The sequence below is a fragment of the Erinaceus europaeus genome, chromosome 16 (genome assembly GCF_950295315.1).
Source record: "Erinaceus europaeus chromosome 16, mEriEur2.1, whole genome shotgun sequence".
Taxonomy (NCBI): Eukaryota; Metazoa; Chordata; class Mammalia; order Eulipotyphla; family Erinaceidae; genus Erinaceus; species Erinaceus europaeus.
The window spans coordinates 36,947,386-37,019,474 of record NC_080177.1 but is presented as its reverse complement, the minus strand read 5'-3'; the positions used below and the strand labels follow the sequence as shown (position 1 = coordinate 37,019,474).

General features: G+C 40.6%; 1 protein-coding gene and 1 pseudogene across 3 annotated transcripts; both read right to left on the bottom strand.

Annotated features, from left to right (window-relative positions):
• Nucleotides 1-45,811: 45,811 nt before the first annotated feature.
• CCDC198 (coiled-coil domain containing 198) lies at nt 45,812-68,996 on the bottom strand. 3 transcript variants are annotated; one of them, XM_060174917.1, is made up of 5 exons: nt 68,858-68,996; nt 68,661-68,747; nt 67,319-67,420; nt 64,351-64,501; nt 45,812-46,147 (listed from the first exon to the last, which is right to left on the bottom strand). In XM_060174917.1, exons 2-5 carry the CDS (start codon nt 68,727-68,729, stop codon nt 45,906-45,908), a joined length of 564 nt encoding a protein of 187 aa, XP_060030900.1. In that variant the 5' UTR covers nt 68,730-68,747; nt 68,858-68,996; the 3' UTR covers nt 45,812-45,905. The 3 variants fall into 3 exon arrangements, with proteins under 3 accessions (XP_060030900.1, XP_060030899.1, XP_060030901.1); XM_060174916.1 differs by having other exon boundaries at nt 68,661-68,996; XM_060174918.1 differs by having other exon boundaries at nt 67,319-67,417; nt 68,661-68,996.
• On the bottom strand, nt 53,820-54,498 carry LOC132533439 (large ribosomal subunit protein eL21-like; annotated as a pseudogene).
• Nucleotides 68,997-72,089: the final 3,093 nt, after the last annotated feature.

Genomic DNA, 72,089 nt, shown 5'->3' with positions numbered 1-72,089 from the left:
AGTAAATACAATAGTTTGTACATGCATAACATTCCCCAGTTTCCCATCTAACAATACAACCCCCACTATGTCATTTATCATCCTTCATGGACCTGTATTCTCCCCACCCACACACTCCCACCCTAGAGTCTTTTACTTTGGTGCGATATGCCAATTACATTACAGGTTCTACTTGTGTTTTCGTTTCTGATCTTGTTTTTCAACTTCTGCCTGAGAGTGAGATCATCCCATATTCATCCTTCTGTTTCTGACTTATTTCACATAACATGAATTTTTCAAGGTCCAATTTTTCAAGGTCCAATTTTTCAAGGTCCAAGATTGGCTGAAAACGGTGAAGCCATCATTTTTTTTTACAGCTGAGTAGTATTCCATTGTGTATATATACCACAACTTGCTCAGCCACTCATCTGTTGTTGGACACCTGGGTTGCTTCCAGGTTTTGGCTATTACAAATTGTGCTGCCAAGAACATATGTGTACACAGATCTTTTTGGATGGATATGTTGGGTTCCTTAGGATATATCCCCAGGAGAGGAATTGCAGGGCCATAGGGTAGGTCCATTTCTAGCCTTCTGAGAGTTCTCCAGACTGTTCTCCACAGAGGTTGAACCAATTGACATTCCCACCAGCAGTGCAGGAGGGTTCCTTTGACCCCACACCCTCTCCAGCATTTGCTGCTGTTACCTTTTCTGATGTATGACATTCTCACAGGAGTGAAGTGATATCTCATTGTTGTCTTTATTTGCATTTCTCTGACAATCAGAGACTTGGAGCATTTTTTCATGTGTTTCTCGGCCTTTTGGATCTCTTCTGTGGTGAATATTCTGTCCAAGTCCTCCCCCCATTTTTGGATGGGGTTATTTGTTGTCTTGTTGTTGAGTCTGGTAAGCTCTTTATATATGTTGGTTAGTAAACTCTTATCTCATGTATGGCATGTAAAGATCTTCTCCCATTCTGTGAGGGGTCTCTTGGTTTGGGTAGTAGTTTCTTTTGCTGTGAAGAAGCTTTTTAATTTGATGTAGTCCCATAGGTTTATACTTGCCTTAGTCTTCTTTGTAATTGGATTTGTTTGATTGAAAATGTCTTTAAAATTTATGTGGAAAAGAGTTCTGCCATTATTTTCTCTATGCATTTGATAGTTTGTGGTCTAACATCCAAGTCCTGGATCCACTTGGAATTTACTTTTGTATTTGGTGAAATACTGTGATTCAGTTTCATTCTTCTGCATGTTTCAACCCATTGTTTCGAACACCATTTGTTGATGAGGCTCTGCTTTCCCCATTTAATAGTCTGGGCACCTTTGTCAAAGATTAGATGTCCACAGGTGTGGGGCCTCATTTCTGGGCTCTCAATTCTATTCCACTGGTCAGTGTGTCTATTCATGTTCCAGTACCAAGCAGTTTTGATGACAATAGCCCTATAATACAGTATGAGATCTGGGAGTGTGATGCCTCCAGTTCTGTTCTTTTTTCTCAAGATTGTTTTGGCAATTCTAGGTCTTTTCTGGTTCCAGATAAACATTTGTAGCATTTGTTCTATTCTAAAAAATGTGCTCGGGATCTTGATGGGGATAGCATTAAATCTGTAGATGGCTCTGGGTAATATATTCATTTTGATGATGTTAATTCTACTAACCCATGAACATGGAATATCTTTCCACTTCTTTGTGTCTTTTTCAATTTCTTTGAGTAGTGACTCATAATTTTCAGTATACAAGTCTTTCACTTCTTTGGTTAGATTTACTCCTACATATTTTATTGTTTTAGTTGCTATAGTAAAAGGGATTGATTTCTGGATTTCAATTTCTTCTAACTTAGTATTTGCATAGAGGAATGCCACTGACTTTTGAATGTTAATTTTGTAGCCTGACACCTTACTGTATTGCCTGATGATTTCCAAAAGCTTCTTGCTGGATTCCTTAGGTTTTTCCATGTATACTATCATGTCATCTGCAAATAAGGAGAGTTTGACTTCTTCTCTTCCAATCTGTATCCCTTTCATTCCTTGCTCCTGCCTGATTGCTATGGCAAGAACTTCCAACATGGTGATAGTGGGCAGCACTGTCTAGTACCTGATCGGAATGGAAATGCTTCCAGTTTTTCACCATTGAGTATGATGTTGGCTGTAGGTTTGTTATATATAGACTCCACTATCTTCAGGAATTTTCCATCTATTCCCATTTTTTTGTAGTGTTTTGATCATAAAGGGATGTTGTATTTTGTCAAAGGCTTTCTCTATTGATATCTCTATTGATATGACCATGTGGTTTTTGGTCTTGCTTTTGTTGATGTGGTGGATCACATTGATTGATTTATGTGTATTAAACCAACCTTGCATGCCTGGGATAAACCCCCCTTGGTCATGATGGACAATCTTTTTGATATGCTGCTGTATCCGGTTAGCTAGAATTTTGTTTAATATTTTTGCATCTATATTCATCAGAGATATTGGTCTGTAGTTTTCTTTTTTGGTTGTGTCCCTGTCTGCTTTTGGTATCAGAGTGATGTTGGCTTCATAGAAGCTGGCAGGGAGTATTCCAGTGTCTTCAATCTTCTGGAAGACTTTTAATAGTAAAGGTATTAGTTCTTCTTTGAATGTTTTGTAGAATTCATTTGTAAAGCCATCTGGTCCAGGACTTTTATTTTTGGGAAGATTTTTGATAACTGTTTCAATTTCATTAGTCGTGATGGGCCTGTTCATGTTATCCACTTCCTCTTTACATAGTTTTGGAAGTTGGTAGGTATCTAGGAAATCGTCCATTTCTTTCCCCCTGCAGGTGGGGATGGGAGCTTGAACCTGAGTCCTTGTGCACTATAATGTGTGTGCTCAACCAGGTGCGCCACTGCCTGGCCCCCTTTTTCCTCTTCTTTCTCTGGGTTCTCATGAAGTTGGAGTTCAGAGCCCTCTGGTCACCTACCCCTAACATTTCTTCCCCTCTGGAATTATGGGCCAAAATTTTCTTGGAGTGTAGACGGCAAGAATTCTGTTTCCATAATTACTTCTCTGCTAGACAGTTGTGTTGGCAGGTTGATTCATATTCCCAGCTTATTTCTATCTTTCCTTAATGGATAAGGCTCTGGAGAGGTAAGACTTTGGGACACATTTGTGAAGTTTTCTGCTCAGGAAGCCAGGATAGAATCATGATAGGATCTGCAACTTGGTGGCTAGAGAGGGATAAGATGTAAAGCAGGAAAAAATGATTAATGAATAGGAAGCAAAATGTAGAAACAGAGTGGATGAGAATAGGGATCTTAGGTAGGAAAGAATCAAGGAAGTCTATTTTAGGTTTCTAGGGGCCCATGACTTTTGTAGTTATTGCTTGAGTTTAATAGCTAACATGAAGTTGGACAAAAATATTGTCTGGGAAGGAGGTGTCAGAGTTGAGAATAGGGCTAGAAAGCTGAATTAGGGCAGAAAGTAGCTCCCAAACTTGAAGAAAATCTATGAATAAAATTAACTGTTAAAATTAACCCAGGGCCCATATATTTAGCACAGGAGCCTGTGTAACCTCTGAGTCCCTGGCAGTCTGAGTTTGCAGTTCATGGTCAAAACTGGGAACATTCTAGGCTGCACTCATTTCAGGATTCTTTCTTGAGTGGCAGGGTAGGATGACCCAGTCTCTTTTCAGAAAGTGGGGCAGTCTCTATCACTGCTACTTTATAGGAAGAACAAGTTCCTGATGTGGCCCACAAAAGGGCTTATGCTGACATTTCTGATGGAAGTGACCAGTAATGGTGGAGACAGAGATTCATTAGCTGTCTAGGCCCATCATATCTGTGTGGGAATCCAAGGATTCCCTAACTAGAGCCCCAGATGATAGGATGGTCCAGTATTAAGCAAGAAGATCATTATTAAGTGAGCCAGTTCTTGCCCTTATCCAGTTTTTGCAGTCCTTTAGCTGACAAGTTTAGTTAAAGCTCCCAGTTGTCTCTGAGTTGTTAAAGTATTGAGTGTCATATGTTCTGTCCAAAGCAGTACTAAGTGTATGGGATCTGCTTTCTTTGGGCCTTTCTACAAGCTTATTAGGTATAAGTCTAATCAGTTTGAGAATTTATGAGGCCTCCTTTAGGCCCTTCTACTAGGATCCCAGACATATTAGGTCTAAGTCTAATTATGGAAGATTGTTAGACACTTTTTAAGAATTGATTTTATAATGATAGGCAAGACTGTAGGATGAGGGGTACAATTCCACACAATCCCCACAACTTTTACTTTTACCTTGAGATATATAATTGACCATTGCTTATAAATAAAATGTATACCTGTACCTAGTACCATAGGCCCTAGCCTGTTATCTAGTACCTGTATCTTTGTTGGGTAACATGCCATCTAAAATGGAACTAAGTCGTCCCATGTGTTAGGAAAGATCTCACTAGATTAATGGAGTTGGGAAGTTGACATTTCAGGCTTTGTATCTCTGGTAACAATGCACAGTAACAAGTCAGTAGCATGTGGCATGGCAGCACTGGTAACATTGATTTAGTTGAGGCACAGAGGAAATATGAAGGTATGGGATCAGAGAAAAGACACATCAAGAAATGTGGTGTGACCTGGCAGGTGGTGCAGTGGATAAAGCATTGGATTCTCAAGCAAAAGGCCCAGAGTTCAAACCCGAGCAGCACATGTACCAGAGGGATGTCTGGTTCTTTCCCTTCTCCTATCTTTCTCATTAATATATAACTAAAGTCTTTAAAAATATATGGGCATAATCCTAGAAGTTCCATGACTAGGAGAAATAAGGATCTTAAATAAAATGAGAAGGGTCCTTTGTAGTCTTAGAAAGAGTTTAAGATAGCAATAGTTAATTTTTATTATAATCAAGTTATTTGGGGGTTTATTTTCTATGAAAATCCAATTTTTAGAATCTACTATAATATAATTAACTTCATTATGCTTTTTACCCTCTAGGGGTATCTACTGTATCACTGTATCTTAGATACTGACAGGTCCAAATGGTCTTGATCTATCTGGCCTAAAATTGTAGGTAATTTATACATTTTAGAAGGACATATATTTTCAGAGCTCCTTGAACAATTTAAGTACAATGTCAGAATTTGATCAACTGACAAATTTGACATCAAATACTTAGACTAAAGAAAATACATATATTCAGAGCTATGGTCCAGGCAATTAGAGCACTTGAAGTATTAAATCTATCTCTCCCCACACCTGCCATGTTAAATTAATGTGATTTATGAGATTGTAAGTTATTATGATTATAATTTCACACCTTTCCCTCCACTGAAGGTCTTTGCCCACCCCCATCCCCAGTATCTCCTCAGAAACCTACTATAGTTTTTCATAGTTTTGGATACCAGATGACTTTCTGTTTTGTTTTTTTTTTAAATTTATTTATAAAATGGAAATATTGACAAGACCATAGGGTAAGAGGAGTATAATTCCACAAAATTACCACCACCAGAACTCTGTATCCCACCCCCTATCTTGATAGCTTTCCTATTCTTTAACCCTCTGGGAGCAGGAACCCAGGATCATTATGGGGAACCCAGGATCATTATGGGGTGCAGAAGGTGGAAGGTCTGGCTTCTGTAATGCTTCCCTGCTGAACATGGTCATTGACAGGTCGATCCATACTCCCAGCCTGCCTCTCTCTTTCCCTAGTGGAGCAGGGTTCTGGGGAATCAGAGCTCCAGGACACATTGGTGGACTTGTCTGTCCAAGGAAATCTGGTTGGCATCATGGTAGCAACTGGAACCTGGTGGCTGAAAAGAGAGTTAACATATAAAGCCAAACAAGTTGTTGACTAATCATGCACCTAAAGGCTGGAATAGTGCAGATGAAGAGTTGGGGGGGGGGGGTGTCTCCATTTTGTAGATAGCTAGTAGGCATATTTTAGTTATATTCCAAAGGGCCTGTGGCTATACTAGTTTTTTTCCCCCCTGAGCCTGAAATCTGATATGCAGACAAAAAAATTTTTTTACCTATAGCCCTGATAAACATTGATGCAAAGATTCTCAACAAAATCTTGGCTAATAAATCCAACAACATATTAAGAGAATAATTCATCAAGACCAAATGGATTCATCCCTAGGAAACAGAGATGGTTCAACATCTGCAAGTCAATCAATGTAATCCACCCTATCAACAGAAAGAAAGATAAAAATCACGATTTTATCAATTGACACAGAAAAAGCATTTGACAAGTCCAACACTCATTTATGATAAAGGCCCTCAGGAAATTGAGAGTGGAGAGAAAATTCCTCAACATAATAAAGGCTATTATCTGACAAATCCACAGCTAACGTCATACTCAATGGGGAGTAATTGAAAGCTTTCCCGTAAAATCAGGAACTAGGCAAGGATGTCCACTTTCACCACTTATATGCAATATAGTCCTAGAAGTCCTCACCATTGCAATCTGGCAAGATAGAGATATCAAAAGAATCCACATTGAAAAGGATGAAGTTAAATTATCATTATTTGCAGATGATCTGATGATACCTAGAGGACCCAGAAACTCTACCCCCCCAAAAAAAAACCTACTGGGAATCATCAATAAATTCAGCAGAGTAGCAGGTTATAACCTTGGTCTTTGCACACTATAGTGTGTGTGCTTAATCAGGTATGCCACTGCCTGGCCCCAGTACCATTTGTTAAAGAGACCTTCTTTTCCTCATTTGGCAGTTTTGGCCTCTCTGTCATAAATAAGGTGCCTGTGTGTGGGTTAAGGTGCCTGTGTTTAGTCTTTGCACACTATAGTGTGTGTGCTTAATCAGGTATGCCACTGCCTGGCCCCAGTACCATTTGTTAAAGAGACCTTCTTTTCCTCATTTGGCAGTTTTGGCCTCTCTGTCATAAATAAGGTGCCTGTGTGTGGGTTTAGTTCTGGGCTCACTATCTTAGTCCATTTTTGTTCCAATACCACTCTGTTTTAACTACTATTGCTTTGTAGTATAACCTAATGCCAGAAATTGTGATGCCTCCATTTTTCTTCTTTTTCCTCAGGAGTCCTTTTTCTATTTCTGCTTTTTTTATAGTTCAACATAAAACTTTGAATAAGTTGTTCAAATTTCTTGAAATATATCACTGAGGTTATAGTAGGGATTACATTGAATCTATACATTGCTTTTGGCAGAACTGCTGTTTTAGGATTTATTCTTCCAATCCAGGAACAGGGAATGTTATTTCAGTTCTTTGTGTCATCCTTACTTCTTTTAACAATGCTTTATAGTTTTTGTTGAAAAAGTTCTTCACTTCCTTTATTAGGTTTATTCCTGGGTATTTTATCTTTTCAGATTCAGTTGTAAATGGAATTAATTCTTTGAGTTTTCTTTCCTCTGGCCCATCTTTCATGTAGAGAAATGTCACTTATAACCCCCACTAGATACTCCTCTGCCATCATTTTTCAGGACCTGAACCTTCCCCCCTCACCCCAGAGTCATTTCCTTTGGTGCAGTACACCAACTGTAGTCCAAGTTCTGCTTAGAATTTTCCCTTCTGATTTTGTTTTTCAACATCTGTCTATGAGTGAGATCATCCCATATTCATCCTTTTGTTTCTGACTTATCTCACTTCAAATGATATTTTTGAGCTCTATCCAAAATGGGGTAAAGAAGGTGAACCTGAGACTTTGGAGCCTCAGGAATAAGAGTCTCTTTGCATAAGCATTATGCCATATACCCCTGTTCACATTTCTCAGTTTTCCACATAACAATTCAACCCCCATCTAGGTCCTCCTCTGTCATCATGTTCCAGGATCTGAACCCTCACCCCTAACCCACTATTCTTTATTTTGTGCAATACACCGGACCCAGTCCAAGTTCTGCTTTGTTTATTGTTTATTTTATTTTATTTTTTTGGTAATTGGATTTGTTTCATTGAAGATGCCTTTAAAATTTGGAAAAGAGTTCTGCCAATATTTTCCTCTAAGTATTTAGTAGTTTCTGGTCTAAAATCCAGGAGGTGTTGAAATCCCCTACTATTACTGTGTTGCTGTTAATATATTGCAGTCCTTTCAGCAGATTTTTGGTGTATTTAGATGCTCTCTCCTTGGGTGTATAGATGTTAATAATCATTAAGAATATTATTATCAGTCTTGACTGACTGATCCTCTGAGCATTAAGTAATGTCCATCCCTATATTTAAAAATTTTATTTATTTTAAGGTCTAATGTGTCAGATAGCTGTTTCTGCCCTTTTCTGTGGTCCATTGGATTGTATGGTAGTTTTCTATGCTTTCACTTTGATTCTGTGCTTGTCTTGTTGAGTTAGGTGGGATACCTGCAGACAACATGTGGTTGTGTTGCGTTTTCTGATCCATCTTCCTAGTCTGGCCTTTTAATAGGTGAATTCATGCCATTGACATTTATTGATAGTATAGATTGAAGATATTTTAATGCCATTACTCTAAAATTTTAGAGTGCTCTGATATATGGCATATTTATGATGATTATTTATAAGAGACCTTTCAGAACTTCTTGCAAGGCAGGCTTGGTGATAGTTGATTCCATCAGTTGTTGCTTGTCTGAGAAGGTTTGTATGCCTCTTTATAGTCTAGCAAGAAACAGTAGTCTTGGTTGAAAGCCTTTCTCATTGAGCACTCAATATATATCTTGCCATTCTTGTCTGGCCTATAGTGTTTATGTGGAGAAATCTTCTGCTAATCTTATGGGTTTTCCTCTGTATGTGATTCTTTGTTTTTCTCTGTCAGTATTCAAGATCCTTTCCTTATCCTAACTTCTTTTCATTATAAATATGTTGTGTTTTTGTGTCTTTATGTTTGGGTTAATTCTGTTTGGGACCCACTGAGCTTCTTGAACCTTTATGTCTTTTATGTTGTCTAGAGTAGAGAAGTTCTCAGCTATTATGTCCTGTAGAATGCTTTCTTCCCCTCCCTTTTTTCATCTGGCAAGCCAATAATGCATATGACTTCTTTTGAAGTCATCCCAATATGTCTCTGTCGTTGTTTTCAATATCTCTTAATCTCTTTTTGAGATCTCTTCTTTTTTAGTTGTCTCTAATTCGTTCTCAATCTTGTTAATTCTGTTTTATGTCTCACTTATTCTATTCCCCTCACATATTCTCTCTCTCCTTTGCTGTTTTCTGTAGTTTAGCTACTTTTTTACCCTGTTCTGATACTGTATTAGCTTGTTCAGCTAGTTGTGCTCTTAGTTCAGCTATTTCAGCTTTCAGCTCTCTAATTACCACAAGATAGTGCTTTCTTTCAGAAACTTATTTGTTGTTTCCCCATTTCTGATGAAATTACTTTCAAACTCTTTCCTCACTCCAGTGACTAACGCTTCAATTAGTGTTTAGATCTTGTCCTCATTCTTATGTGCTTCTACATTGGGGAGATTTTAACTTGGCTTTTGTCCTAGTTCATTTCTCCAATGTTTCTTCTTGGTTTAACCATTATATATGGTGTGTTATGAGGTCTCTCTCTCAGTACTATTCAATCCACTAGACACACTTGCCTGGATTGACTTGTGTCTAAGTAAGGTACTTAAAGGAGTTCACAGTTATGGAAATTAACAGTTGTTGCAATGTTATCTCAATCCTTGAGGTGAAGCACTCTGGCTGTTACACCCTCCTTTGTTTTTTATCTTCCTTGTAGGCTATGGGAACCTTCAGGCTTTTTAACTATAAGTAGATTTTTTAGTTTATTTACTCCTAACCTAGAGATAACACAGGGTGGGGGAGAGATAGCACAGGAGTTATGCAAAGAGACTTCCACACACCAAAGGTCCAATACCCCAGGCCCAATCCAGCTTCTCTGACAGTCGCCAGAGCCAACAGTCCTTGGCCCTATGAGTTTCTAAACAAATCCTTTTTGTATTCTGTGGGTTCTGAGGCAATTATTCAATCTGTCTCCAAATTTCTTAGGAGAACAATGTGGAAAAGCTGGCCACTATATAGCCCCACCTGCAGACCACCGGGAGTAGATTGTATGCCTTCTCCTGAGTTGCCCAATCTGGTCTCTGCCCCGGATGTCATCACAGGGCCTCCCCTCTGCTGCTCCAGCCTCCAAGGGAAAGTAGCAATGGGGACTCACAGTTTCATGTAGTGAGTCTTAGGGGATACTCTCCTGTTAGCAGTTTATTTGTTGATAAAACTCAGACCTGAGGTGGTGGCTCAACTGGCAAATGGCCAAACTGTTACCAGTTGCTCCTGAGTAGATATGGGCTTTCAGCCCCAGGAATCTCTTTTTAGACCCCTCTCTGTTTATGAGACACACATGATTATACTCAACCACGACTTGGTGGATTCCCAAAGTAATTTGAGGCTTGTTTTGTCATGTGCTCAGGTGATCTTCTTTGTTATTCTTAGTTGACCAGGGAGAGGAGAGAGACACAGCTGCTCATGAATCTACACACAGAAATACTACTACAAATGCAATATAAAACATTCATACCCATCATCATTATACCTAATGTATAATCATGTCTGGTTAATTCTACTCCTTAAATTTCTTTCAGATTGACTCACTTTCCAGCTCCATCGCCACCATTCTAATGTGACTACCAGTTTGTCCATTAGGGCCACTGCATGAATATTCTAGTCTCCCTATTTTGTGTACTCCACTGTCCTCTTCAATACCTTTGCCCCAGCAATAGTAGACTATTATCATTGGCACACTGTTCAAGTCTTAATTATTTTTTTTTCATAGTTTCCAATGTTATTTTATTGAGGAGATGTTGAATTGCAGGAAGAGCTTTACTCCTAAGACAACAACAAAAATGTGGTCAAGTAACCCTATATTTATGGTAGGGTGTTTGCATTAGAGGAATGGAACTCAAAGCTAGGAAATTCCAGGACTTTACAATGTACAGTATACTCAAGTGCCCTTTGCTTTGTCCTTCTTCCATGATTGTTCACAACACAAACTTGCTTGACTATAATGCAGATGAAGGGAAGCTCAAAACAAGAACTTTGACAGAGAAGTTTCTTCTTGCAACACAGAGAGAAATGCAAAATCCCTATGGAGAAGTGTCTCCCAAAATTCTAATCAGCTGGTCAGTCTTAAACATCATTAAAAATAGGACATCCTGTATGTCTTGGTGTGATGCAATAAGTACGCACCTAGGAGTTATTCTTGCCAGAGAGTGAGTCTGAGCCTGACAAAGTCCAGAGGTCTAGCTATCAGTTTTCAGGAAGGGGAGGGGTGCCAGCAGGAAGGTGAAGCTAAGTAAAGAACAAATCAGATGGAGGCAATTATCTAAATCTAGAAGATAGGAAATTGTATAGGATAAATTCCCCAGTTGCTCCAACAAATAAATTAAAATTTAAAAGGCAGGAGTAAAGGTACAGCTGTGGATTAATAGAGACTTAGGTATGAAATTTGTTTGATCTTTTCCTAAACAAAATCAGCCGTAAGATATTTGTTTAGACAATGAGGAAGATTTGAACACAGGCAAGTAATTAGACACTAATAGAAATGCACAAAGAATTACTATTGTCAGGCATGATAATGGCATTGTGTTTACATAAACACATATATGTAAATTTGTTCTTATGTTAGTTACTAAACTATTTATTTTATTTAGTGGTAAAATTACGTGATGGCAGCATTTGCTTTAAATCCCTTAATGTGGTGGGGCAAATTAGCATAACTGTTATGTAAAGAGACTCTCATGTCTGAGGCTCCTAAATCTCAGGTTCAATCCCCTGCACCACCATAAAACAGAGCTAGAGGGGCAGGGTGGTGGTGCACCTGTTTAAGTGCACATTACAGTGCTCAAGGACCTAGGTTCAAGTCCCCAAACCCCACCTTCAGGGGGAAAGTTTCATGAGTGGTGAAGCAGGACTGCAGGTGTCTCTCTGTCTCTTTCCCTCTCTATCTCCCCCTTCCCTCTCAATTTCTGGCTGTCTCTATACAATAAATAAAGATAATAAAAAGAGTTTAAAAAACAGAGCTAGGAAGTACTTTCATAAAAATAAATATATAAATATAATAATTTAAATCAGGAGCTGGGCGGTAGCGCAGCGGGTGGCATAAAACACAACCGGCTGGAGCCCCCAGCTCCCCACCTGCAGAGGAGTCGCTTCACAGGCGGTGAAGCAGGTCTGCAGGTGTCTAGCTTTCTCTCCCCATCTCTGTCTTCCCCTCCTCTCTCCATTTCTCTCTGTCCTATCTAACAATGACGACATCAATAACAACACCAATAACTACAACAATAAAACAACAAGGGCAACAAAAGGGAAATAAATAAATAAATATTAAAAAATTTAAATCACTAGCACTTTCACCAAGAGTGGAAGAAGAAATATGAAATAAATTGGCAAAATGTTAATTGTTAAAGTTGAGTAACAAGTACATGAAAAATACTTTATAATGCTGTTTTCTTCTGTGAAATTTTGAAATATTCTTTTATAAAGTTTAATAAATTAAGCTGTGGGGCATGTTTTAAAAAACAAGAGAGAAAGAGAGAGAGAGAGAGAGCAGTTAGAAACATAAAAGGATGTAGGAGATTCTGGGTGGGGGGTTTGCAATTTGGCATAAATTAAACTTCTCAGATCTTCTGAAGTTTGCCTCCTAACCCTGAACACACTGCAAAATTTGATAAATAAGTAATTATCCAAAACCACTAAGTTTTGGGGGTGGTTTGTTATGCAACAATAAAGAAATAACATAGTAGGTACTTGTTAGAAGGTAGTTCTATTTTGGAATGTTAAAAAATATAGAATAAAACTTAGATTAACTTCAAATCGTTGATCAGATATAGTATCAGTTCAGGGCTTGATGTAACCAAGTCTCATGAGGGATTTATGTTAATGTCTTACCACATAGACTTAGAACCGTGACAGACATGGTTACCCACAGTTCACAGGTTTCTGCCGCTGACAATACCTTTATCTGTTTCTGCTGCATTCTCTTTCCTTGTCTTTGACTCTCACTATTGCTTTCTTAATGATCAATTACAATTATTATTGTAACCATAAGCCCTCACAATTCAGAGCTCTTTTAACTCAATGTTTAATTTAATTTTTATTAGTGACTTAGATGTAGTTTTGTATTGATGTACAAAACTGTAAGATAATAGGGGTATAATTCTATGATTTCCACCTCTCCATTGTGTCCCCATTCTCTCCATTGTAAACTGTAGTAGTTTTCCCAAGGTCACTGATATAGGCTGCTTCCTTTTAAAAAATACTTATTTATTTATTCCCTTTTGTTGCCCTTGTTGTAGTTATTATTGTTGTTGTGATTAGATAGGACAGAGAGAAATGGAGAGAGGAGGGGAAGTGAGAGGAGGAGAGAAAGATAGACTCCTGCAGAACTGCTTCACCGCCTGTGAAGTGACTGCCCTGCAGGTGGGGAGCTGGGGGCTCAAACTGGGATCCTTCCATCGGTCCTTGGGCTTTGCGCCACATGCGCTTAACCTGCTGTGCTACTGCCCAATACCTGATATGGGATGTTTCTATACCTACACCTATAATTTATACCCATACCCTTGCCATACCCAGACCTATACCTATATATCTCTATATTTACATAGTTTCCATTTTTTTCAGTGTTCCTGCTCTCACTTCCTTTCTAAGTCACCCCTACATGGATTACTACTTATTTTTCCTTTTTTCCTCTTCTCTTTCAGATAAAAGAAACAGTGTCTGGCTTCCTATGGTATTTTCCAGATTTGCTTCCCTTTCATTGCTAGTATAAAAGAAAAGATTCCTGATGGCCAATGCTTTGGGTCCTGGTCAAATTGTTTACTTCCCATATTACTTACCCCTCTGGAAGTATGGACAAAAAAAAATTTTTTTTTTTGGGATGCAGAAAGTGGCATTTCTGGATTCTGTAATTGCTTCTTCTAGACATGGGTATTGGCAGGTCAATCTATAGCCTCAACCTGTTTCTATCTTACTCTATTACTCTAGTGGGGTAGGACTTCAGAGAGGTCAGGTTTTCATACACACTGGTCATCTTCCCAGGAAATTGAGGATGAAATCCTGATATCATCTGGAACTTGGTGGTTGGGGCTGTAGTGCTTTTACAGATGTCTTAGCTGTTGTTCGATGGACTTTGCTAAATTTGATAGTTGTTGATACTTGTTTTAGGGAAGAGTCTTGTTCTGTTGACTGTTACTCCATAGCCATACCTCCTAGATGTCCTTACAATTCATAGCACTTGTAATTCAATTCTGATGAATTACTTTTCTTTCTTTCTACTTTTATTTGAGAGGACAGAGAACAACTGTGAGAGGAGGAGGAGACTGAGAGCAAAAGAGACATCTGCGGCACTGCTTCACCACTTGTGAAACCCCCCCCCCTGCAAGTAGGGAATGGGGGCTTGAACCCAGGTCCTGTGTGCTTTACCAGTTGTGCTGCAGTTTATTCCCCTTCCCATTAATTAGTAATTATTTATTAAAAATTTTTTAAACCTTTGCTAATATGTTTTAAATCAACTCTGCAGCAAATTTATTTGTCAATGTGGATTTGTGATCACAAGGAATAAAAAAAAAATCCTCTGATCCAGTTTCCCCTAATGCCTAGACAAATTTTTCCGCTGTGTCCATGGAAGAACTTAACTTCCACAGTAAATGCATGGAATGCATTGGATCAACCTTCTCATGGTGCATCCCGTGAGTACCCATTCATTGGGGAAACTGACGATCCTTCCTAGCCGACTGAATCCACATGGATCCCAGTCACTTTCAAAGCCAGCAACAAGTAGCTCCTGACAGCTTTCAACCTGACTCTGTTGACTGGCTATGGAAGAAGGGCAAACACTAGAAGAAGAAGAACAGTAAATAAAAGAGACACAAAGTAAGTTGCAGATCCTGAAGAGGAAATGGGGATGGAGAAAATATTGTGAAGAGACAAGAATAAGTAATGGGCTCGACTCTGTCTTCAGTATTTGACGAGTGGTACATCTTGCCCTGACATATCCACACTCTGCAAGGGTTACTGCCTAATATCTGGGGTGGGGTAGGAGGTGGGGTGAGGTGTTAGGTTGTTGATGACAGGGAGTCGAGTGGAGGACTTACTGTGTTTGCCCAACAGGGCTTACGGTTCTTTAGCAATGAGCTATGTGAAAACCTTGATACGAGCTTTGTCAACACTTATTTGGATCCCTGCTGAAACACTAGTGAATGAAGCCATTTGCTAGGTGATAGTCACTTTGTACAGACTAATAAAAACAAAACCACTGAGATCCAACTTCCGGAGGCAAGCTATGAGCAGCAGATCGCTTTCTCTCCTCTCCTCTCCTCTCCTCTCCTCTCCTCTCCTCTCCTCTCCTCTCCTCTCCTCTCCTCTCCTCTCCCGGATCAACTAGGAATACCAAAGGAGACCACCCGGGACTGAAACAAGACAGGACTAGAATGACCACAGGAACCCAGTAAATCACTGGTGAGTACAAACACATGTGGCTGGTGACAGAGAGGAGAGAGGAGCCTAAGGAGAGATTAAGTGACTGCTAACAGTTCAGCAGTTTATCAGTGGAGACACCACCTCCAGTCTGCTCCACCAACAAGGGGACAGCAGAAGGGAGGAGAGGACTCCCCAGAGACTTACCAAGTGCAACTCTGAGTCTCCAATGCTACTACCCTCAGAATCTGGAGCAGCAACAGGGAGGAACACCAGGGGACAGAGATCTAACCGGGAAACTCAGGAGAAGACCTACACCTCGGTGGCATAGTTGAGGGGCTATAGAAGTCTCTTTGCATAACCACTGGATTATCTCTGCCACACCCTGCTTTATCTCTTGGTCAGGAGTCAGTGATTAAGCTAAGAAGCCTATTGATACTTTAAAATCCCTCAGGCTCCCATAGCCTACAGGGAAGAAAAAAAAAAAAGAGGCTTTTAAACCACTGAGCTCCAACTCAGGGATCGAAACAACTGTTAACTTCCACCGCTGTGAACCCTTTAATTAACTTACTTAAACACAAGTCAATCCAGGCAATAGTGATCAATAATTTGAAAAGTACTGATAAAGGGAACTCATAACATAATATATAAAATGGTTAAAACAACAATAAAAAATATTGGAGAATTGAACCAGGACAAGAGTCCAGCTAAAAGTCCTCCAGAGGGTGAAGCACAAAATAATGAGTTCAACATCCAAACATTAGCTAAGGAAATAATAACAGGAATGAGTTAAGAAATTGAAAAAATTTTAATCAGAAATGCAGGAACAACAAATGAGAATATGGAAGAAAATTCTAATTATCTCATGGTTATTAGAGAGCTGAAAGCTGAAATCACTGAGCTAAGAATGCAACTAGCTGAACAAGCTAAAACAGTATCAGAACAAGGCAACAAAATAGATGAACTCCAGAAAACTGTAGAGGGAAGAGAGAATAGCATCTATGAGGCTGAAGACAGAATTAGGAAGATTGAGGATGAATTAGAGACAACTAAAAAAGAAGTAAGAGATCTCAAAAAGAGATTAAGAGATGCTGAAAACAACAACAGAGTCTTATGGGATGACTTCAAAAGAAACAATATACACATTATTGGCATACCAGAGGAAGAAAGAGAAGGAGAGGAAGAAAGCATTTTCCAGGCCATAATAGCTGAAAATTTCTCTAGACTAGACAACATCAAAGACATAAATATTCAAGAAGCCCAGAGGGTCCCAAACAGAATTAACCCAGACCTAAAGACACCAAAACATATCATACTTAGAATGGAAAGGAATAAGGATAAAGAAAGGATCCTGACGGCTGCAAGAGAAAAACAAAGAGTCAAAGGAAAAACAAAGGAAAACCCATAAGATTAGCAGCAGACTTCTCCATACAAACACTACAGGCCAGAAGAGAATGGCAAGATATCTATTGAGTGCTCAATGAGAAAGGCTTTCAGCCAAGAATACTAAATCCTGCTAGACTGTCATTCAGACTAGAGGGAGGCATCAAAACCTTCTCAGACAAGCAACAGTTGAAGGAAGCAACCATCACCAAGCCTGCCCTGAAAGAACTTCTGAAAGGTCTCCTATAAACAACCAGACCACCACAAATAGGACATATATCAAAACACTCTAAAACTCTACAAGAATGACGTTAAAATATCTTCAGTCTTTGATATCAATAAATGTCAATGGCCTGAATTCACCTATTAAAAGACACAGAGTAGGAAGATGGATCAGAAAACACAACCCAACAATATGCTGTCTACAGGAAACCCACCTAACTCAACAAGACAAACACAGACTTAAAGTGAAAGGATGGAAAACTATCATACAAGCCAATGGCCCACAAAAAAGGGCAGGAACAGCTATTCTCATATTTGACATGATGGACTTTAAAATAGATAAGATTAAAAAGATAGGAATGGACACTACTTAATACTCAGAGGATCAGTCAATCAAGAGCACTTAACTATTATTAACATCTATGCACCCAATGAGAAGTCATGTCATTTTAAACACGAATTTAAATCTGTACTGTCTTAGTTGTTGGGGGGGTCACCATCTGGAGGTGGCCTCCCGCGCAGCTCCACTTCAAGGAATTGCAGCTTGAGATCTCTGCACGAATCTCTGCGTACTCCAGCTTGTCTGCCTTCAGACTGGAGCTGAGGATCTCAGCCAGGGTGCCCAGTTTCAGCAGGGGGCCCGGGGGGGTCCGGGAGGTCCGGGATCTGTATAGAATTTATAGCCCGAGGGTGGGCGGGCCAGCCTTGTAGAAGGCGCGGGCCGAGGTTCCCTTGGGTGGCGGCCATGATAGGCCACCGCGGCCCTACCCCATGGCCCTGCCATGTGCGCCCCCCAGAGGCAAGAAATGTTTTTTTTAAGCTGATAAAGTTTTGTCCACAGAGGCAAAAAATGGCTCCCTCAGGCTTTCCCTTGGCAACACACTGGTTCTTGTTATTTGCTTACATGTTTCTCCATGTTTGTGCCAGTTTCTTTTTTAAAAATGCCTGTATGATATAGGTTTCTGTTCACCCAACACCCCTGTTACTGTGGTCATTTAGTTAAAAAGAAAAGGGGGAATTGTTGTATGCTCTCCCCCTGCCAAGAAAATTGGTTCAGTCCTGCTAGTTTCGTGGGCCCACTTGTCCCTGCCCCAAGGAACCCCAAGAGAGTTCCAGAGTTCCAGAGTTCCAGAGTTCGAGAGTGCTTGGCGCTGCTGTTGGGGAAGGAGGCAAGATAGTTCTGTTTGGTGATTAGTTTGTCTTAGTTTATAAATCGTTGTTCCTGAATAAAGAAATACAGCTTCCCTGCCCAGCCGTATGTCTCTGGTCGTCTCTGTTACCCGCCTGTGAAGCTAGCCCAGCCTGCTGGAGCCTCCAAATTTTAACAACAGAGAGTTCAATGAAAATGAAGACACAAGCTATCAAAATATTTGGGACACAGTTAAAGCAGTCCTAAGAGGGAAGTTCATAGTTATACAAGCACACATTAGGAAACAAGAAAAAGTACAAATAAACAGCCTGATTGCACACCTTAAAGACCTACAAGAAGAACAACAAAGGAACCCTAAGGCAACCAGAAGGTCAGAAATTACTAAAGTTAGGGCAGAAATAAATAACATTGAGAATAGGAAAACTATACAAAAGATCAACGAAAGTAAATGTTGGTTCTTCGAAAGAGTAGACAAAATCGACAAACATTTAGCCAGACTCACAAAACAAAAAAGGGAGAAGACCCAAATAAATTGGATAGTAAATGAAAGAGGAGATATCACAACAGACACCGCAGAAATTCAACATACCATGCGAGGCTTATATGAACAACTATATGCCACCAAGCTAGAGAACCTGGAAGAAATGGATGATTTCCTAGATACCTACCAACTTCCAAAACTATGTAAAGAGGAAGTGGATAACATGAACAGGCCCATCACAGCTAATGAAATTGAAACAGTTATCAAAAATCTCCCCAAAAATAAAAGTCCTGGACCAGATGGTTTTACAAATGAATTATACAAAACCTTCAAAGAAGAACTAATACCTCTACTTTTAAAAGTCTTCCAGAAGATTGAAGACACTGGAATACTCCCTGCCAGCTTCTATGAAGCCAACATCACCCTGATACCAAAAGCAGACAGGGACACAACCAAAAAAGAAAACTACAGACCAATATCTCTGATGAACATAGATGCGAAAATATTGAACAAAATTCTAGCTAACCGGATACAGCAGTATATCAAGAAGATTGTCCATCATGACCAAGGGGGGTTTATCCCAGGCATGCAGGGTTGGTTTAATACACGTAAATCAATCAATGTGATCCACCACATCAACAAAAGCAAGACTAAAAACCACATAGTCATATCAATAGATGCAGAGAAAGCCTTTGACAAAATACAACATCCCTTTATGATCAAAACACTACAAAAAATGGGAATAGATGAAAAATTCCTGAAGATATTGGAGTCTATATATAGCAAACCTACAGCCAACATCATACTCAATGGTGAAAAACTGGAAGCATTTCCACTCAGATTAGGTACTAGACAGAGATGCCCACTATCACCATTACTATTCAACATAGTGTTGGAAGTTCTTGCCATAGCAATCAGGCAGGAGCAAGGAATTAAAGGGATACAGATTGGAAGAGAAGAAGTCAAACTCTCTTTATTTGCAGATGACATGATAGTATACATGGAAAAACCTAAGGAATCCAGCAAGAAGCTTTTGGAAATCATCAGGCAATACAGTAAGGTGTCAGGCTACAAAATTAACATTCAAAAGTCAGTGGCATTCCTCTATGCAAACACTAAGTTAGAAGAAATTGAAATCCAGAAATCAATCCCTTTTACTATAGCAACAAAAACAATCAAATATGTAGGAGTAAATCTAACCAAGGAAGTGAAGACTTGTATACTGAAAATTATGAGTCACTACTCAAAGAAATTGAAAAAGACACAAAGAAGTGGAAAGATATTCCATGTTCATGGGTTGGAAGAATTAACATCATCAAAATGAATATACTACCCAGAGCCATCTACAAATTTAATGCTATCCCCATCAAGATGCCAAGCACATTTTTTTAAAAAATTTTTTCTTTAAGAAAGGATTAGTGAACAAAAGCATAAGGTAGGAGGGGTACAACTCCACACAATTCCCACCACCCAATCCCCATAACCCACCCCCTCCCATGATAGCCTTCCCATTCTCTAGCCCTCTGGGAGCATGGACCCAGGGTCGTTGAGGGTTGCAGAAGGTAGAAGGTCTGGCTTCTGTAATTGCTTCCCCGCTGAACATGGGCGTTGACTGGTCGGTCCATACTCCCAGTCTGCCTCTCTCTTTCCCTAGTATGGTGTGTCTCTGGGGAAGCTGAGCTCCAGGACACATTGGTGGGGTCTTCAGTCCCGGGAAGCCTAGCCAGCATCCTGGTGGCATCTGGAACCTGGTGATTGAAAAGAGAGTTAACATATGAAGCCAAACAATTTGTTGAGCAATCATGGATCCCAAGCTTGGAATAGTGGAGAGGAAGTGTTAGGGAGGTACTCACTGCAAACTCTAGTGTAATCCTGCTTTCAGGTATATATTTTGTAGTAGTTTATGGATACGTGTGCACATAAGCTCTCTCTCACAGAAACTGGTGTATATCTAGGTTATGGGACTTTGTTAGAAAGTGAACTACCTGAGATGAAATTAGAGTGTACTATAAAAGGAAAGGTCTCACCTGAGTAATGAAGCTGAAGGGTTGTCATTCCACACGTGAAGTCTCTGGATACAGTCTGAGGTGAAGCATGTTGAGATGGCAATCGTTGCTTTGGTTAGGTTGTGATCGGCGGATGCAATATTATTTGGTTTGGATTGGGAGATGCATATGGGAACGTGGGCCCTATCCAAGGGTGCCAGGACTGGGGGAAGTAGGGGCTCTATAGTGAAGATGTGAGGTTCCTGCTGTCTTAGGGTTCAAAAAGACAATCAATAGTTAATATTATTATCACATTATTTGTTAATTGGGTTAACTTTGAAAAGTCCCTTTGTTATGGTTTGCTGTACAGTACCCAGTATCTTGTATATAGCTGTGCTATTGGAAGCTTCTAATCTACTTGGTCTAGGCTTTTGAGAGAGTCCGCATATCAAATACGTAGCCTATATATTAAAAAGATTCAGTTTGTCTTTTGAGAAACTTTGAGACATACAATTGATTTCCCCCTCTCATATTAACTACTGATTTATATGTCTACATTTTGCTAGGAGTGTACATAAACACCATTCCCACCACCAAAGGACTGTGACCCATCCCTCCCACCCACTCCCACCCCCCACTGGCCCAGGAAGCTACATGTCTACCCCTCACTACTGGGTTTTTACTTTGGTGCCCTACTTACAATTTGATCAGGTCCTGCTTTTAGTTTCCCTTTCAGATCTTCTAAGTCAGCTTCTGTTGATGAGTGGGATCATCCCATACTCATCTTTATCTTTCTGACTTAGTTCACTTAACATAATTCCTTCTAGCTCTGTCCAAGATGGGTCAGAGAAGGTGGGTTCATTGTTCTTGATAGCTGCATAGTATTCCATTGTGTATATATACCACAGCTTTCTCAGCCACTCATCTGTTGTTGGGCACCTGGGTTGCTTCCAGGTTTTAGCTATTATGAATTGTGCTGCTATGAACATAGGAGTACACACCTCTTTTTGGTTGGGTGTTATGGAGTCCTTGGGGTATAACCCCAGGAGAGGAATTATTGGGTCATATGGAAGGTCCATGTCTAGCCTTCTGAGAGTTTTCCAGACTGCTCTCCACAGAGGCTGTACCAATTTACATTCCCACCAGCAATGTAAAAGGGTTCCTCTGTCCCCACATCCTCTCCAGCATTTGTTGCTGCTGTCCTTTTTGATGTATGCCATTCTTACAGGAGTGAGGTGGTATCTTAGTGTTGTCTTAATTTGCATTTCTCTGACAATCAGTGACCTAAGAGCAGTTTTTCATATGTTTGTTAGCCTTTTGGATCTCCTCTGTGGTGAATGTTTTGTTCATTTCCTCTGCCCATTTTTGGATGGGGTCATTTGCTTTTTTGCGGCTAAGTTTGCTGAGCTCTTTATATATTTTGGTGATTAGTTTCTTGTCTGATGTCTGGCATGTGAAGATCTTCTCCCATTCTGTGAGGGGTCTCTCTGTTTGTTTAATAGTTTCTTTGGATGTGCAGAAGCTTTTCAATTTGATGTAGTCCCATTGGTTTGTTTCTGCTTTGGTCTTCCTTGCAATTGGGTTTGATTCATCAAAGATGTCCTTGAGGTGTAGATGGGAACCCAAGCACATTTTTTAGGAGAATAGAACAAATGCTACAAATGTTTATCTGGAACCAGAAAAGACCTAGAATTGCCAAAACAATCTTGAGAAAAAAGAACAGAACCGGAGGCATCACACTCCCAGATCTCAAACTGTATTATAGGGCCATTGTCATCAAAACTGCTTGGTACTGGAACATGAATAGACACACTGACCAGTGGAATAGAATTGAGAATCCAAAAATGAGCCCCCACACCTATGGACATCTAATCTTTGACAAAGGTGCCCAGACTATTACATGGGGAAAGCAGAGTCTCTTCAACAAATGGTGTTCGAAACAATGGGTTGAAACATGCAGAAGAATGAAACTGAATTACAGTATTTCACCAAGTACAAAAGTAAATTCCAAGTGGATCAAGGACTTGGATGTTAGACCAAAAACTATCAAATACTTAGAGGAAAATATTGGGAGAACTCTTTTCTGCATAAATTTTAAAGACATTTTCAAGGAAACGAATCCAATTACAAAGAAGACTAAAAGCAAGTATAAACCTATGGGACTACATCAAATTAAAAAGCTTCTTCACAGCAAAAGAAACCACTACCCAAACCAAGAGACCCCTCACAGAATGGGAGAAGATCTTTACATGCCATACATCAGACAAGAATTTAATAACCAACATATAGAAAGAGCTTGCCAGACTCAACAACAAGACAACAAATAACCCCATCCAAAAATGGGGAGAGGACTTGGACAGAATATTCACCACAGAAGAGATCCAAAAGGCTGAGAAACACATGAAAAAATGCTCCAAGTCTCTGATTGTCAGAGAAATGCAAATAAAGACAACAATGAGATATCACTTCACTCCTGTGAGAATGTCATACATCAGAAAAGGTAACAGCAGCAAATGCTGGAGAGGGTGTGGGGTCAAAGGAACCCTCCTGCACTGCTGGTGGGAATGTCAATTGGTCCAACCTCTGTGGAGAACAGTCTGGAGAACTCTCAGAAGGCTAGAAATGGACCTACCCTACAACCCTGCAATTCCTCTCCTGGGGATATATCCTAAGGAACCCAACATATCCATCCAAAAAGATCTGTGTACACATATGTTCTTGGCAGCACAATTTGTAATAGCCAAAACCTGGAAGCAACCCAGGTGTCCAACAACAGATGAGTGGCTGAGCAAGTTATATATATATATATATATATATATATATATATATATACACACACACACACAATGGAATACTACTCAGCTATAAAAAATGGTGACTTCACTGTTTTCAGCCGATCTTGGATGGACCTTGAAAAAAAAAAAATCATGTTGAGTGAAATAAGTCAGAAACAGAAGGATGAATATGGGATGATCTCACTCTCAGGCAGAAGTCAAAAAACAAGATCAGAAAAGAAAACACAAGTCGAACCTGAAATGGAATTGGCATATTGCACCCAAGTAAAAGACTCTGGGGTGGGTTGGTGGGGAGAATAGAGATCCATGAAGGATGATAAATGACATAGTGGGGGTTGTATTTTTAAATGGGAAACTGGGGAATGTTATGCATGTACAAACTATTGTATTCACTGTTGAATGTAAAACATTAATTCCTCAATAAAGAATTAAAAAAAAAAGGAAAAAAAAAACCCAAAACCACAGTTTAGAACAAGATAGGCCAGAGTCAGCTCCACTGACTTGTTTTGCACAAAGGATTATCAGAAATCAATAGGCTTCTGACTCCAGCTCCAGGGGAGAAAGTAGGCAGGCAAAGAGACGTGGTGATGGAAGAGATGACCACAAACAGAGATGTTGGAAGAAAGTCTCCAACTTTCTGTGATTACTTTAATATTTTTCTTTTAAGCAAAAGTGTATGTAATGAAAATGGCCAGCAGAGGGCCTTCAAATGAACATGAGTGTGTTTAATATATACAGAGGATCTTTGAGCTTTTGGTTTCCTCCTCAGTAGGATTTTATTATAAAGAAAAAACAACATTAGGAAAGGAAAAACAAAACAAAGCAAAACAACCCTCACATTATGTTAGTAAATAGCTGCAGAAGACTGCATGCAGAACACTGCATGCCCCTGGCATGACTGTTAGCCTTTCATGGAAAACAAGGTAGTTCTGCAAAAGGTCTGTAGGTGGCAAACTTTTACAAACTTTAGGCAGATGAAGGTCTGGAATGGGTAATGCTACTCTAGAGAAACACTGAATACTCTTGCTTCTTATTTGGGTTTGGAGTGGGTGTGGGTGCGGGTGCTGGGTGATGGTTGGTGTGTATGTGTGTATTTGTATGTGATGGCGAAAAACATATTAGATGAAAAATATGTTCCTAGACCTAAGTAAGACACCATGAGGTACTTAATCAAATATTTTCTACTTAGAACTAGACACCCTCCTCACCTACTCCCTATTTCCCTCAATCAATGTAAGTACAACTGTATCAGATAAAGTATGGACTACAATAGGTGGATAAAGGCAAGAGACCGGCACACTTTAATGATGGCCCTTTTGATCACTACCAGGCCACCCCATCATTTGATCCTAGTCAGGGAATCTTTAGATTCCCATATAGACATGATGGGCCTAGAACTCTAACAGATCCCTCTGTCTACCATCATCTCCACCAGGACCAACATCATAAATCCTCTTGTGGGCCTCTCCATGACATTGCCTTCAATGTAGAACAACAGTGGTAGAAATTTCCCCACTCTGTGGAGGGAGGCTACATTAGCATACTCTGCCATTTGGGGAAGACTGGTCCTGCAGTGCATGGAGCCTAGAATGTTTCGAGCTATCACCATGGAATGCAAGCTCAGATTGACAGGAATGCAGAGGTTACATGGGCTCCTGTGCTGAATATGAATAAACAGGGGCCCCAGGTCAGACTGATGGGGTTTACAGTTAATGGTATTTATGTGCTTTTCCCGTATTTGGGAACTTCTCTGTGTCCTTATCCAGCTTTCTAGTCCTATCCTCTACTCTGATACCGTCGTCCCAGACAATACTTCTAGCCCATCTGCATGTTAGCTGTCGGGATCAGGCAAAAACTAGTAAAGTCATGGGCCCCTTGGAATATACCTAAAATAGACCTACTAGCTTCTTCCAACATGAAGACTCCAAATTCCATCTGCTATACTTTTACCTTTCTGATTATTAAACAAATTGTTCTGCTTTATATCTTAATTGTTTTTTAGACACCAAGTTGCAGATGCTACCAGGATACAAACCTGACTTCTCTGGGCAGACAACCTCACCAATGTATTCTGGAACCCCACCTTCCCAGAACCCTACCCACTAGGGATAGATTAAAAACAGGCTGGGGGGTGTAGATCAGCCTTTCAATGTCTGTGTCCAGTAGAGAAGCAATTACAGAAGCCAGAACTTCTACTTTCTGCTCCCCATAAAGCCTGGTTCTTACTCCCAGAGGGATAAAGAATAGGGGAACTTCCAGTGGAGAGGATGGGATGTGGAACTCTGGTAGTGGGAATTATTTCGAATTGTACCCCTTGTATACCATAGTCTTGCCAATCATTATTAAATCACTAATAAAATAAAATAAAAAGTTTCTTTTAAAATAGGTATAAAGTAATTTGACAGTTGAAATGATATTCAAAGTTCATACTTTTTTTTTCAATATGCCAAGGGAAAAATAAATGATAGTATCTATTTACTTATTATTTTTAATTACTACCAAAGTTGTTGCTGAGGCTTGGTGTCTGCATGATGATAAATCTACCTTCCTCAGGCACTTTTTATTTTAATTAATTAATTATTTTATTTTATTTTTTTATAAAAAGGAAACATTGACAAAACCTTAGGATAGGAGGGGTACAACTCCACACAATTCCCACCACCAGAACTCCATATCCCATACCCTCCCCTGATAGCTTTCCTATTCTTTATCCCTCTGGGAGTATGGACCCAGGGTCATTATGGGATGCAGAAAGTGGAAGGGTTGGCTTCTGTAATTGCTTCCCCACTGAACATGGGTGTTGACAGGTCGATCCAGACTCCCAGCCTGTCTCTCTCTTTCTCTAGTGGGACGGGGCTCTGGAGAATCAGAGCTCCAGGACACATTGGTGGGGTTGTCTGTTCAGGGAAATCTGGTTGGCATCATGGTAGCATTTGGAACCTGGTGGCTGAAAAGAGAGTTAACATATAAAGCCAGACAAATGGTTGACTAATCATGCCCCTAAAGTTTGGAATAGTGCAAGATGAAGAGTCGGGTATTCATTTTTGTAGATACAGAGAAATTGAGAGGGAAGGAGAGAGAGGGAGAGTGAAACAGAGATACCTGCAACACTGCTTTACTACTCATGAAGCTTCCCCCATTCAGGTGGGGGAAAAAGACTTATTTACTAGTGAGATAGGAGAAAAGAGAGAGAACCAGAGTATCATTCTAGTATACTCAGGATTCATGGTTGGGAATCCAATACTGTATTCACCACACTACTTCCCTGTTTAAATCATTTGCCAATTAAGCTAAATCTTCATTGAGGAGTGAGTGGTGGCATACCTGCTTGAGTGCACATGTTAAAACTCACAAGGACCCAGTTTTGAGCCCCTGGTCCCACCTGCAAGGGTAAGCTTTTTGAGTGATGAAGCAGTGCTGCAGGTGACTATCTCTCTCTCTATCCCCCCCTTCCCTTTCGATTTCTTTCTTTCTCTCTTTCTTTCTTCCTTTCTTTCTTTTTTGATAGCCTTACCTCAACAAGGCCTCAAAAATTTACGTATAGACTTCTATTTGCTTTTTTGCCACAGAAATCTTCAGTAAGAAGAGAAATAGTTATGTGATCTGAAGGGAAACCAAAGTGTCTTGATTTCTGACTGTCCATCCAACCGATAAGTAAAGACTATAAAAATAAATTCTCACATATCAAAATCAGCTGGCCAGTCAATCTCTCCCAAAGGCTGCCTGTGAGAGTGTGGTTATCACAGTCCCTGTGGGGGAAGGAGTGAAACAGAAGGTCCCTAGACACTGCTTCATTTCTAGTAATTTGCATGCTGAGGTGATCCAATTTGATCTTACATCTTACTTTCCCTAAGTAAGCTCCTACTTAGGAACTAGAAGTAGAAGTAGATTGCTATCGCATGATGTCTCAAGCTATATTAAAATATATAAAGCATACAGGATCACCTTCCCATGCTTTTCCATAGCATATAGCATCACACTTGTAGATATTGTTGAATTCCTCTTGTTACTTACTGTTTGCCTCTTTGGGGTGATGTGCAGGGCTGCATTTCTTGAGTTTCTTCCTCCCCTCCTGCTCCAGCTGTCCATGCACAGTTACCAACTTTCAGACAGTGATGTTTCCACCTTTACCACAAATCCCACACACAAATGTCATAGGAATCTGGAGATTATAATCTTTCTTTTTTTTTTTTTATTTAAGAAAGGATAAATTAACAAAACCATAGGGTAGGACAGGTGCAACTCCACACAATTCCCACCACCCAATCTCCATATCCCATCCCCTCCCCTGATAGCTTTCCCATTCTCTATCCCTCTGGGAGCATGGACCCAGGGTCATTGTGGGTTGCAGAAGGTAGAAGGTCTGGCTTCTGTAATTGCTTCCCCGCTGAACATGGACGTTGACTGGCCGGTCCATACTCCCAGTCTGCCTCTCTCTTTCCCTAGTAGGGTGGGTCTCTGGGGAAACGGAGCTCCAGAACACATTGGTGGGGTCTTCAGTCCAGGGAAGCCTGGCCAGCATCCTGATGGCATCTGGAACCTGGTGACTGAAAAGAGAGTTAACATACAAAGCCAAACAAATTGTTGAGCAATCATGGACCCAAAGCTTAGAATAGTGGAGAGGAAGTGTTAGGGGGGCACTCACTGCAAACTCTAGTGTACTTCTGCTTTCAGGTATATATTTTGCAGTAGTTTATGGACACGTGTGAACATATGCTCTCTCTCACAGAACCTGGTGTATATCTAGGTTTTGGGACTTTGTTAGAAAGTGAACCACCTGCGATGGAATTAGAGTATACTATGAAAGGAAAGGTCTCCCCCGAATAATGAAGCTGAAGGGTTGTCATTCCACACGTGAAGTCTCTGGACACAGTTTGAAGTGAAGCATGTTGAGGTGGCAATCATTGCGTTGATTAGGTTGCGATCGGCAGATGCAACATTATTTGATATGGATTGGGAGAGGCATACGGGAAAGTGGGCCCTATCCAAGGGTTCCAGGACTGGGGGAAGTAGAGGCTCTATAGTGGAGATGTGAGGTTCCTGCTGTCTTAGGGTTCAAAAAGACAATCGATAGTTAATGTTATCATCACATTATTTGGTAATTGGGTTAACTTTGAAAAGTCCTTTTGTTAGGGTTGGCTGTACAGTATCCAGTATCTTGTATATAGCTGTGCTATTGGTTGCTTCTGATCTACTTGGTCTAGGCTTTTGAGAGAGTCCGCATATCAAATACACAGCCTATATATTAAAAAGACTAAGTCTGTGTTTTGAAAAACTTCGAGACATACAATTAATTTTCCCCCTCTTCTTCCTCTTCTTCTTCTTCTTCTTCTTCTTCTTCTTCTTCTTCTTCTTCTTCTTCTTCTTCTTCTTCTTCTTCTTCTTCTTCTTCTTCTTCTTCTTCTTCTTCTTCTTCTTCTTCTTCTTCTTCTTCTTCTTCTTCTAGCGTTTGCCCTTCTTCCGTAGCCAGTCAACAGCGTCAGGTTGAGCCTGATGTAAAGTTTCGAGACCTCCTTTGAATCTGGAGAGGTGGCAGTCGTTGACTATGTGGGTCATAGTCTGTCTGGAGCTGCAGGGGCAGTTCGGGTCGTCTCTGGCTCCTCAGCGATGGAACATAGCGGCGCACCGGCCATGGCCTGTTCGATAGCAATTGAGGAGGGCCCAATCATAATGTGCTAGGTCAAAGCCGGGTTGACGCTTGCAGGGGTCTGTGACGAGGTGTTTGTTCTTTACCTCAGCTGACTGCCAGCTCTGTTTCCAAGAGACTGGAACAGAGAAGTTCAGTGTAGGCGTAGGGGACCAGATTGGGTGACGAGACGTCAAGCGTTGGACAGGGTGGGTGAAGATATCCGCGTATATTGGCAGGTAGATATCTGCGTATATTGGCAGGTCCGATCGAGCGTCGACGTGGGAAATGAACTTAGATGATGCCGCATCCCGACGAATATCTGGCGGGGCGATGTTGCTAAGAACTGGCAGCCATGGAACCGGGGTGGAACGGATGGTTCCAGAAATTATCCTCATGGAGGAATATAATTTGGAATCGACCAAGTGGACATGGGGGCTACGGAACCATACTGGGGCACAGTATTCTGCAGTGGAATAGCATAATGCCAGAGAGGATGATCGTAGTGTGGAAGCGCTCGCGCCCCATGAGGAGCTGGCCAGTCTTTTTTATTTATTTATTTATTTATTTATTTATTTATTTATTTATTTATTTTTAAGAAAGGATTAATTAACAAAACCATAGGGTAGGAGGGGTACAACTCCACACAATTCCCACCGCCCAATCTCCATATCCCACCCCCTCCCCCGATAGCTTTCCCATTCTCTATCCCTCTGGGAGCATGGACCCAGGGTCATTTAGGGTTGCAGAAGGTAGAGGGTCTGGCTTCTGTAATTGCTTCCTCGCTGAACATGGGCGTTGACTGGTCGGTCCATACTCCCAGTCTGCCTCTCTCTTTCCCTAGTAGGATGGGTCTCTGTGGAAGCTGAGCTCCAGGACACATTGGTGGTGTCTTCAATCCAGGGAAGTCTGGCCGGCATCCTGATGACACCTGGAACCTGGTGACTGGAAAGAGAGTTAACATACAAAGCCAAACAAATTGTTGAGCAATCATGGACCCAAAGCTTGGAAAAGTGGAAAGGAAGTATTAGGGAGGTACTCACTGCTAACTCTAGTATACTTCTGCTTTCTTACTTTGGTGCCATACTCCAAACTCAGTCAATTTCTGCTTTGCGTTTCTACTTCTTTTTTTTTTTTTTTTTTACATGCATAACATTCCCCAGATTCCCATTTAGCAATACAACCCCCACTATTTCATTCATCATTTTTCATGGACCTGTATTCTCCCCACCCACCCACCCACCCCAGAGTCTTTTACTTTGGTGTAATACTCCAATTCCATTTCAGGTTCGACTTGTGTTTTCTTTTCTAATCTTGTTTTTCAACTTCGGCCTGAGAGTGAGATCATCCCATATTCATCCTTCTGTTTCTGACTTGTTTCACTCAAGATGATTTTTTCAAGGTCCATCCAAGATCGGCTGAAAACGGTGAAGTCACCATTTTTTACAGCTGAGTAGTATTCCATTGTGTATATATACCACAACTTGCTCAGCCACTCATCTGCTGTTGGACACTTGGGTTGCTTCCAGGTTTTGGCTATTACAAATTGTGCTGCCAAGAACATATGTGTACACAGATCTTTTTGGATGGATGTGTTGGGTTCCTTAGGATATATCCCCAGGAGGGGAATTGCAGGGTCATAGGGTAGGTCAATTTCTAGCCTTCTGAGAGTTCTCCAGACTGTTCTCCACAGAGGTTGGACCAATTGACATTCCCACCAGCAGTGCAGGAGGGTTCCTTTGACCCCACATCCTCTCCAGCATTTGCTGCTGTTACCTTTTCTGATGTGTAACATTCTCACAGGAGTGAAGTGATATCTCATTGTTGTCTTGATTTGCATTTCTCTGACAATCAGAGACTTGGAGCATTTTTTCATGTGTTTCTCGGCCTTTTGGATCTCTTCTGTGGTGAATATTCTGTCCAATTCCTCCCCCCATTTTTGGATGGGGTTATTTGTTGTCTTGTTGTTGAGTCTGGTAAGCTCTTTATATATGTTGGTTATTAAACTCTTATCTGATGTATGGCATGTAAAGATCTTCTCCCATTCTGTGAGGGGTCTCTTGATTTGGGTAGTGGTTTCTTTTGCTGTGAAGAAGCTTTTTAATTTGATGTAGTCCCATAGGTTTATACTTGCCTTAGTCTTCCTTGTAATTGGATTCGTTTCATTGAAAATGTCTTTAAAATTTATGCAGAAAAAAGTTCTGCCAATATTTTCCTCTAAGTATCTGATAGTTTCTGGTCTAACATCCAAGTCCTTGATCCACTTGGAATTTACTTTTGTATTTGGTGAAATACAGTGATTCAGCTTCATTCTTCTGCATGTTTCAACCCATTGTTTCCAACACCATTTGTTGAAGAGACTCTGCTTTCCCCATGTAATAGTCTGAGCCCCTTTGTCAAAGATTAGATGTCCGGAGCTGGCCAGTCTTGCAATGATGATATTCCTCCCGCCCACCTTTGCTGCAGTTTTTATGAGATGTTTGTGAAACGACAGAGTGCGATCGAGAGTAACGCCAAGATAGACTGGCTGGGCTTCATGCCGGATTCTCGTGTAGCCAAGCTGCACATTAAGCTCACGCGAGGCCGAGCTTCCCTCTCTCATATTAATTAACTAGTGATTTATATGACTACATTTTGCTAGGAGTGTACATAAACATCATTCCCACCACCAAAAGACTGTGACCCATCCCTCCCACCCACTCCCACCCCCCACTGGCCCAGGAAGCTGCATGTCTACCCCCTCACCACTGGGTTTTTATTTTGGTGCCCTACTTACAATTTGGTCAGGTCCTGCTTTTAGTTTCCCTTTCAAATCTTCTTACTCAACTTCTGTTGATGAGTGGGATCATCCCATACTCATCTTTGTCTTTCTGACTTAGCTCACTTAACATAATTCCTTCTAGCTTTGTCCAAGATGGGTCAGAGAAGGTGGGTTCATTGTTCTTGATAGTTGCTGGAGATTATAATCTAATTAGTGCTTCTATGGATTAACTGCTTGACACGTTGACTAACTTCTGGTACGGCTTACTTACTTATTTATTATTTGTACAAGCATTTATCTAGTTTATGGCCTAGACTATAATCAGACAGACCAGGGCACTGCTCTAGGTGTTACTCAAAATTGAAACCTAGACTTTATACATGAAGGAAATGTATTCTACCTACTGAGCTAACTCACCAGCTTATAGTCACAATATTTAAAACCTCATTTCTTTTTTTTTAATTTATTTTTGTTATTTCTTTATTGGGGAATTAATGTTTTACATTGAACAGTAAATACAATAGTTTTCACATGCATAACGTTTCCCAGTTTCCCATATAATAATACAACCCCCACTAGGTCCTCTATCATAAAACCTCATTTCTATTCTACTAGACAGACACTTCAGTGACAGGTGTAGAGTTATGTCCATATTGCTATATGACTACGACTTCTGTTCTTGCACTTTGTGTCTAATCTCTATGTAAATAATCACACTGTGTAGTTGGAGATTCCTTCAGCACAATGATTACCAATAAACTTGATGTATATGGAAGTGTTTGCAAATATATAAATAGATAACATTGAACCTCAACTAAATATATACACAACTCAACTTTCCTTAGCTGGATCATTGTAATAACTAGCATATATTTCCAATACCATATGATCAGAAAGGATGATCAACAAGTGCTATTTTCATGCAGTTTACAAAAAAACATATCCATTCCTAGCACCACAGGATATGACCTTTGCCATTTTTTATATTTTTAAGCCTGAACCCTTTGCTTGGCAGATGGAGCTGAGTACACATGACATTTGAGAAGTAACAGAAAATTACTCATGCTTCAGTGGCCTTTCACCAATAAAGATGGTGTATAAATAAACCAGCTCACTTCTTTCTTATATGAGGTTTATCTGAGGCACTGAGTTCCCCCATAGAATTTAATATCTGCTACCTGAAATAGACACGTTCTTGAATATGCTCCTTGATTGGTTGCTTTCCCTGTCTCATTTTCCCACCCAAATATTGGTATGCCATGAGATTATTTATTTAATTAAAAATATGTATATATGGGAGTCAGTTGGTAGCACAGCGGGTTAAGCGCAAGGACCAGCATAAGGATCCCAGTTTGAGTCCCTGGCTCCCCACCTGCAGGGGGGTTGCTTCACAGGTCTGCAGGTGTCTGTCTTTCTCTCCCCCTCTCTGTCTTCCCCTCCTCTCTCCATTTCTCTGTGTCCTATGTAACAATGATGGTATCAATAACAACACCAATAACTATAACAATAAAAAACAAGGGAAACAAAAGGGAACATAAATATTAAAAATATGTATATATATATGAAAGATCAATAGAATCAGTTCATTACTCTCACATGTACAAGCATCAGACTCAGGACCTCATGCTTAAGGGTCCAACACTGTACCAGCTCCTATGGGGGTCATCTCTAAAATCAACATTTTGCCTTCAATTCATGTCTGCTCCTGGAGACAATGTAAGAAAACTCATGTAAATAAACTGCTAGAGCCTCTCTTTTTTATTTTTAAAATGGGAACACTGACAAAACCATAGGATAAGAGGGGTACAATTCCACACAATTCCCACCACAAGAACTCCATATCCCATCCCTTCCCTTGATAGCTTTCCTATTATTTATCCCTCTGGAAGTACAGACCCAGGGTCATTATGGGGTACAGAAGGTGGAAGGTCTGGCTTCTGTAATTGCTTCCCAGGTGAACATGGGTGTTGACAGGTCGATTTATATCAGCTTGCCTCTCTCTTTCCCTAGTGGGGCAGAGCACTAGAGCTCCTCTTAAGGGAGATTAATGTACATTGTTCTTGACTGCTACTTTAGGGGTTGGGCAGTGACATAGCTGATAGAGCACAGATATTACCATGTGCAAGAACCCAGGTTCAAGTCCCCAGTCCCCACCTGTAGGGAGGAAACCTCACAAGTGGTAAAGCAGTGCTACAGGTGTTTCTCTTTCTCCCTCCCTCTCATTCTTCCTTCCTCTCTATCTCCCCCTTTCCTCTCAATTTCTCCTTGTAATAAATAAATAAATAAATGCTTAAAGGGGTCAGAAGGTGGTGCACCTGGCTAATCACAAGGCCCCACAAGGATCCAGGTTCAAGTCCTTGCTCCCCACTTGCACAGGGAGACACTTCATGAGCAGTGAAGTAGATCTGCTGGTGTCTATTTTTCTCTCTCCCTCTCTATCTTCTCATCCTCTTTCAATTCTCTCTGTCCTACTGAATAAAATTGTGGAGAGAAAATAAAAAAGGCCACTAGGAGTGGTGAATCTGTAGTGTCAGCACCAAGCCCCAGCTACTGAAGGCAAAATAAATACATACCTAAGCTTTTTTTTTTTTTTTTTTTTTTTTTCAAGGATGACTTTCAGCTTGCCTTAGGGTGACACTTGGGTAGGGTGGCAGGGGGGCTACAGCAGAATAAAGATATGTTTTACTGGAGAGGTCCTGAAATTCCTGTGCCTCTCCTTTTTCCTCACATCCCAAGTCCTAACTACAATAGTTTTTGTGGAGTATCTGAAACCTTCTAAGAGGAATGGGAAAGCTTTGAGAACTGAGCCAAGGGGACTCTTTCATACCGAATGTGTGATAGACAGCCCACACCAGGGAATGTGAAGATACAGTTGGTCCTTGGAGGCTGGCTAGCACTCTAGATCATGTGGGGCCTAAGTCAGAAGAAAACTGCTGGGTTTCAGACCAGCATCAAGGCTATGATGTCCAGGTACTATTGGTCCACAAGGATGGGGTGTCTACTAAGGAAGCGAAGGCAATAGCTAGTGTTATTTGGTGAAAATACTTCAGTCAGCACTAAAGAGCACATCAGACAGCATTAATTTTTTGTACTTAATTTAATAAATTTATTTACTGGATAGGGGAAAGATAAATTGAGTGGGGAGGATATATATATATATATATATATATATATATATATATATATATATATTTTTGTAAAGCACTCACCCTGCAGGTGAGATCCTGGGGGGTTTGAACCAGGGTTTTTTCACATTGTAACATGCATGCAACCAGATGTGCTATCACCCAAACCCCTCTATGCCAGATAACATTGATAAGATATTCTCCACAGCCCACAGGGCAGGGCCATGAGCAAAGCCTTATACTCCCCCCCCAAACATGGACTATGGGTGTGGAGAGAAAAAAGAATATGATATAGAGATTTTTTTTTTTCACCAGAGCACTGTTCAGTTCTGGTTTATGATGGTGCAAGGGACTGAACCTGGGACTTTGTAGCCTCAGGCATGAGAGTTTCTTTGCATAACCATTATGCTATCTCCCCCACCCTATGATGGAGAATCTTAGCAAAAAGCATTTTAATTTAGAAGTGACTGAAATACTTTGAATGGCTAAGAAAACAGTTTCTTTCTTTCTTTCTTTTTGCCGGTGTTTTGTTTCCATTCTCCTACTTTCTTTTTTTTTTTAATTTTTTAAATTTATTTCTTTATTGGGGAATTAATGTTTTACATTCAACAGTAAATACAATAGTTTGTACATGCATAACATTCCCCAGTTTCCCATTTAACAATACAACCCCCACTATGTCATTTATCATCCTTCATGGACCTAAGAAAACAGTTTCTAATAGTGGAAATGAGAACTTCAAAGCCAGAATCACAGAGAAAGAAAAGTATAATATGTATACCACAGAATATTTTCCTTAATATTTGAGAGCTACTCTCTTCCCTGATCCAGCTTTCTAGTCCTTTTTCCGCTTATGACACATATCTTGGATCCACTTGCATGTTAGCTTTTGGGCTCAGGCAAAAACTAGTAAAGTTATGGGTCACTTGGAATATACCTAAAATAGATCTAACTTTTTCCAAAATGGAGGCCCCAAATCTCATCTGCAGTATCCTTACCTTTAGGTTCTTGAGTTTTTCAGCCACCAGGTTCCAGATGCTACCATGATGCCAGTCTGACCTCCCTGAGCAGATGACCTCACCAATGTGTCTTTAGAGCTTTGCCTCCCCAGAGCCCTGCCCCACTAGGGAAAGAGACAGATAGGTTGGGAGTATTGATCGACCTGCCAATGCCCATGTTCATCAGAGAAGCAATTACAGAAGCCAGATCTTCCACCTTCTGCAACACACAATGATCCTGGGTCCATACTCCCAGAGGGATAAAGAACAGGAAAAGTTTCAAGGGATGGGATGGGATGGGACGGGATACGAAGTTCTGGTGGTGGGAATTGTAACTCTCTTATCCTATGATTTTGTCAGTGTTTCCATTTTATAAATAAAAAAAAGACTCATGGCTCAAAAAAATTTTTTTTCCTTAAGACTAATATATATATATATATAGCCTGGGAGGTGGCACAGTGTTCAAAGCACTGGACCCAAGAGCTGAGGTCTTGAGTTTGAGCCTTGACATCATGTGTGTCAAGTGTGATGCTCTGGCTTTCTTTCTTTCTTTCTTTTTTTTTCTTTTTTGTCTTTTTCTTATGAATATATATATACATATATATATATATGTATATATATATATATATATATATATATATATATATATATATATATATATCTCCAAGGAAATGGCTGAGAGATAGAGTTCAGGACTTTCATGAAGCCCTCCCTGTATTTAATCCCTGTCAATGCATATACCTGAGTGATACTTTGGCAGTATTTCTCTCTTAAATATATAAATATTACTTTAATGGCCAGTAAACCAGCTGGGTAGATAGTATGATGATTATTCAAATAACCTTCATGCTTAATGCTTCTAGGTCCCAGATTTTTTAAAAAAATATTTTTATTTATTTATTATTGGATAGAAGCAGAGAGAAATTGAGAGAAGGGAAGGAGATAGAGAGACACCTGCAGCCCTGCTTCACCACCTGTGAAGCTTCCCTCATGTGGGTGGGGACCAGGGTCTTGAATCTGGGTCCTTGAACCAGAAACTCTGGTATTAAGAAATCCAGGACATATTATCTCTTATTTTTTATTTATAAAAAGGAAACATTGACTAAACCGTACGATAAGAGGGATACAGCTCCACACAATTCCCACCACCAGATCTCTGTATCCCATCCCCTCCTCTGATAGCTTTTTTATTCTTTTGTTTTTATTAAAAATATATAGTTATGGTGGAGGGTAGATAGCATAATAGTTATGCAAACAGACTCTCATGCCTGAGGCTCCAAAAAAAAAAAAGAAAACAAAAATATATAGTTATTTATTCCCTTTTGTTGCCCTTGTTTTATTATTGTTGTAGTTATTATTGTTGTTGTTATTGATGTCGTCATTGTTGGATAGGACAGAGAGAAATGGAGAAAGGAGGGGAAGAAAGAGAGGGGGAGAGAAAGATAGACACCTGCAGATCTGCTTCACCACCTGTGAAGTGCCTCCCTCCCCTGCAGGTGGGGAACTGGGGTTTCAACCAGGATCCTTAAGCCAGTCCTTGAGCTCTGAGTCAAACTGCGTCTAACCTGCTGTGCTGCTGCCTGACTCCCAGCTTTCTTATTCTTTAACCCTCTGGGAGTATGGACCCAAGGTCATTGTGGGATGCAGAAGGTGGAATTTCTGGCTTCTGTAATTGCTTCCCCAATGAACATGGGCATTGAGAGATTGATCCATACTTCAGTCTGTCTCTCTTTCCATAGCAGTGTGGGGCTCTTGGGAAGCAGAGCTCCAGGACATATTGCTGGGGTTGTCTGTCCAGGGAAGTCTGGTTGGCATCATGCTAGCATCTAGAACCTGAAGGTTGAAAAGAGAGTTAACATACAAAGCCAAATTGTTAACCAATTATGGACCTAAAGGCTGGAATAGTGCGGATGAAGAGTTGGGGGTGGTGTCTCCATTTTGCAGATAGCAGTAGGCATATTTTAGCTATATTCCAAAGGGCCTGTTTTTTTTTTTTCTTGAGCCTGAAATCTGATATGCAGGTGGATCCTAATTATTGTCTGGGGAGGTGATGTCATGGCTGGAAAAAGGACCAGAAAGCTGGATCAGGGAAGAGAGTAGCTCCCAAATATGGGAAAGGGGTATAAATATTGTTGATTTGATGTGATTTGGGGCCCATATTCAGGTGTATAAATATTGTTGATTTGATGTGATTTGGGCCCCATATTCAGGTGTATAAATATTGTTGATTTGATGTGATTTGGGGCCCATGTTCAGGTGTATAAATATTGTTGATTTGATGTGATTTAGGGCCCATATTCAGCTTAGGAGCCTATGTGACCTCTGCATCTCTGTAGATCTGAGTTCACATTCTATGGTCATGAGTAGGAACATCCCAAGCTGCCCCAATATCAACCCATCTTCTTCAGGTGTAGCATACAGGTCCAGCCTCCCTTCGGAAGATGGAACATTCTCTACCATTGTTGATCTAAGTTGAGGGCAAGGTCCTATGGGGGCTCACAAAGGGGTCTATTGTGTTGTTCCTGCTAGAGATGACCAGTAACAATGGAGAGTGGAATTTATTCAAGATCTAGGCCCATCAAGATTGTTTGGGAATCTCAGGATTCCCCGATTAGGGCCCCAGCTGGTGGAATGGCCTGATAGTGACTAAAAAGTCATTGTTAAAGTATGCTAGTCTCTTGCCCTTATTCAGCTTTTGCAGTCCTTGCTTTGATAAGGTTAGCTTTGTAGTTAGTGAGAGAACTGTAATAGGAAGTAGGTGAGGAGGGTATCTAAGTCTAAGTAGACTCTATTTCATTATGAACTTTATACTGACTCACTACAGACTATTGTGTATTTTTGCTTTTAGGTGTATATTTTGCCTTAATTTTATGGATACATGTGAACATATACTCTATCTTATGGGTAGGTCCCGTATACTCTATCTTATGGGTAGGTCCCAGATTTAATCCTGTGAAGCACAATAAAAGCCAGAAGTTGAGCAATGCTCTGGCAAAAACCACAAAACCAAACCAAACCAAACCAAACCAAACCAACCAACCAACCAAACAAACAACAATAACAACAAAAATCACACAATCAAGAAACAACTAATAAGCCTATCATTTCTTTTTATTCTTTAATTTTTTACTATCTTTATTTATTTATTGGATAGAGACAGCCAAGAAATTGAGAGGAAAGGGGAAGATGGAGAGGGAGAGAGACAGAGAGACACCTGCAGCTCTACTTCACCACTTGCAAAGCTTTCCCCTGCATATGGGGACTGGGGTCTCTGGACCCTAAGCACTGTAACATGTGCACTAAACCAGGTGTGCCACCACCCAGCCCTTCCTGCCATTTATTCTTTTTTTTTAGACTTTAAAAAAAAATTTTTTTTTTCCCCTCCAGGGTTATTGCTGGGCTGGGTGCCTGCACCATGAATCCACCGCTCCTGGAGGCCATTTTTTCCCCGTTTTTGTTGCTCTTGTTGTTGTAGCCTCGTTGTAGTTATTATTATTGCCATTGTTGATGTTGTTCGTTGTTGGATAGGACAGAGAGAAATGGAGAGAGGAGGGGAAGACAGAGAGGGGGAGAGAAAGATAGACACCTGCAGACCTGCTTCACCGCCTGTGAAGCGACTCCCCTGCAGGTGGGGAGCCGGGGGCTCGAATTGGGATCCTAATGCCAGTGCCTGCGCTTTGCGCCACATGTGCTTAACCCACTGCGCCACCGCCAGACCCCCTAGACTTTCTTTTTTTTCTTTTTAGTATTTATTTATTTATTTATTCTCTTTTGTTGCTTTTGTTGTTTTATTGTTGTAGTTATTGATGTCGTCATTGTTGGATAGGACAAGGAGAAATGGAGACTGGAAGGGAAGACAGATAAGTGGAGAGAAAGCTAGACACCTGCAGACCTGCTTCACCGCCTGTGAAGCGACTCCCCTGCAGGTGGGGAACCAGGGGCTTGAACCGGGATCCGGGATCCTTACATCGGTCCTTGCGCTTTGCGCCACATGCACTTAACCTGCTGCGCTACCGCCCCACTCCCTCTGTCATTTATTCTTAAACATCTGTTCATGGATACTCATAACTGATTTTTGTTGAGTAAACTTGGAGAAAAGATTTGTAAAAGCTGTGATTTTGAATATATACTTATCCAAATGCCTATGTAATTCCACTATTTTTTTTTAGTAGATTATTTGGTTAGTATAGGCATATAATCATATCACCTGTGGATCACGGTTAGTTTGTTTTCAGTTTCATAGTTTTACAGTTCTAGGTTTTGCTTCATGTCTTGTTGAACTGATCAGACTTCTAGAACCACAAAAGCTTCTTATTTTGGGCCCCAGATCAAATCTTTGGGGCTTACAGTTAACAATATTTGTATAATTTCCTCATATTTGGGAGCTATTCTCTTCTGCGATCCAGCTTTCTAGTCCTTTTTCCAACTATGACACCATCTTCCCAGACAGCACCTTTGGACCACCTGCATGTTAGTTATTGGGCTCAGGCAAAAAGTAGTAAAGTCATGGTCCCCTTGGACTATACCTAAAATAGACCTACTAGCTTTTTTCAGAATGGAGACCTCAAATGTCATCTGATATTTTCTTACCTTTAGATTCCTGACTATTAGACATTTGTTCTGCTTTATATCTTAATGCTTTTTCAGTCACCAAGTTGCAGATGCTACCATGACCCAACCTGACTTCCCTGGATGGATGACTTCACCAATGTGCCCTGGAACCCCACCTTCCCAGAGCCCTACCAACTAGGGAAAGATAAAAACAGGATTGGAGTATGGATCAACTTGCCAATACCCATGTCTAGCAGAGAAGCAATTATAGAACCAGACCTCTCACCTTCTGCACCCCATAATGATCCTGGACCCATGCTCCCAGAGGGATAAAGAACAGGAAAGCTTCCAATGGAAGGGATAGGATGTGGAACTCTGGTGGTGGGAATTTTTATCCTGGGATGTGGAACTCTGGTGGTGGGAATTGTATTCCTCTTATCTTACAGTCTTGTTGATCATTATTAAATCAATAAAAAAATCTTGTTTTACTTCTAGTTTTAATGGTAATAATACTCTTACTTAACTTACATGTACTGAGAAGTAACTGTGTATCAGGCACTGTTCTAGAAAGTTTCTATGTATTGTCTTATTTCACTGTAGCAGTAACACTGTGAAGGTGGTGCCATCATGATCTTATTTTATGTTTTACCAGAGCATTGTTCAGCTAGGTGCTAGGAATAGAACCTGGGGCATTGGGTGCCTCAAACATTAAGGGTTTTTGCATATCCATTATGGTATCTCCAGTCCTAAAAATTTTATTTTTTAATTCTAAAGAGGAGAGAGAGAGAATATGACCACAGCACCATTTTCCTTCAATGAGGTAGGGGCCAGTCTCAAACCTGGATTACACACATGCAAAAGAAGCACATTATCAAGTGACTTATTTATCTGGCCATTGTCTCCATTTTACAGTGGGAAAGCCAGGGCCCAGAGGCCTCAGTAAATTTCCTAAACAAGAAGCAGCAGGTCTACGAGGTGAATACTGACTCTCGAGCCTGCTGTCTTTACTTCTTGATAGATATTCAGGTAAATGTTTAATATTTGGCCCTGATTGTGGAGGGGAAGCTTTGGTTTGTAATGTTTGTCAGCTTTGGTGTGAACAGTTCTTCTGTAACAGGCTATGGCTTTCTTGATGATTGACTTGGGGACATATTCTTACAATTCTTGTGGATGAGATTGAACAAGCCATTTAGCCAATTCTAGCACTCCATAGCTGTTCATGATTCATGCTACACCTTATGCCCAGGAGGTGGTGTTGAAGATATATATATATATATCAATACTGGATGCACAGGACTCTGGGGAGGGTGAGCACAATGATCAGTGCATAACATATATGGGTCTGAAGCTATTCAGTACTCCCCACCCCCAGCCAAATCTTAAAGCTTTGTAAAACTTTGGCAAATCACTAAAAAGTAAAACAAAATTCAAAGATTTCTATTCGTCAGTTCTTTGGCTTCCAGAAACATAAAACAGTTGAATTTGATCCACTCAGAAGATGGAATTTATGAGAATACAGTCTCAGAAGGAAGGGTGCAAGGCAGGAGGACCTTACGAGAGATAGTGACTATGTGACTTCAATGAGTTTCTTGTTTCTGATCTTCTGTTAATTTCAGGCCAGTGGTCTTGCTTTTGTCTGGCTCATGGGACAGAATGCTATCACCTAGGGCTCCTGAACTGACTCACTGAGGTTCTTGCTGCCAGCCGAGTTTAGGTCAGCTGTGATTGGCTCAGTGGGTAAAGTGTTAGCCTATGGCCAGTCAGCTTTTCCATGAACATAAGTGGATCTATTTTCATGATCATATTGGAGATGGCTAGTGCAAACTAGAACTAGCCTCTTCTATCTCTGAAGTTCTGCTACACTTAAAGTCCATGATCATACTGTAGCCTTCTGAGCTCTTTACCATCTGGATCTGATGACCTTGATGTTATCCCTGCCAGCTTTCCCTTTGCTCAGAATGACATTCTGCCCTTCTTATTGGGTTTTGAACATTATGAACTCATTCTCATTTCAGACCTTTGTATATGCTCTTCCAAGGACTACTACATGTTTTCCATGGGTCTTCTCATGACTTAGGTTCATTCTTCATCCAGAATTCTTTCTCAGAATGTCCTTCGGAACATTCTTCTTGAGACAGGGCCTTTTTACCCATGATTACCTGCTCAGCTACTCTGCTTTCCTTCATCATGCTTAATATTACTTGAATATGTGCCATACATTGAACTCTCCTCCTTCCAATGGTTGCCCTACTGGATACTCATGGACTTTGTCTTATTCATGGCTATAGTTTCCACATTTGGAACAGTGTTTAGCATGCAGTACATATTCAAAATATACTTGTTGAATGCATGATTACATAAGTGAATGAATTGCCAATTTACTATGAAGTGTACATTTCAAAATAAACCCATAGTCTGGGAGACAGCTCACTCAGTAGCACATGTCTTAGCATGCAGGAGGACCAGGGTTTGAGCACTGACACCACATGGGAGCATTATAGATGACACCAGGGGCACTCCATGGATAATGGAGTGTGGTATCTGTGCTATCTTCCTTCTCTTCATCTGAAACAAAAATGAAAAAAATCTGCCCAGAAGCAGTTGAGTCACACATTCTTGAGGCCCTGATGCTGCTGCAAATAAGTAAAAATATGTCTATCATTGACTTCTTTTTCTTTTTTCTTTATATTTTTTAATTAATTAACTGATGTTGAGGAATTATCCAGATGCCGTCTATGCCCCCAGGTTTTACCACTTCCTGCGATATTCTTGCAGTGCCCTTTTCTACCAATCCTGTCCCGACACGTCACCCCTGGTTGTTGCCCAATAAAAGCCCTCCCACTTTCCCCCCTCGTTCTCACTCTCTGCTCTTTCTCTCTCTCTCTCTCTCTCTCTCTCTCTCTCGGTCGCTCTGGCCTGAGCCACCCCCTCCTGATCCAATAATAAAGATTTGTGTACCCCACTTGCTCCGGACCTCCTCTCTCTCTTCTCTGCGGCGCAGTCTGACAATTAACTATTTATTTATTTACTTATTTATATTGGATAGTGACAGAGAAACTGAGAGGGGAAGGAGAAATAGGGAGAAAGACAGACACCTGCAGCCCTGCTTCACCACTCATGAAGCTTTCCCCTTGCAGGTGGAGACAGGGGTTTGAACCTGAGTCCTTGTGCACTGTTATGTCAGTACTTAACCAGGTGTGCCATCACCTGGCCCCCATTGACTTCTTTTTCAAGGTGCTTTTGTTTCTTTGTACTTAAACAGTATTCCTTTAAATACAAGATGTAATGAATTATTGATGGTTAGTCTTTTCCTATCCTGTCCCTTAGTGTACTTTCTTCCAAGCCAAATGAGACTTTTAGTAATATGTGGAAATAGGTCTTCATTTTTTTGTTGTTTGTTTGAGGCAGGAAATAGCTGATTTTAATTATGATTTGATGATTAGTATGCTGCCCATGGCCAGAGAGGGATTAGCACAAAGAGCTGGTGCTTTGTTTTCTGCTTTTAAAGGATTTGTGCAAGCAAGAAACATCTATTTGTTTAGAAGACAACTCCTGCAAGGGCCCCTTAAGATAAACCCATTAAAGTAACTCAGAATTACCATCAGAATAGACAGGTGAGGAAGAATGGCTCCCTACCTGAAAAAAAATTAAGATATGCACATTTCCACAGTGTGCAACCCCCTCTCCCCAAAGACATTTCCTTTTTCTCATGAAAAATTAAGAGCAAGAAGGAAAATATTTTCACAAGAGGAAGAATGCATTTGGTCACAAACAAGCCTTTTTACTATTTAAAGATGAGATTTTCAGCTAAAAAAAAAAAAAAAGGAACAACTTTGCCTTCAAGCTGAATTTCATGGTTTGACCAGCAATAGCTATGTTTACTGATGGCCCCATGTTGCCCCTGAGCAAATCCCAGATGAACTGAGGGACTGGTGTTCACAGACAATTACCAACAGCGTGAACATCCTCTTACTATATAAGGAACTCCAGACCTTTGAAAAGTTACTCCAGAAGTCATTATTTTTATAGACAGAGTTTGATATTTTTTTAAAAAATATTTTTACCTGTTATTACTTACTTTCAATGAAAATAAGATACTAAGAGAATAATACACAGAAAGAAATCAGACCACTTCTCAGCTCTGGTTTATGGTGGTGCTGGGAAATAAACTTGGGACCTCAGAGCCTCAGGCATGAAAGTTTTTTGCATAACCACTATGCTATTTCCCCAGTCCAGTATTTATTGATTTTGACTATATTGATATTATATTGACACTGAGTATTGGTACTACCAACTCGTACCCTCTTGACCAATTTGCAGGCAATTTTAATCTGTGTCAGCATTAGGAACCACTACTCCAGCCCTCTCTGCCATGAGCACTGACTTCCATCCTGGCTCTCTAGTTGGGTAGCTCATCCATTCTATTCCCAGACCAAACTGTGAAGATGGTTGAGTTTGTGTTTCCATTTCCCTTACTGTATCTCCCTCCCCATCCCTGGAAACTTCCCCATTCTCAGGTGTTTCTCAGGGTTTTCCCTCCTCCCCCAAATTTTGTTTATTTATTTGGGAAAGGATAAGGACCAGAGCATCACTCAGGCACCTACAATGTTGGGAACTGAACTCAGGACCTTGCTGCTGAGTGTTCAAAGCTCTTAGTCTTGGACGTGTCTCATCTGTTATGATCCTATTCCATCCCCACACTAAAAGTATCAGGTGCAAGAATTTTTTTTTAAATTTCTTTATTGGGGGATTAATGTTATACATTTGACAGTAAGTACAATAGTTTGTACATGCATAACATTTCTCACTTTCCCACATAACAATACACCCCCCGCTAGGTCCTCTGTCTTTCAGTTTTAATTAGTTATTTAACAATGTTTTATGAAATTACAAGATTTCAGGGGATAAATTTTACATCCACACATGGTGTGTGTAAGTTACCACACCCTCCACCAAAATTATGTGGCTTTCCCTCTCCCTATAAGTACCACAGTTCACACAAAGCCAAAGAGACTTTGGTTACCACTTTTTCTGTTCAAGTTCATTTGTTTTAGTCATTTTTAGTCCACATATGAAACTCAAGGAAATTTAGTCTTGCTAGAAAATAGCCCCACAAAATTCTCCTCCTTTTGAGTGCACTATTATTCTTCTATGAAACAAAGGCCAAAAGCACACAATAGAGAAATATAAACCCATAATAACACCTAATGTGACAGGTGAACTGGAGTAATACTGGGGAGAGGAGGGAAGTGTGCTCCTGTCTCCCATCAGGTCTCTTCTGGTATGTCTACTCCAAAGAGCAGATTCTGCTGGGTGACTCTGGAGAGTTATCTTACCTCTCTGTGTCTTAGTCTCTTAAAAGTCTATTAAAAGGGGAGGGTATGTAAACCTACCCACAAAGCTTTGGATCAAGTATATAAGGTATCTGAAGAGTGTCTGGCGCACAACCAGCAGTTCTACAGTTACTTCTTAACTGTAGAACTCCAAATGAAAAAGCAGGTGAATCAGTCTTAGGATAATTCAAATATTAACTTGAGGAAGTTGTTACAGGAAGGGAAGCCTTTTATGTGCTATCTCTATCAAAAAACTCATCAAAAAGTGGAATTTTCTCTGTCCTAGTCCTCACCAGTGTCCTTGGTTTCCTCTCATCTTTCCCTAACTCATCTGAGTCAGAGCTAGAACTGTCCCAGACAAGCTGACCCAGGGCCTCTTGTTCACGAAGCCAGATTTCCATTTTGCCAATTTTCCGGGGATAATAGTCATTCCTTGACTGATGTTCCCAAAATTCTTCATTTTGTGAGTTTCCTACAAAAAATTAAAAGTTCATGTAGTTACTTTTCCTTACCAATCATACATTTGTTTAACTGACTAGGTTTTTGTGAACACAACAATTTGTGTGGTATTCTTTTCAATAATTGAAAAAATATATATTTGAAATAATAAAATTAAACACACACACATACACACATATATATATTTATACACACATATATGAAGGACTCCATGTTGTGTCTCCATATGCAGTGACATTTTCTTGCTATTTTAAAAAACTTAAGTTCTCATGAATAGACACACTGACTAGTGGAATAGAATTGAGAGCCCAGAAGTGAGCCCCCACACCTATGGACATCTAATCTTTGACAAAGGTGCCCAGACTATTAAATGGGGAAAGCAGAGTCTCTTCTCCTAAGAATAAAGGATACATAATACACAACAGTAATTATGTAGCCACTCTCAGAAGGCTAGACATGGACCTTCCATATGATCCAGTAATTCCTCTCCTGGGGTTATACTCCAAGGACTCCATAACACCCAACCAAAAAGAGGTGTGTACTCCTATGTTCATAGCAGCACAATTCATAATAGCTAAAACCTGGAAGCAACCCAGGTGCCCAACAACAGATGAGTGGCTGAGAAAGCTGTGGTATATATACACAATGGAATACTATGCAGCTATCAAGAACAATGAACCCACCTTCTCTGACCCATCTTGGACAGAGCTAGAAGGAATTATGTTAAGTGAACTAAGTCAGAAAGATAAAGATGAGTATGGGATGATCCCACTCATCAACAGAAGTTGACTAAGAAGATCTGAAAGGGAAACTAAAAGCAGGACCTGATCAAATTGTAAGTAGGGCACCAAAATAAAAACCCAGTGGTGAGGGGTAGACATGCAGCTTCCTGGGCCAGTGGGGGGTGGGAGTGGGTGGGAGGGATGGGTCACAGTCTTTTGGTGGTGGGAATGGTGTTTATGTACACTCCTAGCAAAATGTAGACATATACATCAGTAGTTAATTAATATGAGGGGGAAAATCAATTGTATGTCTCAAAGTTTCTCAAACACAAACTGAATCTTTTTAATATATAGGCTGTGTATTTGATATGCGCACTCTCTCAAAAGCCTAGACCAAGTAGATTAGAAGCATCCAATAGCACAGCTATATACAAGATACTGGATACTGTACAGCAAACCATAACAAAAGGACTTTTCAAAGTTAACCCAATTACCAAATAATGTGATGATAACATTAACTATCGATTGTCTTTTTGAACTCTAAGACAGCAGGAACCTCACATCTCCACTATAGAGCCCCTACTTCCCCCAGTCCTGGAACCCTTGGATAGGGCCCACTTTCCTGTATGCATCTCCCAATCCAAACCAAATAATATTGCATCCGCCGATCACAATCTAACCAACACAACGATTGCCACCTCAACATGCTTCACCTCAGACTGTGTCCAGAGACTTCACGTGTGGAATGACAACCCTTCAGCTTCATTACTCGGGTGAGACCTTTCCTTTTATAGTACACTCTAATTTCATCTCAGGTAGTTCACTTTCTAACAAAGTCCCATAACCTAGATATACACCAGTTTCTGTGAGAGAGAGCTTATGTGCACACGTATCCATAAACTACTGCAAAATATATACCTGAAAGCAGGACTACACTAGAGTTTGCAGTGAGTACCTCCCTAACACTTCCTCTCCACTATTCCAAGCTTGGGATCCATGATTGCTCAACAATTTGTTTGGCTTCGTATGTTAACTCTCTTTTCAATCACCAGGTTCCAGATGCCACCAGGATGCTGGCCAGGCTTCCCTGGATTGAAGACCCCACCAATGTGTCCTGGAGCTCAGCTTCCCCAGAGACACACCCTACTAGGGAAAGAGAGAGGCAGACTGGGGGTATGGACCGACCAGTCAACGCCCATGTTCAGCGGGGAAGCAATTACAGAAGCCAGACCTTCTACCTTCTGCAACCCTCAACGACCCTGGGTCCATGCTCCCAGAGGGCTAGAGAATGGGAAAGCTATCATGGGAGGGGGTGGGTTATGGAGATTGGGTGGTGGGAATTGTGTGGAGTTGTACCCCTCCTACCTTATGTTTTTGTTCATTAGTCCTTTCTTAAATAAAAAATAAAAAAAAAAGGAGGTAATATAATTTCAAAAGACCTTGGAAAAGTATTATATATAGACATGTTGAAAAATAAATATCACCATTATCTTAAAAAAATAATAATAATACACAATAGTAATTATGTAGCCACATACAATTATCACACAAAGGAAACTGGACATCAATATAGTTCTACATTTTATTGTATGGTTCATTTCCCAGTATCTGTGGTTGTCTCAATAGACTTTTTTTTTCAATAAGGTTTTTTGATTGCCTGTTTGTGCTATGATATTTAGGCCCAGAGTCCAATCTAGAATTATGCAATACACTAAATATTCTTGTTTCTGTCTCCTTTTATTTCAAGAACATGGCTTTGTCCCTTTATTCTTTTTCTCTTTTTGTCTTTGCTTTCTTTCTCTCCTTGTTTTCCACACAAACCTTTCCTTGTATCCCAGCTCTATTGAGGAAGGAATTTCAATAGATCACTTAACTTTATCTCTTTTTAGAAGTGGTTAGAGTTACTCTTGGTGTGAGATTTGAAACAAAACAAGATAAAACATTTATTTATTTTATTTGACAGGACTGAAAGAAATTGAGAATGGAACGAAAGATAGTGAGAGGAAAGATAGAAAAATACTTGCAGCACTGTGTCATTATTAGTGAGGTTTTCTCTCTGCAGGTAGTAACTGGGCCCTTAAATGTGTGCACTTAACACGGTGCACCTCTGCTTGGTTCTGGTGTGAGATTGTATATATATTTGTGTTTACTTTTTTAAAAATTTGTTTGTTTAAGCAGAACTTAAGCCCTTTCTGAAAGCCCTTTGTAGAAACAGGGCTATTTTCAAGGAAATTTGATTTTTTCCCCCCATTCAGATAGAGAAATAGATAGGCTGAGGGAAGGGGGTTTAGTGGTACACCCAGTTAAGCTCACAGTATCATCATGTGCAAGGACCCTGGTTTGAGCCCCTGCTCCCCACTCTCAGGGAAAATGCTTCATCAGCAATAAAGCAGGTCTGCAGATGTCTATGTTTATCTCTCCCTCTCTATCTCCCCTCCACTCTTAATTTCTCTCTGTCCTGTCAAATAAATAGAAAAAAAAAAAGGCCACCAGAAGCAGTGGATAGTGGATATGTAGTGCAGGCATTGAACCCCAGCAATAATCCTGCTAGAAATAAATAAATAATAAATATATAAAAGATAGAGACAGTAAGAATGTGAAACACTCCAACATTGAAACTTCTGTTGCCATAGCATTTTCCATGTGATTCTGGGCATTCAAGCCTAGACTGCTCATAAGTCAATGCAGGCATCGTATGGGTGAGATATCTCTCTGACCTAGAAGTTCAACTAAAGCACTTATTTATGCAGGAGATAGAGACAGATAGTGAGAGAGAGAGAGAGAGAGAGAGGAGGGAAGCAGAACACCACTCTGGTATACAAGATGCTGGGAACTGAATTAAAGACCTCATGCTTGAGACATTAACCATCATTTTATCTTCTTCATCATTTCTTGGGTCATAAAACACACAATATATTTTTTTTTTTAGAGAGAGGTAGACAGAGAAGAAGGAGAGAGAGACAGAGAGAGAGAGAGACAGAGAGAGAGAGATGGAAGAGACCACAGCACCAAAGCTTCTTTCAATGGAGTGGGGTACAGGCTGGAACAAGAAACACAGTCTAATGACCACTTCTAAGCTAGGAAAATCATCACAGTTCAAAGTCCAAAATTGTCCCTCAGTCTGGCTAAACTGTGGATAACTTCCTGAATATCATTTTAGTGATAATTACTTATCAAGTATTATGGCATATTTAATTAAAATCCTTTTTATCTGAAGCTACATATTGTTGTAAGAGAAAATCAAACATTGCAATGTGAGGAGTTACACATTGTGATTTATTAGTTTTCTGTCTGTCTCCATGATAGAGTGCTCTATTTTGCCCTGATATTATTGTAATTATTATCATTGCCTGTTGACACAGAGCTGACAGAAAACAATAACTGATTTATGTCTATATCCTTAATCTGTCTTCTGAGCTATGATATGTTTTTTGTGCACTAATAGACAGGTTTGATGTCTCCTGGGAACGTATCAGGCTCACTTCTCTCACTTCCATTTCTGCTCCACAGTCTGCTCCTAGTTCTTCAAGAGAATCCTAAGAATCTCCTAAGACTTCTCAATACCTCCACATATCCACTACCAACTCTTTTTAATTTTATTACCTAAGTATCTCAAATATGCCTCCTTCCCACTATCCTCATTGTCACTCTTCTCTCTTAAACAAAATAGCATCTTTCACTTGTGATCCTGTCATGTCCTTATAGTAGTTTCTTTACAGTCCCTTGCCTTCTTTCTCTAGCCATTCACCACAGTGCAGACAGAGTGGTGTTAGCAATATGAACCACATTATTCTAAGGGAAATAAGTTACAGGATGACAAATGCTATATCAGCCCATCTATATTGTGGAATCTAAACAAGCAAAACAATAACAACTAAAAACAAACAAAAAGCCATATATATATGTACAAGAGAGAAAGAGAGGGAGAAAGAAAGAGGGAGAGAGGGAGGGAGAGAGAGGACAGATTGGTGGTTGCCACAGTTTGGGGTGTGGGGGCTAGTGAAGTGAAATGGGTGAAGGAGGTCAAGTACAAGCCTCCAGTTATAAAATCAGTAAGTCATGGGGATGTTAATAATACAGATTTATTATTTATTTATTTTTAATTTTTTTACTAGAGCACTGCTCAGCTCTGACATATGGTGGTGTGGGGGATTGAACCTGGGATTTTGGAGCCTCAGGCATGAGAGTCTCTTTGTATAACTATTATGCTATCTACTCCTTCCAGTAATACTGAATTAATAACTATAGTTAATAATACTGAATTGTATATTTACAAGTTTTCAGAGAGAGAGGACCAGAGGGAGAGAGAGAAAGACACCACAGCACCAAAGCTTCCCTCAATACAACTTAAACTAGGGTTGTGTAAATGGCAAAACATGCACCCTCCTTTTGTGACCCCCCAACAGGAGTTTGGGACTATTAGCATACGAATGACATCAGCCTGAGGCGGGGACACAGAGAAGGGAATGTATAAAAGCACAGACTTGGAGCAACTCAGTCTTTTTGGCTACTGCTTATTCTCCTGGTCAGAAGCATCTCAGTGGAGGTGCTCCAGGTATCTGCCAAGACTACTTCTCCTGGGAACTGAACATGCGTGACTCTGCTTTTTAATTTTTAATTAATTAATTAATATATATTTTTAATTTAAGAAAGGAGACATTAACAAAACCGAAGGATAGGAGGCTTACAACTCCACACAATTCCCACCACCCGATCTCCGTATCCCATCCCCTCCCCTGATAGCTTTCTTCTCTCAATTCATATCAAATAATATTGCATCCACAGATCGCAACCTAATCAATGCAACGAGTGCCACCCCAACATGCTTCACTTCAGACTGTGTCCAGAGACTTCAGGTGTGGAATGATAATCCTTCAGCTTCATCACTCCGGTGAGACCTTTCCTTTCATAGTATTCTCTAATTCCATTCCAGGTGTTCCACTCCCCAATAATGTCCCCAAACCTAGATATAGACCAAGTCCCCTGAGATAGAGCATATGTTCACACGTGTCCATAAACCAGGGGAAAATATATACCTGAAAGCAGAAGTACACAAGAGTCTGCAGTGAGTACCCCTCAATACTTCATCTGCACTATTCCAGCCTTTAGGTCCATGATTGTTCAACAATTTGTTTATGCAAAAAGGTTTTCTTGCCTTAGGCTTTAAAGTTTCAGGTTCAGTCCCTTATACCATCATAAACTAGAGCTGAGCACTCCTCCGGTTAAAAAAAAAAAAAGCCATAAAGGGCTCTTGATAACATTTTATTGATTAAATAAAGCAGAATATCATGATTAAAAAAAAAACACAATTTGTTTGGCTTTGTATGTTAACTCTCTTTTCAGCCACCAGGTTCCGGATGCCAGCATGATGCCGACCAGATTTCCCTGGACTGAGGGACCCCACCAATGTGTCGTGGAGCCCTGCTTCCCCAGAGACCCACCCTACTAGGGAAAGAGAGAGGCAGACTGGGAGTATGGATCGACTAGTCACTCTGCTTTTAAGACCCCTTTGCAGCCATGAGCAACCTATACCTCAGCTGATAATTGTTTATCTTATGGGACTAAACTTTTGATAACTATACTCAGACTATGGACCTAGAGTACTCTTAACCCCCTGATAATAACTGCTTATTTTGTGTATCTAAAATATATGTCTCATACTTTTGTACTGCCCTTATAAACCTCTCTTTTGCTTTACCTTAAATGAAGCTGCTCATTTGCAGCAATTAGATAAATGTTTGTTTTTTATCGGGTTCACCCAAATAAAGTCTCTATTGTTTAAACCTGTTCTCAGCTCCTGCTGTGAATCCTTAACTGTGGAAGCCCTAAGCCCCTTAAGTCTCAAGTTACACAGCATCAAAGCAACCCCTTTAAGTTAAAGTTGTAACACCCTCCTGTGTGAGTTAACTTGCTGATCTTGATATTTAAGAGATTAGATCTTAAAATTTTTCATCACACAAAAAATTGTTTAGTGATGAATGCTAATCAGATTTACTATGGTGACATGTTTTATAGTAAACTGACCCATTAACAGTATTAAATCATTACACTGTGCACCTGAGTCTAACATAATTTTATATGTCCAGGTTTATTTTATCTACCTCAATAAAAGAGGAGTGTTAAGAAATATAATGGTCTTCTATAGTTACTTATCCTCCAAAAGTAAAAATATGAAAATATGATTGTGTCATGGACTATCACCTCTTGCAATGGCTTCCCTTTGATCTTAAGATAGAGTACAAAGTCCTTATTTGACTTGATTTTCAAGACTATATCCAGTCAGTCTCTTAATCTCTTAATCTCTCTTCCACTCAATATCTAGAGCCTGTTGAGCTCCATTCTACTCTAGAACCTGTTGAGCTCCATCCTACTCAACATCCAAATCTGTTGTCAAGTACAGTTTTGAACATTCCACCATTGTAATCCTCACATTCACATGCCTCCTTCATCCAGCTACTTTGTGCTTAGTTTAAATACTACTTCCTCAAGGGAACCTTCCATCTATCTCTTCAGATTAATAGATCTTCCAGTTATGCTTTTATTGAATTTCTTCTTGTTTGTTGTCTGCATTATTATGTAAGCTCCAAAGCTAGGAACATCTATCTGGTTCTGAAAAGAGCTATAGAATAAGTAAAGAAATAAATGAACAAGCAAGCAAGCCATTAGAGAATTCGACAAACAGAAAGTATTGGTAACTGGGGGCTGAAATAGGTTTCATTTACTGATGACAAGAGTGTCAATCATTTTTGTTCTACAAATAAGCCAAGTGTACTAGAAGCACCACTCAGACTGAGAACAAGAATTTTCTTCCAACCAAAGTCAGAAGTTTTGAAACAGGAAGAAAATGATTATTAACAGTGAGATGAAATGCAATATTAACAACAGCTTAAATCCCACAACAGTCTTGGTGTTATGATAATTCAGGGCTAAAATTAGCATATGAAGTAAAACTCACATGCTCAGTTTTTTTTTTATAGTTCTGATATTTTATTAAGTTTTTATACTGATCATGCCATGAATTCATAGGGAATGGGTTCCAGCAGCTCTGGTTCCTTTCCATTGGTTCTCACAAAGTGTGCTTCTCTGGGTGGAGCAGGCTGGCACTTCAGTTGAACCCAAGTCCCCTTCTCTTTGGCTTCCTTTTTTTTTCTGATAATTTTCCTTCACACATTTCAAGAAGCTATCTCTGCTCTTAGAGTGCTTAATATGCTCAATACGAACATTAATTCTCTTGGCAAGGATCTTGCCCTTTATTTGTTTGTTTACAACAATACCAACAGCATGCTGGGTAACACTGTAGACTCTTCCAGTTTTGCCATAGTAACATTTGTGGGGCATTCCTTTTTGAACAGTGCCCATTCCCTTTATATCTACAATATCACCTTTCTTATAGATCCGCATATATGTGGCCAAAGGAACAACTCCATGTTTTCTAAAAGGCCTAGAGAACATATAGCGTGTTCCTCTCCTCTTTCCCTTTGTGTTAGTCATTTTGGCGATTTACTGTGTGCAGTCTGGACGAGCCCAGAACACTGCCTCCGTAGCCACTAGGCTACAACCAAAGTTGATAGAACGCCGGGTGCCAGGAGCCACGCACAAGCCGTACCTGGAAGATGGCTGCTCCGGCCGAAAGGATACATGCTCAGTTTTATCCTAGAAAATTCCTTAAGTAAGCCCCACACCTATGGACATCTAATCTTTGACAAAGGGGCCCAGACTATTAAATGGGGAAAGCAGAGTCTCTTCAACAGATGGTTGCGACACCCCGTCACAACCACCAGAGAGACTGACAAAGTCATCTCCTCTGGACCTGCATTCAGACTTCAAAGAAGCTGGGCAGAAGGACGGGAATGGGTCGACGCATTCTCCCCCCATTATTGCTACAAACAATTATACTGTCACAATTGATTAATAATGCTTTGGCAGTGCCTGGTGGGAATGGAGAGTCAGAAGCACCCCCTCTCCCTTACACAGGAGCAAATTTGAAAGTTACATTATGAAAGTGGAGAAGGTGGGTCAACATAGACGGACAAAACAAGTCATGTTATGACTTGCCCCTCATAAAAACAATGCAGAGATTGAGGCCTCCCAGGTACAAGTTGACATATTGAAACAAAGAAAGATTAATAGTTAAACCATACCAGACCTAGATGAGCAGTGGTCCACGACTAGGCAAAGATCTGTATGCCCCCATAGAAGATTAATGGTAGAGATAGCCCTCAGCAAAAGTCTAAAACAATTCTGGGTATGACCTCCCCTGAGAACAGAACGATACAAAGTATTGTACCCATTCTTTACAGTTATGGGAGAATAACATGTAGCCTGCCAAAGCCACAAGACTATTGTTACTTCTTTATGAGCTGGTTGCTTAGGCAACCTGAATGTAACCTGAAAAAAGTATAAAAGCTAATGCAGTTTCACTATTAAAACGAGTCCAGATTCATCCTCCAATAGAGTGTGGTGTCTATCTGTTCTCCCTCACCGACTCCTGACCCACCTGGGAGGTTGCCTTCAAGACCCCTGACCCTCCTGCTGCTTGTCCACTGAGTGGTCCGTGGCAGATGGTGTTGGAAACAATGGGTTGAAACATGCAGAAGAATGAAACTGAATCACTGTATTTCACCAAATACAAAAGTAAATTCCAAGTGGATCAAGGACTTGGATGTTAGACCACAAACTATCAGATACTTAGAGGAAAATATTGGCAGAACTCTTTTCCACATAAATTTTAAAGACATCTTCAATGAAACGAATCCAATTACAAAGAAGACTAAGGCAAGTATAAACCTATGGGACTATATCAAATTAAAAATCTTCTGCACAGCAAAAGAAACCACTACCCAAACCAAGAGACCCCTCACAGAATGGGAGAAGATTTTTACATGCCATACATCAGATAAGAGTTTAATAACCAACATATATAAAGAGCTTGCCAAACTCAACAACCAGACAACAAATAACCCCATCCAAAAATGGGGGGAGGACTTGGACAGAATATTCACCACAGAAGAGATCCAAAAGGCCGAGAAACATATGAAAAAATGCTCCAAGTCTCTGATTGTCAGAGAAATGCAAATAAAGACAACAATGAGATACCACTTCATTCCTGTGAGAATGTCATACATCAGAAAAGGTAACAGTAGCAAATCCTGGAGAGAGTGTGGGGTCAAAGGAACCCTTCTACACTGCTGGTGGAAATGTCAATTGGTCCAACCTCTGTGGAGAACAGTCTGGAGAACTCTCAGAAGGCTAGAAATGGACCTACCCTACAACCCTGCAATTCCTCTCCTGGAATATATATATCCTAAGGAACCCAACACATCCATCCAAAAAGATCTGTGTACACATATGTTCTTGGCAGCACAATTTGTAACAGCCAAAACCTGGAAGCAATCCAGGTGTCCAACAACAGATGAGTGGCTGAGCAAGTTGTGGTATAATATACACAATGGAATACTACTCAGCTGTAAAAAATGGTGACTTCACCGTTTTCAGCCGATCTTGGATAGACCTTGAAAAATTCGTGTTATGTGAAATAAGTCAGAAACAGAAGGATGAATATGGGATGATCTCATTCTCAGGCAGAAGTTGAAAAACAAGATCAGAAACGAAAACACAAGTAGAACCTGAAATGTAATTGGCATTTCGCACCAAAGTAAAAGACTCTGGGGTGGGAGTGTGTGGGTGGGGAGAATACAGGTCCATGAAGGATGATAAATGACATAGTGGGGGTTGTATTGTTAAATGGGAAACTGGGGAATGTTATGCATGTACAAACTATTGTATTTACTGTTGAATGTAAAACATTAATTCCCCAATAAAGAAATAAAAAAAAGAAAAAAAAAGAAAATTCCTTAAGTCATTCTTAAAATATATGCATAGCTTTTAAAATTTTTTTTTTTTAAATTTTTTTTTTTTGTCTGGCTAGAGACAGACAGAAATTGAGAGAAGAGGAGGTAGTAGAGAGAGACAGAGAGACACCCGCCATCCTGCTTCACCATTTGTGAAGCTTTCCCTCTACAGGTGGGGACCAGTAACTTGAACCTGCATCCTTGTGCACTGTAATGTGTACACTTAACCAAGTGCACCACCACCTGGTCTCCTAAAACATATACAATGTTTTTAATGCAAAGAATTAAGGCTTGAGAACTTTTGAGCTAGATGTCTTATTACTTACTACATTTGAGGTCACACGATATAAGGTTAACATATCTGTGATTTTGGGAGAACTGCAGTTTCCTTTTTTAAATTTTTATTTATATTTATTTATTTATTTATTTATTTATTTATTTATTTATAAAATGGAAGTATTGACAAGACCATAGGATAAGAGGGTACAATTCCATATAATTCCCACCACCAGGACTCCATATCCAACCCCCTCCCTTGAAAGCTTTCCTATTCTTTAATCCTCTGGGAGTATGTACCCAGGATCATTATAGGGTGCAGAAGGTGGAAGGTCTGGCTTCTATAATTGCTTCCCTGCTGAACATGGGCATTGGCAGGTTGATCCATACTCCCAGCCTGTCTCTCTCTTTCCCTTGTGGGGTAGGAACCTGGGGAGGTGGGGCTCCAGAACATCTTGGTGGGGTAATATGCCCTGCAGGCTCCTGTGCTGACTTGGGCCTCAGATCAAATCTATGGGGTTTACAGAACTGCAGTTTCTAATGGATGGAATGGGGACACAGAACTTTGGTGGTAGGAACATAGTAGAATTTTACCCCTGTTATCTTATAACTTTGTAAATCACTATTAAATCACTGATAAAAAAGAAACAGAAAAAAATGTAAGATTGAGGAGCCATTACCTTTATATTTACAGGCTTAACTTTTATTTATTTAGGATAGAGAAAGAAATTGAGAAAGAAACGGGAAGAGGGAGGGAGGGGTATGGTGGGAATGCACACTTTGAAATCACATCAGAAAGATCTGATCTTGAAATGGAACCTGTTGCTTAAGTCTTAACAGAAATGCTCATACTCGTTTCAGTAGGGGTTTCATGCTGGAATACATGATAAAGGTCGAACCCAGTGCCTGGCTTATAGTAAGCACCCTACAAGCCTTAACTCAAGCAAAAGGAGGAAACAGGAAAGCAGAGGACACCTGCTCATGCCACAGTCATCCCTAGCCCCTCCAGGTCTGGGCGTCTTCCAAAGACTTCACTGATGTTGGTTTGCACTGGCTTGACCTCAATTGATGAGTCTCTCAGTGTCTAACTTGTTTGAGATTCTCCCATCCAAATACTAACCAGTTCCGACCTTGCTTAGCTTCCGAGATCAGACGAGATTGGGCATGTTCAAAGTGGTATGGCTGTAGATAACTTGGCTGAGATTCTTTCCTTTTATGTTTTGCTAATATTTTTTTTTTCCAAATTTTAAATTGCTTATCTATGTGATAACATAGTATAATGCATTCAGGGGCTTGGGAGTATAGATTAAATAGCAGTAGATTTTCAGTTATTCAAACTTTTCTTTTTCTTTTTTATATTTATTTGGATAAGAGGGGTAAGATTCCACACAGTTCCCACCACCAGAGTTCCACATCACATCCCCTCCATTGGAAGCTTTCCTATTCTTTATCCCCCTGGGAGTATGGACCCAGGATCATTATGAGGTGCAGAAAGTGAGAGGTCTGGCTTCTGTACGCTTCTCTGCTGGACATGGGCATTGGCAAGTCAATCTATACTTCTAGCCTGCTTCTATCTTTCCCTAGTGGAGTAGGGCTCATGGAGGTGGGGTTCCAGGATATATTGGTGAGGTCATCTGCCTAGGGAAGTCAGGTTGGGTCATGGCAGCATTTATAACCTGGTGGCTATTCAGCCTTTTAAATTATTGACTAAGCATCTTTTGTTTCTCTGAGCAGGGGCAGTGTCTCTTTCAGCTGGCAGTTTTTCATCTTAGATGCTGAAGATCTCCAAAGACAGGGCCAGCATTTCTGCAGACTCTTAACATTAGCATTGCAGAGCTGGGGGTTATGTCCGCAGCTCAGCAATCTGCACAGATTGCTTCATGTGTTGTACATTTGCAACCATGGTTTGCTCTGGGAAAATACAGTCAGGAAAATATATATATTTTAAATATATCTAAAAAATTTTTTATATTTATTTATTTCCCCTTTTGTTGCCCTTGTTTTTTTTATTGTTGTAGTTATTATTGTTGTCATTGTTGGATAGGACAGAGAAATGAAGAGAGGAGGGGAAGACAGAGAGCAGGAGAGAAAGATACCTGCAGACCTGCTTCACCGCCTGTGAAGTGACTCTCCTGCAGGTGGGGAGTGAGGGGCTCAAACTGGGATCCTTACACCGGTCCTTGCGCTTCACACCACCTGCGCTTAACCTGCTGCGCTACTGCCCGACTCCCTCAGGAAAATCTTAATGGGACACTAATTGGTAGGGCAACATGGCACAGGGGTTATGGATATTGATGTCTCGTGGAAATCACAGAGCAATCCAAGGGTGTTGAGTTATCTAGCCTGGTGGGAGTGCGGGAATTGGCACAAAAGTGGCAAGAGATGAAATGAGTAAGAGAGGTAGCAGCTTGATTCTAAAGAGTTTGCAGCACCAATGTGAGAAATTGAGATTATTCTTGGAGCTCATAGAGAATCACTGAAGATTTATTTTATTTTACTTAGTTTTTTTTTTTTAAGCAGGATAGTAATATGGTTTGCATTTCTATAGATTTGCATTTCATAAGATCCCTTTACTGTGTGGGACCTGTCTAGAGCCATGCTGTGCATAAAAACTACCTTGATTTAGTGCTCTGGTAAAAAAATTACCTTGATGTTTTGATAAAATGTAGATCCTGACTTAGTAGGTCTAGGGTAGGGCCCAGTAATCTGAATTTTTTCTTTTTTTTTGCCTCCAGAGTTATCACTGTGGCTTTGTGCCTGCGTTCTGAATTCACTGTTCCTGGAGGCTATTTTTCCCATTTTTTTGTTACCCTTGTTGTTGTTATTGTTATTGCTATTGTTGTTTTTGGATAGAACAGAGAAAAATCGAGAGAAGAGGGGAAGAGAAAGATAAGGCACATGCAGACTTGCTTCACTATTTGTGAAGTGACCCCCTGCAGGTAGGGAACTGGGGGCTTGAACCTGGGTTCTTGCACTTTGCACCATGTGCACTTAGCCTGTGGCACTACTTCTAGGTGATATAGATGCTTTGGTCTGTGGCTAACACTCTGATTACCCAGTAGAATAGTGGTTCTTAAACTTTACTATTAGTTATTATCATTATTAACGGGAAGGTTATTAAACCCAGATTATTGGACCACTCCCTTATATTTCTGATTCAATTACTCTGGATAGGGGTCACACAGAGTCACCAGGTAGAGGACAGATGGAAGGAGGGTGAGCCCTTAAGTCATAAGGTTACAACAAGAGCTCCACACCTGCAGACCTGCTTCACTGCCTGTGAAGTGACTCCCCTGCAGGTGGGGAGCCGGGGGCTTGAACCAGGATCCTTTTACTTGTCCTTTGCGCCACGTGCGCTTAACCCACTGCACTACTGCCCGACTCCCATCTATTTCCTTCTTAAACTCTAAGGCAGCAGGAACCTCTCGCTTCCTCTATAGAGCCTATATTTCCCCCAGTCCTGGAACCTCCAGGGTGGGGCTCACTTTCCTGCATACTTACTTCAATTCATACCAACTGACACTGCATCTGCTGATCCCAACCTAATCAACATGAGTACCACCTCAACATGCTTCACTTTAGGCTGTGTCCAGAGACGTCATGCATGGAATGTCAACCGTTCAGCCTCATTGCTCGAGTGAGATCTTTCGTTTCATAGGATTCTCTAATTCCATTCCAGGAGGTTCACTTCCTAACAAAGTCCCAAAACATAGATATAGACCAGGTACCAAGAGATAGAGCATATGTTGACACCTACCTATAAATTAGGGCAAAATATATACCTGAAAGCAAAAGTACACAATAGTCTGTAGTGAGTCACTATAAAGTTCATAATGAAATAGTGTCTATTTGGACTTAGATACCCTCCTCACTTATTTCCTATTACACTTCCTTCACTCACTCCAAAGCAAACCTTATCAAAGCAAAGACTGCAAAAGCTGAATAAGGGCAAGAGACTGGCATACTTTAATGATGATTCTTAGTCACTATCAGGCCAGCCCATCAGCTGGGACTCTAATTGAGGACTCCTGAGATTCCCAAACAGACATGATGGGCCTAGACCTCACATAAATCCCTCTGTCCATTGTTGCCAGTCATCTCTATCAGGAACAACAAAACAGACCCCTTTGTGGGCCTCCCATAGGACCTTGCCCTCAACTTAGATCAACAATAGTAGAGAATGTTCCATCCTCTGAAGGGAGGCTGGACAACATACTCTGTGTTCCACCTGAGGAAGATGGGCCCTGATATTGGGGCAGCTTGGAAAGTTCCTACTCATGACCACAGAATGTGAGCTCAGATCTACAGGGATGTAGAAGTCACTCACATAGACTCCTAAGCTGAATATGGGCTCCAGATCACATCAAATCGATGAGGTTTACAATCAACAATATTTATACACCTTTCCCATATTAAGAAGCTACTCTCTTCCCTGAAACAGCTTTCTAGTCCTTTCTTTTTCCAGCCATGACATCATCTTCCCAGACAATAATTAGGATCCATCTGCATATCAGATTTCAGGCTCAGGGAGAAAAAAAAAAAAAGGAAAAGAAAAGAAAAAAAGACTAGTATAGCCATAGGCCCATTGGAATATAATAAAATATGCCTACTAGCTATCTAAAAAACAGAGACCCCCTCCTCCTTAACTCTTCATTTGCACTATTCCAGCCTTTAGGTTCATGATCAGTCAACTGTTTGTTTGGCTTTGTATGTTAACTCTCTTTTCAGCCACCAGGTTTCAGATGCTAACATGATGTCTACCAGACTTCCCTGGACAGACAACCCCACCAATGTGTCCTGGAGCTCCCATTCCCCAGAACTGTGCCCCACTAGGGAAAGAGAGAGACAGGATGGGAGTATGGATCAACCTGTCAATGCCCATGTTCAGCAGGGAAGCAATTACAGAAGCCAGACCTTCCACCTTCTGCATCCCACAATGACCTTAGGTCCATACTCCCAGAGGGTTAAAGAACAGGAAAGCTATCAAGGGAAGGGATGGGATATAGAGTTCTGGTGATAGAAATTGTGTGAAGCTGTGCCCCCTTATCCTATGGTTTAGTCAATGTTTCCTTTTTATAAATAAAAAATTAAAAAACAAAACAAAACTAGAGCTCCATAAGGTGTGACATATTTACCTAAGGGATTCTGAATTTTAAATTTGTGGCAGGAGGTGAAGCAGAATTATTTCAGTTAGAAAGGGGAAAGGGTTTCACATCAAATCATGTTTGCATGCACTTTTGTCTTATCAAACACTGAGGTTTCTGCAGAGGCAGATTTGCTTATCAGCTTGGGTAATATCTTAAGACCGGGGCTGCCAGTTTAGTCACATATTTGGGGTGGGGAACTAATTCCAGTCAGGTCAGCCTGGATGGGGATCTAGGGCTTTTCCTTACCACAGGAGTGGTGGTGCAGTTTGCTGATAATGGAAATGGGAGACAAAGGGGATGTCAGCTCTTGGTGACATCAACAGGATTTTGTGATGATCAGCTTTAAGGAGAGGGAACAGAGGGTTTGGATTGTCCCCGCATCTCTGGCCCGAGTGATACAGGTTACCCAGTGAACCAATGGATGCAGCAAGAGCAATCTGGATATAGGCAGTGATGCTGAATTCAGTTTCACACATTAGGTTCGAGGGATGACCTGCAGGATACAGGTTGGGGTGGAGGAGAGAGTATGTATAGGGCATAAAGCTAGATAGCAATAGTTTGCTGTTCAGTGTCTCCACATACTTCCTTCTCTTTTACCAGAAAACGAGACTCTTATTGTCTTTTCTGTTCTTAGGGATAAATCAAGGGTTGCAATAATACATGTAAACCCCCAAAAAGGAAGGAACATTTTTATTACTGTGCTTACGTTCCTATCTTTTCTTTCCAACATTTCAAAATTACATGACAATATATTAACTAGATCTTGCCCTCAGGGTGGATCAACAATGGTAGGGAATGTTCCATTCTCTGAAAGGGAGCTGGACAATATATGCTACCTACTACCACCCATGGAAGATGGGTCCTGAAATTAGTGCAACCTGGAATGTTCCTAGCTATGACCACAGAATGTGAGCTCAGACCTACAGGGATGCAGAGGTTACATAAGCTCCTGTGCTGAATATGGGCCCCAGATCAAACCAATGGGGTTTATAGTTAACAATATTTATATACTTTCCCCATATTGGGGAGAAACTCTCTTCCCAGATCTAGCTTTCTAGTCCTTTTTCCAATTATGACACCATCTTTCCAGACAATAACCTGGGTCTGTCTGCATATGAGATGTCAGGCACAGGCAAAAACTAGTAAAGTCATGGGCTCTTTGGAATATACCTAAAATAGACGTGCTAGATTTTTCCCAGATGGAGACCCCAAATCTTCATCTGCAATATTCTTGCCTTTATGATTAGTTCATGATTAGTCAACAATTTTTTCTGCTTTATATCTTAACTCTTTTTAGCCACCAGGTTACAGATGAGACCATGATGCCAACCTGACTTCGCTGGACAGACGACCCCACCATGTGTCTTGGAGCCCCACCTTCCCAGATCTCTGACCCACTAGGGAAAGAGAGAGACAACACCCATGTTCAGTGGAGAAGCAATTATAGAAGTCAGACCTCCTACCATCTGCACTCCACAATGATCCTGGGTCCATACTCCCAGAGGGGTAAAGAATAGGGAAGCTATAAAGGGAGGAGATTGGATATGGAGCTTTGGGGGTAGGCACTGTGTGGAATTGTATCCCTCTTGTCCTATAGTCTGTTCAATATTCCCATTTAAAAATGTTTTTAAAATTATCTTTATTTATTGGATAGAAACAGCCAGAAATCAAGAGAGAAGGGGGTGATAGAGAGGGAGAGAGACAGAGAGATACCTGCAGCTCTGCTTCAGCACTCATAAAGCTTTCCCCCTGAAGGTGAGGACTGGGGCCTCGAACCTGGGTTCTTGCACATTGTAATACATGCGCTTAACTAGGTGCACCACCACCTGGCCCCAATATTCCCATTTTATAAATAAAAATTAAAAAAATTATATCAGCAGGAGCCCCAGGTTATCTTCTGTCCTCCTTACCCATCCAGAAATATATTTGAATTAAAAAAACACTTGAAGGCATCAGGACAGTGGTGAAACAGGTAAAGTGTGCACATTATAGTGCTCAAGTAGCTGGGTTGAAGCTCCCAACCCCCATCTGCAGAGGGAAACTTCACGAGTGATGAAACAGTGCTGCAGGTGTATCTCTCCCCTTCTCTATCTCCCCTTTTTTCCCCTCTCAATTTCTGTCTCTATACTAAGTAAATAAGCATATTAAAATATTTGTTAAAAGACACTTGAAATATTTGATTTTACTAAAAAAATAAATAAAAGCAACTGTAAGACTCACCTGGACTTCTGTTCAAGGTTTCATCAGGTAATAGGGTTAGAAAGTCACCATTGTCATCATTTCTTGGAGTGTTCTGAGGGACTTTGTTGTCTCTAAGTTTTTGATTATTGATTTTTGCCTCCTCCTGAAGTTTTCTCAGCTCCATTTGGGCCTGAAAATGATCATCTGTCAATAATTACTGTTCTTTCCTGAGTTACTTTCACCTGAATAGATCAATAGACCAGCTACTTTGAAAGCTATATCTGTGGTTCTCTAACCAGATGATTTTTTTTTTTTCCCTTCTGCTAGAACATATGGTAGCCTGGGACATGGCTCAAAGGGTAGAAAGCAGGACTAGCGCACATGAGGCCCTACATTTAGTGCTATGCCGAATATGCTTGAATCACATTTTCACCTCTCTTTCCCTCTCTTCTCTTTCAGAAAATAACAAAATCACTTTTTTTTTTTTTTAGCTTTTGGCTGGAAGGAAACCGAGGTGTAACTTTCTTTGGTTGTCTCAATCTGGGTTCATGTGACCCAAGCTGTCTCCATAGCTGAAACTTGACCCCAATTAGATCAATCAGTATACCTGAGGGATACTGGTGGGGAAAGGTCCCACATCCCTGTGATAAAGAAAAGCCCTAGGTCTCCACCCAGGTTGACCTGACTGGAATTAGTCCCCTACCCCAAATATGTGACTAAATGGTGGCCCTGGACTTAAGGAATTACCGTAGCTGATAAGCAAATCTGCCTCCGCAGAAACCTCAGTTTTCCAGAGATAAGATGTGCATGCAAATGTGATTTCCCCTTTCTAACTGAAATACTTCTGCATCTATAACTCACTTCCTGCCACAAAATTCCCACCTCCCTGTGTTATTACCTAGCATCCAGTACTCGGAGTATAAGCTTGACGGGACCTGCTAGCATAATAAACAGTGTTCTCTCCAGCCCGGAGAGCCATTTTTTGTTTGTTTGTTTGTTTGTTTTGTTGGCAGGACTGTTTGCCTGTAATAATGCTGTTACTGCCATAACACCTTGGCCCCAAGATTGGTCCTCTCAGTCTTTAAAAAAAAAAAAAAAAAGTTGATGGTGAAGAGCCAAGGCAATGAGTGGAGTCAGAGGACTACAGGCATACTGACCATCTAGAAGAGACATGCTCAGACTGAGGTGGTGCCTCCTGCCTGCCTCTGTTCTCACCATTCAAGAGCTCAGAACCAGCAGGAGACAGGAAGTAGAAAAACAGTAAACACAGTGGAAATACTACTTTTGATGAAATTGTCAGTGTTGCCAGACAAATGATCTTTAGCTTCTTAGAACTCTTTTCTCTGGGACCATCAAAGAGCTCCTAGGGACCCTCATGGCCTCATAAATGACATCAGTAGTAGTGCTAAGAAATGCCCAGTTGGTTAAGAATTACAAAGGATTGGGGCCAGGTGATGGTACACCTGGTTGAGTGCACATGTTACAGTGCACAAGGAGCAGGGTTCAAGCCCCCGGTCCCCACCTGCAGGGGAAAGCTTTGCAAATGGTGAAGCAGTGTTGTAGGCGTCTCTCTCCCTTTCTATCACCTCCTTCCATCTTGATTTCTGGCTGTTTCTATCTAATAAATAAATAAAGATAATAATTAAAAAAGAACTACAAAGGATGATGTTTCAATAAAGGCTTATTTGACAAAAAAATAGACAAGTAAAAATAATGAAAGATTAAATAACAAAAAAAGCGTATTAAAGTTTCCTCCATGCACAGGTTTGCCAAGAGCAAAGAAAGTAAACCCATAGTCTCAAAATCATATGTCTCCATTAAAATGACGCCATTCGTAAAAATATTTGTCTGAAGTCTAGCTGAAATATTGGTCATTGCAGAAGACAGGGATTTGAGTTTCATTTACTAGAATGAAGACTTTGGAATTTGACAGTTACAAGAAAAGTTACTCTAAAGTGTTTGTTACAAGAGTTATTTCTTGTAAGAGAATTTTTTATTTTATTTTATTTTATTTCAGAAGGATAAATTAACAAACCCATAGGGTAGGAGGGGTACAACTCCACACAATTCCCACCACCCAATCTCCATATCCCATCCCCTCCCCTGATAGCTTTCCCATTCTCTATCCCTCCGGGAGCATGGACCCAGGGTCGTTGTGGGTTGCAGAAGGTGGAAGGTCTGGCTTCTGTAATTGCTTCCCCACTGAGAGAATTTTTTTTTAAAGATTTTTTTTGTTGTTATTTATTTATGAGAAATACAGGAGGAGAGAGAAAGAACCAAACATCACTCTGGCACATGTGCTGCCAGGGATGGAACTCGAGACCTCATGCTTGAGAGTCCAAAGCTTTGTCACCGCGCCACCTCCCGGACCACATCTTCTAAGAGAATTCTATGGCATGATTATAGAGAGTTGCTTAGATAACAAAGACCAATTCCTCCCTCTATCTTTTAGTAAACCAGGAAGTATCATAGGAGCAGACTGACAACAAAAAGAGAGAAGTGAGATACAGATATGTCCTTGAGAGGACCAACAACAGAAAAACTCAACAAAATTGATAATGAAAGAGGTCTTTCTGGCTTCGGTGGTTGAAACTTGGCTCCAGTGACTAAATTTAAAATTCTTAGTAAAGACTAGAAATACTTAACTATTTAAATATTTAAGTCGGACCGTAGTGCAGCGGCTTAAGCGCACTTGGCGCAAGGACCGGCGGAAGGATCCTGGTTCCAGCCCCCGGTTCCCCACCTGCAGGGAAGTTGCTTCATAAGCGGTAAAGCAGGCCTCAGGTAGACACCTTTCTCTCCTCTCTGCCTTCCCCTCCTCTCTCCTCTCTGTCCTATCCAACAACGAAGACAGAAAACAATAATAATTACAACAATAAAGCAACAAGGGCAACAAAAGTGAATAAATAAGTTAAAAAAAAGGAAATACTTAACTATATTCATGTGTCAGGGCAGTGATTAAGTGGAGTAAATTTGGCAAATCTGACATTTTTCTTTTCATATTTACCTCTTGTCTTTTACGGTTCATTTCCAACATTTGCATTTTATGTAAATACTGTCTTTTTCCTGGTGTATACATTGGAATTTGCATCTTCTTTTCCATTCCCTGCTATGAAAGACAGTACACTTGTTAGTTTAGGGTAATTTGTTACTGACTTTGCAATTCACTGCTTGAATTTTTTTCCCACACAGAGTGAGAGCTTCATCAGTCGTCAATCATAGTAGAGGCCTTTCATGGGGTCAAAGGTTGGCCACTGCTATTCCTCAGTGAGTCCTTTGTGTGGCTCCCAATGAATAAAGTGGCTCTTTGTTGTGTGTGTAATGTCATTTTTAAGGTTCCTTAGCATTTTACACACCTTGGGTGGAAATCTCTTACTACATGTCACGTTGGGAAGATTTCAATCCCTTCATCAACAGAGGTACTTTCTCACTAGTTCACCTTAAACTCTAGAGAAACTGTACAGTTACTGAGGATAACCAGGGATGACTATACTTTCCTTTACTTGCTGTTGCAATAAAGGGAAGAGGCATGGCAACCAGTGGGATTCTGAAAAGTCATGGGGTATTTTTCTATGAAAAATGCGTCGTAACTTTTCCAACAACTCAATAGATGTGTTCAGTGCTTTCTTCTATGTTCCCCAGTGGACAGTGACTGTGTTGGGTCCTTGGAAGCTCATAGAGAGCACTATCTCATCATGGTCAGCATCAAAAACTTGACCTGTACTCATACATCTTTTATTAAACAAAGAAGCTAGCACACAGCAACATCTGGATGACTGAGAAACAAATCGGGAGTGGAGTATGTTGAAAATGTACTCCTACCTCATAAGCTGGATTTCTACACAAGGGGAGTTTTCTCTGCAAGTGACAAGTTTATAAATAGGAAGACCTCTACCCTTCCCAGGATTACTTTTTGCTGAATTGTGGTTAAGAAAAAAAAATGTGAGGAACAATTTGTAGACACGATTCTACCCTCCACCTTGAAAACTGTGAGTAAAGATAATATTTCAATCTGTGGAGGAGTGTTATGTTGGATTTTTTCACAAATCATGAAACATCTACAATCAGCAGAATTTAGGTAAAATTCTGTGTTCTCATTTCTATCTCCCTGTTTTCAGTAGGAAGCAGAAAAGGATCCATTGCTTATTTGAGAAGCAAGAATAATTGCCAGTAGGAATTATTCTTGCCATACACAGGAGAGAATGGGCAAGTTTGAAAAGTTCTAGTACTGACTGACTTAATGATTTGATTTCTCTGTGAGGTTTTCTGTGCAGAGACTAGTCACCTCATCCAATCCCATGCAGCCACCCTCCCCAGTTGCACTTTCCCCCATTATAGCTACAGTTCACCTTTGTTTTGTGAGCTCTTTCAACTTCTTGCTGGCTCAGAAGCCTTCCAGAAGTAATTACTTGTGGCATGTCAACAGGCTCAAGCTTCTAGAAGTCCAACATTTAGAATATTCAGCATTCCTCATGTCATGAGACAATGAAACATAAAAGCCAGACATTAAGCTATCTTAGCATTTTTGTAAAAACAGCATTTATACCTGAAGCACACAGAGTAGACAGTTGCAACATTGTTATAACCATGTCTGTGCCAAAGAGCTTTCAACTTATGGAGTTCTTGCATTGTTCAGCTGCGCAGCTGACACTGACTTATTGATCTGAATATTGATTAGAAAGATAAAAGATCCTTTCCTGTCTGTATTGAGGTGCCATATCCCAAAGCTGTCAAGCAATAAGGGACTTAGAAAATTAGAGCTGAGGGAGTTGGGCGGTAGCACATCAGGTTAAGTGCACATGGTGCAAAGCGCAAGGACCAGCAGAAGGATCCCAGTTCCACCCCCCGGCTCCCCATCTGCAGGGGAGTCGCTTCACAAGTTGTGAAGCAGGTCTGCAGGTGTCTATCTTTCTCTCCCCCTCTCTGTCTTCCCCTCCTCTCTCCATTTCTCTCTGTCCTACCCAACAAAGATGACAACAATAAAACAACAAGGTCAACAAAAGGGAATAAGTAAATAAATAAATATAAAAAAATAGAGTTGAAAGTGGCACCAAGAAGTTACTTTAGTTATCCCTTAACCACCCAACTGAACTATTCTAGTCCTCAGAGGGGTGACCTAGTTTATGATCTCCAGAGAAGTTCTCTCTTCGTCTTTAGTTGTTGGTATGCATGAGACCCCTTCTGTTTCATTTGGTTTAAATCCCCCCTGCTTAACACTATTCTATTTACATAACCACTTCATTCTATTTATATAACCACTGTTAACAAGCACCTCCCTCCAGGGCATTGGTTCAATCCCCACTGTTTCATGATATGTTTTTGCTCCACCCCCCCTCCTTGTCACACTCTGATTGTCACCAGTCACTTTTCTCTCCACCCTCTCTATGTCACACCCTGTTTCCACCCTACTTGTCAAGTATATATAAAGACAGCATTGTGAGTTTTAGAGTACTTTACCTTTAGTTTAGCTCAGCTCGGCTTAGATTGTGCTGCGTCCTGCATGAATAAAGAGATACTGCCTACAGCTCAACTATGAGTCCCTGGTCGTCTGTTACCTGCCCGTGAAGCCAGCCCGGCGAAAACAACCTAACCCGTCGAAAACGACATATGGCGCAACAACGTGGGACCAGACCTGCGCAACTCCCAGATAAGTGAAGACTTTGCCTACCTATGCACTATGGTCTTCTCTTCTACTTACGAAGAGGTTTGCCAAAGCCTCTACTGTTTCATTATGAGATAGTTTCTCTGTCTCTGGAACATTTTACTCTGGGCCACACTTCGGTTCCCTCACCGGGAACTTTGGTTTCTTATGACCGGGATCATAGAGCTTGGGAGATGCACGGAGATTTCTCCTTGGACTTTCTGGATTCCCTCTCCCATGTTTCCTGAGGAAAAGGACTACATTTTGCTCCGGGCCACAGTTTGGTTCTTTATGACCGTGATCGTAGACCTTGGGATATGCATGGGGATTTCCCCTGGAACTTTCTGGACTTCTTCTCGAATGTTTCCCATGGAGAAGGACTACTCTAATTTGAAGAACATTCTCGAGTACCCTGGCAGTTCCCAAGTATGGAGACATGTGGTTAGTTCTACTCTCCTGATTGGATACTTTCTTCGATGGGAAGACACTTTTAAAAATGGGTGCCTGAAGCAATCCAGCAGGAACAGTCAGAAACACCCTAAATGGAATTTCGAGGACCTTTTTGGACTAGGTCGCCCTCCGGGGATTCTTAATCCTACATGGTGAGATCTTGATAATCTGGTTCAAGTTGCGTTTCATAAGAGAATGATTTGAATGACTGAATTTTTGTTTGACATTGACTTAAAAAAAAAAAAATATGCTGGACGCAGCCATGATTTCTAGAGACATCCAGAAACAATCCAAAAATTGTTTTTTTTCCTCCTTTGATTTCTCTTTACGTCTTGACATGAATCTGAAACGTTTAATCCTGAAAACTGTATGAGTTATGGGTGGGGCAGATAGTGCAATGATTATGTTAATTATTCTCATGCCTAAGGCTTTTAACCGTGGTTCTTCTGTTTACCTTTCCACATTTTATTGAGTTTAAAGTGTTTTAACAACCTTGAAATGATACTAGAAAGGACTTCCAATTATAATGGAGTTATCAATGATAGTAAACTTCTAATCTGCTACAAGTTTTGTTTGACAAGTAAGTGAATTTCAGCTGTCAAGTCTTCACATGAAAAAGCATCTACTCAAATGGAATTCCCGGAAATCCATTTGGACCCCTGTTCTCTGACATCGCCCCCCGGAAACCAATAATGTGACCTGGCACGACCTGAAGAAACAGATTCACAGACTCGAAAGCTCACTCTCTACAGAAAAGCAGAATTCTGGTGGCCAACATTCCCCATCGAGACAGACGTGCAGCGTTTCATCCTCCGGCATTTTCTTCTGTGGTCAGCTACTTTGGACTGACACCTCCATCGGACTTACTGGTACACACAGCTGTGTTTCTCAAAGACTAACTTCAGCCAATTGCCTTGAGACTTTATAGACCATGTCCCCTCGCCTGCAGGCTCTGTCCCAGAGGCAGAAAACTCCCCCTCCTTATTAGGTTATGCCCACAGAGGCATGAAGCGCCCCAAGAGGCAAGAGATGCCCACAGAGGCAGGAAACGCCCTTTGAGGCAAGAGATGCCCCCAGAGGCATGAAGCGTTCCAGAGGCAAGAAATGCCCTTTCGCCTGCTAGGCCTTGCCCTTTGAGGCAAGAAAAGCTCCACTTGGCATCACACTGGTTATTGCTGCTCGCCTATTTTGTTTTCCATGTCTTATGCCAGTTCTTTTGAAAACGCCTGTAGGATATACGTTTCTGTTCACCCCACAATGGCCATTAGTTAAAAAGAAAGGGGGAATTGTTGGTATGCATGAGACCCCTTCTGTTTCATTTGGTTTAAATCCCCCCTGCTAACACTATTCTATTTACATAACCACTTCATTCTATTTATATAACCGCTGTTAACAAGCACCTCCCTCCAGGGCATTGGTTCAATCCCCACTGTTTCATGATATGTTTTTGCTCCACCCCCCCTCCTTGTCACACTCTGATTGTCACCAGTCACTTTTCTCTCCACCCTCTCTATGTCACACCCTGTTTCCACCCTACTTGTCAAGTATATATAAAGACAGCATTGTGAGTTTTAGAGTACTTTACCTTTAGTTTAGCTCAGCTCGGCTTAGATTGTGCTGCGTCCTGCATGAATAAGAGATACTGCCTACAGCTCAACTATGAGTCCCTGGTCGTCTGTTACCTGCC

Bases quoted from the DNA above. Each gene is read 5' to 3' on its own strand.
- CCDC198 (XM_060174916.1), bottom strand. From the start codon at position 68,729: ATGCCACAAGTAATTACTTCTGGAAGGCTTCTGAGCCAGCAAGAAGTT. The intron at 67,421-68,660 runs GTGAACTGTAGC...TGTCTTTCATAG, and splicing joins AAAGAGCTCACAAAACAAAG to CAGGGAATGGAAAAGAAGAT. The intron at 64,502-67,318 runs GTAAATATGAAA...GATCATTTTCAG, and splicing joins TGAACCGTAAAAGACAAGAG to GCCCAAATGGAGCTGAGAAA.